The 71,077-nt window shown below is 39.4% G+C and overlaps 1 protein-coding gene across 1 annotated transcript; it reads right to left on the bottom strand.

Moving 5' to 3' along the window:
* Positions 1-3,707: 3,707 nt before the first annotated feature.
* Positions 3,708-57,398, bottom strand: LOC134791330 (transcription initiation factor TFIID subunit 1). Its single transcript, XM_063762346.1, has 36 exons — positions 57,047-57,398; positions 56,660-56,727; positions 55,563-55,801; positions 54,443-54,569; positions 53,824-54,005; positions 52,900-53,071; positions 52,273-52,449; positions 51,541-51,665; positions 49,781-49,849; positions 48,437-48,612; positions 47,916-48,075; positions 46,209-46,443; positions 45,253-45,438; positions 42,159-42,331; positions 41,436-41,556; positions 40,557-40,714; positions 39,845-40,040; positions 39,069-39,332; positions 38,181-38,314; positions 36,098-36,266; positions 35,439-35,550; positions 34,724-34,923; positions 33,404-33,488; positions 31,739-31,875; positions 29,449-29,634; positions 24,700-24,936; positions 24,440-24,584; positions 23,332-23,462; positions 22,504-22,666; positions 21,032-21,174; positions 19,896-20,064; positions 19,085-19,141; positions 18,047-18,133; positions 16,963-17,093; positions 9,260-9,361; positions 3,708-3,927 (listed from the first exon to the last, which is right to left on the bottom strand). The coding sequence occupies exons 1-36, from the start codon at positions 57,264-57,266 to the stop codon at positions 3,853-3,855; spliced, it is 5,511 nt and encodes a 1,836-aa protein (XP_063618416.1). The 5' UTR covers positions 57,267-57,398; the 3' UTR covers positions 3,708-3,852.
* Positions 57,399-71,077: the final 13,679 nt, after the last annotated feature.

The raw sequence follows: 71,077 nt of genomic DNA on the forward strand, positions 1-71,077 counted from the left end.
CGACATTTCGAGGACGGCATTGACACCGAGGTCTAAAGAAAGACTCACCCCTAAGGGGCTGTCCATGGCGATTTTTGACACCCCCCCCCCCCCCCCCCTATAATCATCCAAAAATCATGCTTCAAATGACCCCATTTCCTCCTACTTCATGCTACCGTCATCCGATGTCCAGACCCCCCCCCCCCTAATTTGAAATGACGTAATTTATGAATAGCCCCTAAGTCCCTTTTTCGTAAATGTGTAAAAACCGTGGAAGTTCAAATCAGTGAATAGTCGAATACCACCCAAGCCCCAAATTGATACTGGGTGCGGAGTGTACTTAAACTGTTACCTTCATTCATATTCCATGCACTCTAGGCGCCAATTCGATTTGATCGGACCCACTTGTCCCCACAGTGGCAACTGCGTAACCAGTGAGGCAGTTTCCACATAACGATTTGGAAAAACCGGCCGGACTCGCCCACGAAGGGTTCCGTACCTACCATTACGCAAAAAAACGGCAAAAAAAACACGTTTGTTGTATGGGAGCCCCACTTAAATATTTATTTTATTTTGTTTTTAGTATTTGTTGTTACAGCTGCAACAGAAATACATCACCCGTGAAAATTTCAACTGTTTAGCTATTACAGTTCATGAGTTACATCCTGATGACAGACACACGGACGGACGGACGGAGAGACGGACAGACGGTTAGTAATAGGGTCCCGTGTTTACCCTTTGCGTATGGAACCCTAATATATGTATAGGGCTAATAGAGTTTTATTTAAATACACATCACACAGCCGACTGAGTGTGTAATTTTGTCTACAAAGCCAGATATTAAAATTACAGTTCTATTGGCCAAAATAGTGGCAAAATGTATCGTGAATATCGTGACCAATCGTGACACACTCTTATTGATAACAAAATTGTGTTATGACACTCTGACAGTCACTGTCTGTCTATTTGCTGCTTACTATACTAGGTACTCAAGTTGTCTGGTTTTTTTTCTAAAATAATATTAGTTGGATTGGATTGGATGTTGGATATAAACAAAAGAGTTTTCTTAAATTCACTCTTCCACACACCGACTCTAATGTACAAAATTACATCGTAACCTATTAGAAATTATTTCATATCTCCATGTAAGTAGTACGTTACGGGTAAGCAACACAAGCGATGTGACATCTCGCAAATAATTCAATATACCAAACAAAGACATAGTGCCACGTTCGACTTTACGCTCATACCCGGTTTGGACTAATCTCCCCAACATAATAAACTGTTCGTGCGAAGATATTCTCCACTATGCGTGCCGTAACCATGACGATAGGGTTTGGAAGGGAAAGTATAAGGAGAGGGTGCAAAAGTCCCTTTAAAAATTGCTACCATTTGCTCGTCTCGTGGGCACGTAACTTTTAATAGTAGGTACCTCGTTATGTATTTTCTTTAAGGATGTAGTTTTATTTAGCCTATCTACTCTTCATAATGGATTCGAGAAAATGAAAGTCATTGTATTATTTGCCGATCACGCGTGTATTTAGTTAAAATTATCGTGGTAAATCTGAGCGACCTTTAAAGCTGTTCCCACTTAGCCTACAATTTAAAGACTAAGAGGATGGAACGGATCTAAATCTCAGAAAAAGTAATAAGGTTCAGCCGTAGACCTAAGTTCGTTATGCAAGTTAAGGTAAAATGTGGTGTGAGCTACGCCTGCCCAGGCAGGCAGATATAGGTCTTAATCCAGATTAAGACTACTTAAGACCTATATCTCAAATAGGGTTGAAAATTCTCGAAAAAATCAAATCGCTTTTTTCAGGACGTTTTGAAATTTTCGTTTTATTCCGTATTTTTCAGTTTTTTTGGGAAAGAAATGAAACTTTTTTAAACTAACAACAGCGTCAAAGTCAATAGACATTTCCACAAACGATAGCCAGCCAGCATTTAGATAACAAAACACACGACTAAGCAGGTGTAGTTACATAACGGATGATTAGACAGATTTTCGACTCACCAGTCAATCTAGTTTAAATTTTCCCGGATTTTTTAATGTAAACATTATCATTACGGAACAGGGTGCAAAACTTACAATTTTTCATATCCTTGGTGTCTCCTATACAAAATGCCTGACTGATAAATTCTTTCCTACTGTGTACCGCGATTGCAATTTCAAATATCGTCTATTCTATATGAATCCCCAGCGTACGTGTCGGCTTTTAGACTGATTAGATGCATCAGACTGATTTAGCCGCGGACGATGCAATATGCATATTCGTTAGTTTCAGATTTCATTATTATAGTTGCGAAGCGCGAGCGTAGCCATTTATTTTTTCTTTTTTTTTTTAAACGGTTTAAAAGTTAGGGGGGATTTTAGATACTTAACCCCTTATTCATAAACGCGCTACAAACCTGAATTAGCTAAATCGTTTGTCTTTATCTGTTATTTCGACTTATGTGTTTGTAAGAAAGGGATATAACATAATTTATTAAACCAGGCCCGTAAAGTTTGATGAATAAAGGGGTTATTTGCTTCCACTTTGTATTGTTTTTTTTTGTTCAAGGGGCTATAAGGACTTAAAATAATAATATTTTTATAAGACCTATCCAACGACACCTCGAGTCTTAGAGGATATAACCAAACGGAGTAGCCATTAACAGGCGTTCCCCTCTGTAGAAAATAGGCGGCCAATGGTTATACACATTGTATGGACTGACGTTTATCTAACATGGCGATTTTTGCGTTACGTACCTATAAATTTGACGTGCCCCTCCCCCGCAAAAATCGGCAGACTGTTTGGTACAGAAAACGACAGACAAGGCGTCTCCGTTTGGTTAAATCCTCTAAGTTGAGAGTATTAAATCGAGAAAAAACCCCCACTTATTTTTCTAAATTTTATTAAAGCACTTTTTGGCATGATATATTGATTTCATATAATATATGTACATTCTCATCATCATTCATCATCTCGTGTTATTCCGGCATTTTTGCCACGGCTCATCACTTCGGTCGTTTTTTTTTTAATTTTTCGCCACTCATTGCGAATTACCTAATCGCACACGTATCCTACAACGTTTTATAATATTATGGCCCTATAAATTTTCGAAATAGTTACGTAATGTGCTAATTATCGCACTATTGTGGTAAAGTAGCACCATATGTACTATAACGCATTCACTGCCAGGGGGCGTGGCCTAGGAACAAACTTGTATGACGGTGGACGCACATGTGCGTCGGGGGCAGTGAATGTGATAAAACCGGGCAAGTGCGAGTCGGACTCGCGCACGAAGGGTTCCGTACCATAATGCAAAAAACGGCAAAAAAAAAAAACGGTCACCCATCCAAGTACTGACCCCGCCCGACGTTGCCTAACTTCGGTCAAAAATCACGTTAGTTGTATGGGAGCCCCACTTAAATCTTTATTTTATTTTGTTTTTAGTATTTGTTGTTATAGCGGCAACAGAAATACATCATCTGTGAAAATTTTAACTGTCTATCTATCACGGTTCGTGAGATACAGCCTGGTGACAGACGGACGGACGGACGGACAGCGGAGTCTTAGTAATAGGGTCCCGTTTTACCCTATGGGTACGGAACCCTAAAAAAAAATATTACACCTTATGACCCCGTATTCTTCACACCTTATGACTTGAAAATTAAAAACAAATTTTATTTCAAATTTTCTTTATTGTGTATCTGATATTTGCGTACTGTGACAAGAATAAAAACTTAAATTACATGTCAAACGTTGCTTAATCGTTTATTCTTATTACCATCATTTAAATCAGTGGTCAATAACAAAGTTATGTACATAATCATCTGTCCATAATAGTTGTATTTTAGATTCCAGAAAATGAATGAAGTTATATTTAAATTTAAAACCATAGCCCGTCTTCGGCTTCCTCTTCGCTGTCCGTAACTTGGAGATCATCCTGTATAGCGGGATCCGGCTGAAAACAAAACAGAAATCCAAAGTATTATAGTCTGTATGTTTAGGTATTTAAAAAAGAGTAAACAGAATCTACCCTCAAATGGTTCCTTAAGCCAGTTGAGGGTAGATGAAAACATTACATGATCAAATAATGTAGGTTAAAGTCAGGTCGTTTAGTGACAGATGCAGGTGGTTTTGTATTTGGTTGGTTAATCAGTTTTAACTACCCGAAAATATACAAATTATTTGTTTACTTTTATTTAAGTACCTACCTAAAAATACAGAGTATAGATCTCGCATGGTTAAAAGAATGTTAGGGATGAATGTTGGACGGAGAGCGGATGGTAGACCCAAAAACGATGGATGGATGGTGTGAAAGAGGATATGAGAAAGAAAGGAGTGAGTGCTGAGGTGACGAAAGAGGATAATGGAAGAGAAAAACATGTTGTGTCGACCCCACATAACGTGGGACAAGGCAGGAAGAAGATTAGATCTCGCATGGAAGCAATTATCAAGCTTTTATAGGATGATCCAAGGCATTAAATATTTCAAAAATTACAAATTTTAGGTTAAGTGTAATCAGACTGGGTCATTCGTGTAATGAGCCGATTTTTATGTTGTTGTCGCACTTATTTTACGTCAGATTATGATAAAATTTAACAGCTAGAGTTCCCTATTCTGCACAATATAAACGCAATTTCCCCGTACCTATGTCCTAAAAAAATCTTCCTCGGTGTTTTTGTAGTTCAGCTGAATATAACATACATTTTTTCGGGACAAGTTTTGAATTCGTATTTATTCGGCCCAGAACGACAAGCTTTGTATTTATACAAAATTTTATCCAAATCTGACAAAAAAAAAACCATAACGATAAAAAATTTAGCCTAACGTGATCGTCAAATAAGTATGGGGTTGCTAGACAACCGGCAATGTTTAATACGGCGAACGACCTCACAGTGTAATTGCACAATTAGAAAATTAGGACTGGGACACAGTCACTCAACCAGTTAAGTTCTACGGAGGCGATATCGGATCACCAATGACGATCAAAATTCAATTCTAGATTTCAAAACTCAATGTAGATTTTTGAGTGGTAACGGGTCCATATTGGGTTGCATACAATTTTAAGTCATATCTTTGTTGCGCATAACAACTTGTGTCATAATCATCATTGCGCATACAAATGAAAAGTCATATTATATTGTGTCTTACATTTTTAGCCATAATATTTGATGACATACTCGGCAGTTGTCATATTTTATTTGGGCATATAGGTTTTAATTATAATGAATCAGATGTCATACCAGCTAAAAGCATATTTATCGATACTTATAATGTTTTTACGTATAACGTTTTGTGCGCATAATAATTTTCAACCATAATGGTTTAAGGCATACTTAGTTATTGATAGCCCTAATCTCCGTCCAAAAACAATTCGACGGAGCCCCGCTCACGCGGGGCTCCTATTTCTGCGTAGTTTGCCCTTCGGGCATCTAAAGAAACCTAACGAACCTAACCTACCTACTATTTGAATAAATCTCATATCTATGATTAATTTCTTTTATAAAACCGTTTCTCCTAGGGAGGCGGAGGGGGCTCCTCTCCTTGGATCTCCTCTTTTATACGGTCGTTCTGTGGTTATGATTATGACTAAAGTAATATTTGCTTCATAGGTGGGTCACAACCATAGGTACATATTTATTAATGCTTTGTAACATTTATGAAAAAAAAATTATGACCACTACAAATATGACTTATTTTTAACCGACTTCCATTTCATAGAAGGAGGAGGTTCTGTATTCGGTTGTGGCTATGTTTTTTTTTTTTATGTATGTTCATCGATTACTCCGAGAACCGTGGGCCGATTTGAGTAATTCTTTTTTTGTTCGAAAGAAGGTACTTCCAAGGTGGTCCCACATTAATCTGGTGCTGTTCTGATGATGGGATCCATGAGGAATTGAGGGAACTCCTCAATTTTTAAATGCACATGTAGGGTGATATGGGTGTTTTCTTAAGCAACTCGAGCATTTTTTCTCGAAAACCACCAATTTGATGAAGTGGACCTGATGATGATGATTGTTTTGATGATAATCATGACGATTTCTTAAAATGTACGAAGTTCAGCGATTATTCCGAGACCCGTGGTCTGATTTGAGCAATTCTTTTTTTGTTTGAAGGGAACTGCCTCCAAGAGCGTCCCACATTAATCTGGTGCTGTTCTGATGATGGGATCCGTGAAGAATTGAGGGAACTCCTCAATTTTTAAAGGCACATGTATAAGGAATGCAAATCGGTTATTTTTTGTATGGAAATAATCGGTTTTTAACCGAAACCGCGGTTATTTCCCTACAAAAAATAACCGATTTGCATTCCTTACACATGTATGGTGATTTGGGTATTGTCTTAAGCAAATCAAGCATTTCCTCTTAAAAACCACTAATTTGATGGAGTGGACCTGATGATGATGATTGTTGATGATAAATGATGATGATTTTATAAGTGTAGATTACTCCGGAACCCGTGGTCCGATTTGAGTAATAATTTTTTTTTTTGAACGAAGTTACCTCCAAGGTGTTCCCATAGTATTGTTGGTTATAATCTGGTGACGGAATTCATAAGGAAATGAGGGAACTCCTCAATTTTTAAAGGTACGAGTATGGCGACATCGTTGTTTTTTATAGTAACTCAAACATTTCCTCCCGTTAATAACCCATTTGATGAAGTACAACTGTAGCCTTACCACGAGTTTGACACTACATCTTCGCTATCGTCTTCGTAACTTACTTTCTATACATCTCGCTCGCACTAATAGGATGCCAGTACGAGCGAGACGCATAGAAAGTAAGTTACGCACACGCTAGCGAAGATGTAGTCAGTGTTAGACTTATGGTAAGGCTACTGAGGAGTCGGGAAATGGCGGTTGAAGGGTTGGTGGTTCAGGCTTCAGGGTCGAGGGGTTCCGTGATCAGGGGTTGATGTGCTGTGAGGTTGAGTGATCTGGGGGTTGAGGGATTGGGTCAGTGGCGGGGCGGAGGATGGATTTTGTGTTTGTGCACTGTAGTGACAGGAATGATTACGAATTTAGTGATACGCATCATTATTATTTTCATTCATGCGTCACGCGTCACTCATGAGCTGTTAACAATGCCTTACAATTCAAAATGGAAAAATAAAAACTTTTACAAAAAAAAAAGAAAACCGACTTCAAAAAGGATAAAATAAAATATAATCCGTTTTTAAGTATATGCGTTACTAACTGATATGTTTGAAGTCGGTGCCAAGACAAATAGTAACAATACCGGTCAAAATCAATCAATCAGCTTTATGTCTATAAATCACATTACAACTGTACTAATAGGTATTATAATAGTGAAAGTAATTCTGTCTGTCACTTTGTCACCTTTTCAGCTAAACAACTGCCATGTAAACTGGTGAAATTTGCCATGCAGGTAAAAAGTTAAAGCCCTGTAGATGGTTCTTAAATTGTTTTATATTTTGAAATCAAGTTCTCTGGATAAGAGGCGGGAAATAACTCAGTCCCAATCCCACACCTGATGACTATGGACAGTTCGAAAATTAGTAAAAATTGCTGTTTAAAAAACATATCGGCAATCGCATTGGTTTTATACTAGTACCGACAAACATGGTACGGACTGCGCCAAGGTGGATTGACAGTGGGTTCTTAGGTATCTACAGAAAGTATCACATCCCAAACTATGTTTCCCAAATTATAATTTCCCAAAAAAATGTTTGGCAAAACAACTTATCGCAATTTTTCAATAAGCAATAGTCTTTTTTGGCAAGTTTTTGTTTAGCAAATAATTACTTGGACAAGTTTCATTTTACCAAAAAATATTTAGTCAAAATGTATCATTAAGCATAGCATATTGCATGGCATACAATTTACATACCAATAGATATTTTTATTTTTGCTTTCATTTGAAATACTTAATCCCGACCTTGGTTTTTTTATCATTTTGGTTATGTTTTACGCATACGGATGTGATTAGTTGAACCATAAACATTATATTTTTTAAGAAAAAGAAAAATTTCTCTGGGGGCCGGTGAAAGATTATTGTAGATGGTGCACTACGTATGTAGAAAAGGAGGTAAAACCACTACCAAGAGGAGGAGGAGGTAATGCTACTTTTTAGTAGTATTTCGTTTCTGTAAGGGTCGTAGTTCTAGCCTAACCTAACCCACTTCTCTGATAGCAGTTCGGTTCTGTGAGGATCGCAGTTCGAACCTAATGAAACCCACTTTTCGAGTAGCATTTCGTTTCTGTATGGCTCGCAGTTCTAACCTAACCTAACCCACTTTTGTTCGGTTCTGTGAGGATCGCAGTTCAAACCTAACCTAACCCAGTTAACGGCTTTTTTGGAATATAATATTAGCCAGAAAAAAACGTTTGCTAAATAATTTTTTGTCCTAACAACATTTGACAAAGTAAAATCATGCCAAGTGATAATTTGACCAAATAAATTATATGCGAAGTGTAACTTTGCTAAAGGTTCCTTTGGGAAATGAAACTATTGCGATAAGTTTGTTGGGAAGTGAAATTTGGCGAAAGGTATTTGGCCCAAACGAAAGTACACCTATGATAATTGCTGTTGTGTAAGGCAATCCTTGTTATGGCAAACATTGTTACCGGATCGCCCTAAAATCATGGTATGTTTCAAATTTGGCTTGGCACCGACTTCAAACATATCAGTTAGTAACGCATATACTTAAAAACGGATTATATTTTACTTTATCCTTTTTGAAGTCGGTTTTCTTTTTTTTTGTAAAAGTTTTTATTTATGTCTATATTAATACTATGCACTGCAATACTTCGAACGAAAAACAATTATGGATATCAAGCAGATGACTTAAAATTTTATGCGAATTAAATTAATGACTATAAAAAATATGTCATAACTCATTTATGACAAAAACCCAGTTATGCTCAGGAATAATTCTGACTAAAAAAATTTATTACTTACAATTTTATGAAGTGTTATGACAATTAAAAATATGACAAAAATTGTTATGCGATCAGAGGGGGTTTAGATGGCACGTTGTGCTTGTGGGCACATTACACGTAGAACCGATGGCCATTGGGGCGGAAAGGTTCTCGAGTGGCAACCACATCCCGGAAGGCGCAGCGTGGGTAGACCCCCCACAAGGTGACTGATGACCTGGTAAAGGTCGCAGGAGTCCGCTGGATGCGGGTGGCGCAAGACCGGTCATTGTGGCACTCTTTGGGGGAGGCCTATGTCCAGCAGTGGACGTCCTCTGGCTGATGTGATGATGACGAACTTTAAATGCCTGGGACTCAACTCAATGGTTAATAGCTATTTGGCGATACTAACCTGCCAGTTCTCAGGCGGCTCCTCTTTGAACTGCGGTGGCTCTATAGAAGACCCCTCCATGATGGGCGGCTCCATGTGCATGTCGGGCTCGATTGGCTCCTCCTGAACACACCAGACGACATTAGAATTCAAGTACAACACATTTTGCTTTTAGCCCTACAGTTTCCAGTGTACCTTTTGATGGACAATAATCTCGAATGCTGTCGGAGTTTAACCTTTTGGACGCCAATGACCGATATATCCGCACCGCAAGTTCAACACCAAAGACCGATTAATCGGTCACAGACCACAGAGAAACATAGACCTACGTGCATATGCATAAAGTTCAATTTTATTTTTGACACTTCGGTGACGTGGCGTCCGAGTGACAGCTTTTGTGTTTGACACGGCGTCGAAAAGGTTAACCGAAAATAAAACCAATGCCATCGTCAAGAGCTATGTAGCGCTTCATAAAAAGCATCGCGTGACTTTATACTAAACAGCCATTTTATGTTTATGATTTTTCCACTCTTTATTAAATTGTACAACGGGACTTAATCACGTCAATCTTAAACAATCTTAAGTCCCGTTGTATAATTAAAAAAATGTGTAAAAATCGTGAATGTTTAAATCAGTGTTATCCACATTTTTTATATCCGTGTGTTACAGGCTGGCTCAAAAATACATTGACAGAGAATTTTCGAAAACAACTTTTCTGAGCAAAAGTTTGTTAGAGTCAGACCGAGAATAGTCTGCAGCGGATTTGATAGCCCACGCAGTGCAAGTGTTATTTTAAACGTCAAACTTCTATGAAATTATGACGTATAAATGACACTTGCACTGCGTGGGCTATCAAATCCGCCGCATACTTTTTTTGGACCGACTCTAACAAAAATCTTTGTCAACGTATTTTTCATAATAAATTTCCTAAAATTTCCGCCTTTTCTAAAATTGTTAAACCTATAACTTTAACATCATCGAACCAAAAGAACTATTTATCTAAATCGTATCGTAACTACATCAAACGCATATAATGTCGATGTGACTGAATCAACAGGGGCCCGTTTCTCAAAAGCTTGTCACTTGTAATACAAGTGGAAGTCCCTTTCTAACAAAAGCTGTCAAAAAGTGACATCCGCTTGTATTACAAGTTACAAGCTTTTGAGAAACGGGCCTCAGATCGTAAGGGGCTATTCATAAATTACGTCATTTCAAATTAGAGGGGGGGGGGGGGGGTTCTGGACATCGGATTATGGTAGCATGACGTAGGAGGAAACGGGGTCATTCGAAGCATGATTTTTGGATGACTTTAGGGGGGGGGAAGGGTCAAAAATCGTCAAAAATCGATGACGTAATTTATGGACAGCCCCTAAGTAGCACTTTACTTGTCTCAATATTTGCCAAATATTATTCTGTAACACTTTTGTTGAGTACAGTCAAGTGTAAAAATATGGGTGTAGGCAACTTACTCAAAAATATGCCCATAGTTCTTAATCAGCTGACATAAGAGCTATGTGACATATTTTTGAGATGATTTGTGCACCCATATTTTTACACTTGACTGTACATCAACAAAAAGGTACGTACTACAAATATTTGCCAAGTAAAACGACTGTGGTGTTATTGTGAACAAATATTTTATGAATCGCCAAATATTTACTTTATTTAACTTTTGGCAGGGAAAGAATATGAAATGCTACTCCTGGAGTCTAGCCAAGATGCCAATCGAAACTTAAATATTGTATGGAAATTGTCACGTGGCTTGTCGTGGCATCTGTCGTACTACTACGTTTTGTCTATTCATTTGGAGTTTCAATGGACGATTCTCATCTTGGCCATAGAGATATATAGTAAGAATAGAATGCTCACTCCATACATCAGTTTTGGTACCAAATCGACTATTATTATCGCAGTCGACATCTAGTATCGAGTAGCGGATCTATCAGTACCGGTACTCGATACTAGAATTCTCTAGCGTCGCAACAATTAACAACTAATATTAAAAGCAGAAGGAGTTGAAAATAGAGTTCCTATTAATCCGGTTATAATATTAGCTGAAAATTGTCGAGCATTAGACTTTTCGATCGTTACAACATCTATTGTCAAGTAGCAGGTACTGATAATTCCGCTACTCAATGCTAGATGTCGACTACGAAAATAGTCGTGTTGGTACTAAAACTGATGTATGGAGTGAGCACTCTATGTATTTTTTTCTGTATGTCTTGGCTAGGTCCTCTGCTCCGAATGCCCTAAGTATGGGAAAGGTATCTGTCTATGAAAGTTGAAATAACAGAAAATGTAGTATTTCACAGAAAATAAGTTGGCTCAACCAGGCGTGGCTCACTCCGGCGATCGCTAAAAGTACATGCGGCCCACACCAATTTTGGTGTCTAGCCATAGTAGATGCCGCGCACCGCTAGTAGGAAAATACTAACCGTAAAATATCAAACAAAATCAAATTCAAATGAACGTTAATACATATATATCGTCGCTATACTTACTCAACCTCATATCTGCAACAATCATTTGATGGAAATGTCGCTTTTCTTTCATTCGGAATACGGGTGTTTTTGTCATCAAATGAGTGTTGCAGATACGAGGTTGAGTAAGTATAGCGGCGATATCATTTAAAATCACCATTTAAAAGTCAATTCTACCAGGCAACTAAGGTAAACAAGTCAAAATCTGCTTCAGATTTCTTTGCCTCACATGTGGATGAAATGCAATTTTCTTCAGGATTTCTTGTGGGTGAAATCAGATTTTGAACAATCAAGAGAGCGTTTACCAGCTGGTGTGGTGAAAAAGGCCTATATATATTATTCTCGCGGGAGTTATGTCAAGGTATAAGTTTTACTTTTAAAATACTTTTTTTTTTTGTTTATGTTTAAAAATATTGAATTTGTTTAATTTAAAGGCTGTTTAAAATATTTTGACACAATTTTCAAACGAATTATTTCGCTTAAAATTTAGTTTTTTTTTGCAAAGTGTGATGAAAAACATTGTATGTAACTCCGGGGGTAAAAATATTGCAAACTCGATAATGGATAGAACTGGCATTGTGGTCAAAATAGGAATGTAAGTCAAAATGGTATCGACTAGTTAGGAAGGTGACGATTTAGGAATTAATGGTATCGTCTTGTGTCGTCCCATTCGTTTTTCGTCAAGTTCTTAAATTAGTCCTATTCTGCTTTCGTCACTCATTCTACATTCGTCACAATCGTCGGTGGCTTTCAATGTAGAATGAGTGACGAAAGCAGAATAGGACTAATTTAAGAACTTGACGAAAAACGAATGGGACGACCCAAGACGATACCGTATTAATTAATTAATTTAGGAATTAATTAATTGTTAGAATAGCATTTTTACTTGTTTGTATTTTTTTTTCGAAGCACGTTTTGTATAGTATTTTTGTGTGTAGCAACTATGACGAAGCCTGCGCTGTGGATTAATATTGTACTAAATTAGTTTATAATTCTTGTATTTAGGAATTGTATGCTGACATGGCATTGTGGACGACATAATAAGGAAATAGGAATAATAGGATTATGGACAAAGCGGTCCTAGGCCGACGGTTCGTGTCGAAAAGTTATCACAATTTGCCGCTAGATGTCACTGACTATTGTAAACTGATGAACGACTTGTCGTAATAATTATGACATATAGTAATCTACCCTTTTAGCGTTGTTTTATTTTTTCACATATTTGCTTTGTTTATTTTTGTACGCGCGTATATCTCTTTTGATGTCGCGTGGGATTGTAACATTAATCGATTGTTCTTTATATCTTACGATTGGTTTTTACGCTCTTTTATCTAGACACTCGCGTTTACAATATTTCACTTAAGGGGCCGGTATATGACGTTTTCGATTTAGACCTCACTTTGTAACCATAATTTGTTCAATAAATGTTTAATAATTGCATTAAATTACACGTAAATTTGTTCACGAAGAAACCGTGTACCGACTCTTCATGCCATTGTATTTTTAATTTGCTGTTATTCTCTACAAATTGACACTAAAAGTATCAAAAAATCAAAATATGGAGTTCCGTTTGAGACGGAAGCAAAACAATTTTGTCTTTGACAGTAATTGAATTATTGTATGATTCTGAAAGCTAGATAATCCAGCTACCAATTTATTATCGATTTATATTTTTACTCACAAAGACAACACAGAAATTCAATCTCAAATGTAAACTTTCGAACAATTTCCATACATTGACGACATCACTCAAAATTCTTCTTCAAGTCAGATGCCCGTTGGGGCTACACCGGAGCACACGTGTACTTCTTCAAATGAAAATGACAGCTTGATTTTCTTGCTTTTGACAATTATATTGACATTAAATCATATACGCACACGAGAAAGTATACCAGTAGATAAATTGTATTTCAAAAAATAGGGTACATAAATATCAGCTCGCGTCTCATTTAAATTTGATTTGCTGTTATAATGGTTGAAAACCGCAGTAAACTATCTTAAAAAAATACGATTACAGTCGAATTTAAGTATTATGTTCCTTCAAAACTCGCTTAAAATGAAAAAAGTTTAAAGACTCATATTTACTGATTGGGATCAATTTTTATTATGCTGGTATCATTTTGCGTCAGTTTAAAAACGTATTTGACTTATGTACGTCAATGAATTTTGATGACAATTGTAATCTTGTATTATATTATAGAACTTTTATCTTAAAATAATGCCTATTAACAGGAAGAGTTATGTAATTCGTATAAGTAATACCTGAAAGTCTTGTACCTAGATCTGTAATACCATGGATTGCGACGAATAAATGATAATGATTATGCGGTTCGTTCCGTCTATATGTATAATGCGTGTACGTGCTGTTCTCTGAAAATCTTCAAGAAAAAATAACGGCTAGACCAGCACTAAGTACTAGCGAGTTTTTGCGGCTTTGGAGACCGAGATGAAGCTTACAGGCCAATAGCGCTCTAGTTATTGTTATGTATACCTATGTATCGAATGTTTTATAAATTACCTATAAAAAGCAATTTTTTATTTCGATTAGGTCTACATTTTGTGCATATTGCATATCTGAAGTATTTTCGTACTAAACTTGAAACTTTCGTTGAAACTAAATAAAATAATTATTCCAAATGTACAGTCGCCTGCAATTTATGTTACACAACGAAGGCCGCAAAAATATCTGACACGATCTTATTTGTAGAACCATAAGACCATGTCACATATTTTTGCGGCCTTCGAAGAGTAGGTACCGTCATATTATCACCAACTTTGCCCGCTTATTTTTTAAAACGAATTTCTCAAAAAAGATCACATCATATGACTTTTTTTGCTCAGCACGTCCATTGTGATCAAACGCATCAGTTTATTTGAAAAAAAAAATATTTTTTTTATCGTGTTTTTACTCATTTTTTTGCGTTTTAGAAGGCGGGCAAAGATATCCGGGGTTTTCGCCAACATTGCCCACGTCAATTTGGTATTCAAATACAGCTCGTATGATGATGATGTCTAAGGATCACTTAAAGGTTTAAAGACGCAATCCTACCATTCCCTGTTAATAACTTAGCGATAAGTGTAAAAACTTTAAAATAAATTTTCTGGGCAATGTTGCCTACCCGTTTTTGCCCATTTCCAAATAAGGCTCGCCTAAGCATTTTACAAAGGCTAGGGTTGTCACTTTTGAGAAAATCTGTTACAATAGTTTAATGGCAAAAAATATGATTTTTGTTGTGTTTTTCATTCGTTAACGGGATAAAACATCTAAATAAAGGATAATAAGACAAATTAAATACAGTATATATTTATAAACTTATTTTAGTGTACAAACATAACCTAATTTTACTTGCGAAGTTGGGTAAATTAGATGAAAGTGACAACCCTAATCCGTTTTTGGTGGTGGGCAATGTTGGTATAGATGCCAAATTACCGGATTACTTTGCCCACCGCTAAAACTTTTGTGTATTTAGGCCTTTTTAGTTTAAATCTCAATAGACATAATCTATGCTTCATGTGTTATAACTCAAACCCGGAAATATTTGTCAAAGGGTTCTCAATTTTTTCTACTTGCATTCATTATTTATCAATTTTTTGCCCGCCGAAATATACCCTATATTAGACAACTCGCTCAAACTCTAAATTCCCAAGTCAAGTTATGCACAAGTTTGGTATATAGTTTTGTCAGAAATATAACCTATTTTCTACTAAAAATAGCAGGGTGGCCATAACTATTATAATTTTTTCTACATTAACGAATTTGTTTAAAATTGTCGTTTTGGGCAAAGTTTCCCTGGAGGCAAAGTTGGCGCTAATGACGTAACATATTATTGCAGGTGACTGTACATAAATGTTTCGGTGATTTTGAGATTATTTTTCAGGTTAGTTTACTAACAATCAAGTTATGCAGATACCGATTTCGTGAACGTATAAGTAGTAAGGTACCGCTATTGTTTAGCGATACCGATTATTTTTGAAGGCAAAACTATACCGTTGAAATATAAAGATATTAAAATTACAGCAGGGACAACCATTTTTTATAGGTGTACCTAAACCATCATTGGCCGAGCGTTAGCAAAGGTCTCCGTTTCAGCTTGGGCAAAAATGCTTTTGTATGTTCTCCTTTGCAGATCACATTTCTCAACTGATTCTCGTGAAAATTTGTAAGCAGGTTCGATAGAACTATTCTGTTTCGCTTTATCCGCCAAGATGGAATTGCCACCCTGCTGAAACTTTATTTATTTAAATTCCTATTGAATGGATTTTGCACCTTATGAAAAACCGTATAGAGTAGTAAATAACATTTTACATCTGACTTAATGACATCTTGTTTTATTCGCTTTAATTGTACAAAACGCGTATCTCGACAAAGCAATATTAGGTAGTTAAACAGTCAACAATCAAATTAATTAAATAGGTAAGTACGTCACGTGTGACATGAACAGACAAGGAAAGCAAGATTAAATGCATTGTTTCTCTTTCATCTTTCAATGGAACGCTTTTACCCTCAAAGGAGGCTAGTGGTCAATACTAAACTAAAAGTCCAATCTTAAAAAAAACATGATGGGTCACTGACCTGTCCCAGTAAAGTGAGGTAGTGTGCGTGAAGTGCGCTTGTGTGTGAAATGGGGTAAATTGACAGAATCTGAAATTTTACCCACCGCTACCGTCGCCTTAAACCCTCGCTCGTACAGTTAGCAAACTAGAGTCGGACCAAAAAAAGTCTGCAGCGGATTTGATAGCCCACGCAGTGCAAGTGTTAGATGCAAGTGTTAGTGCAAGCTATTAGGTTAGCACTCCTGCATATAAAAATGCAGGCAGGGATGCTAAGCATTGGCTTAGCATAACAATTAGACACACCGAATCGAACCGAGAATTACTATTACCGGCAAACTTGTACATTCTGGACCTGGGGTGAGTACAGACACTCAACAGAGACAACAACAACAGACACAACTTTTGTTTTATATCGTGTCTATGCTCTGTTTGCAATCAAAATATACCTTGGTGACAGTAGCGAAGGTGTTCTGCGAATGCTGGTCGAGGTCGACGAAGTCTTGCTACGGCTCGACGGGCTCGCTTTATTAGGAACTCTGTACCGAACGTCTGTCGTCTGTCAACATACCTTGGTGACAGTAGCGAAGGTGTACTGCGAATGCTGGTCGAGGTCGACGAAGTCTTGCTGCGGCTCGACGGGCTCGCTTTACTAGGAACCATGTACTGAACGTCTGTCGTCTGTCAACATACCTTGATGACAGTAGGGAAGGTGTACTGCGACGAATGCTGGTCGAGGTCGACGAAGTCTTGCTGCGGCTCGACGGGCTCTCGCTTTATTAGGAACTCCGATGTGTCGAACGGCTCTACCATTGAGTCGTCTTCTGTGGTAATCACAAATTAAAAATGTTAAAACTACATAAGATAACGGAAGAAATGGACTTAGGTATATATTACGTCTAACGCATTTGGAGATTTCCGCCAGTGTCAATGATTAGTCAGATGATATTAAATAATGCAAAAAAATCGATTTCACTTTAATACATGATAAAAATGGTCTCAAAATAGCTTCTCAATGAATGTGCGTATTAGGCAAATAAGACACTGCTATTTTAGGAACCAATCAAATAACACGCTTTCTTTAAAACTCAACTAGACGTACAGTCGCCATCAGATATATCGGAGCGGCCGAGGTGCTCAAAAATATATGAACACGCACTCTAACGCCTTGACAATAGAGGCGTGTTCTCATATTTGTGAGCACCTTGGCCGCTCTGATATATCTGATGGCGACTGTACAGATATAGTGCATAATTGTTTTCCATCGCATTTTCTCGGAAACGTTCATATTTATCATGCTGCTTCAGTCAACCTCGGTACTTTTTGTACCGAGACTGACTGAAATATCAAGACACGTTCGTACGTTTCCGTAAGAATACGATGGAAAATAATTATGCACTACATTTTTATTCCCCTTGCCTAATTGTAATCCATTGCATAATATGGTATTAACCCGCCAACCTCTTAGTTAAAGTGACATTTCTACAAAACATATGAAAAGTCAGACGCTTGAGATTTAGAGGTTCTTGATATTTCGAAGAGTTGAGGTATGGAGATAGGTTTTTGTTAAGCCTATTTGTGTGTTCCACTGGGCAAAGACCTCCCCTCTCCCTTTCCAATCCTCCCTGTGTTGAGCAAGATCCCGCCAATCCTCCGTGTGTTGAGCAAGATCCCGCCAATCCCGCTGGAACGCATCCAAGTCGTCCCGCCATCTCTTTCTCAGAGGCAGACCGAGAAAGAGATAAGATAATAAGATAAGAGTAATATTTATAGTCACCTGGGCGCACAGAGAGCTGGACCATGGTATCGTCGTTCGTCTCCACTTCTTCAAGCCCCGAACTGCCGCTGTCCGAGTATTGCAGATCTGCGTCAAGAGACACTAAAATAAAGTAATAGAATAAAAGCCATTGTAGAAACTATATTGTTACTTGTGACCTGCCTACCTGTTTACCTGTTTAATGATGGGTAGTTTCAACCTGATGTATATCAAATGGGGTTGGCAACTGTTAAATTTTTTGGTGCGCAATGGTGGAGGCGGACCTGCGCGAACTTCGAGTCAACAACTGGCGAGAGGTCGCACAGGACCGAGAAAAGTGGCGCTGTCTTGTGTCGGAGGCTAAGTCTCATTTTGGGTCGCTGAGCCAACGGAGTAGTAGTAGTAGTAAATTTTTGCATATACATATGGCGCCATAATAGCTTGCCCCTTTATGATTTGGCTTAAAGGGCTGGCATCCAGGGCATATTATTCTATTTAAAAAAAATGACACATATAGGGATTGACAGGGCAAGCTATGCTGCTAAATACTTCGACCGGCCAACCCATTAGACGCAGTACTTCGAGGAGCTAATATGTAATGTAATAATCCTTTATTTCAGACAGTAAAATAAATTTCTTTTTTTTTTCTACATTCTTTATTATTTTTTCTATATTTTATTCCTGTCTGTGCGCCACTTATTACCTAGGAGCTAATATACCAAAAGTAAATTACAGATAGATTTATTTTTGATTGGAAATAACATGTTATTTTTTTTAAATAGCAGAAATTCACAGACACTAGTGAGGGTCAAATGAAATAGTCGAAACGGCGTATCTCCCTAATGTTTATTATAATTATTATTAAAATACAGCATTTTATTAGTATATGAGATATAAAGCCGGGTAGTAAGTTCTAAGAAAGGGGTAAAACAAAAATTAACTAATTGAGGCTTGAGAACTTTTATAAATATGGGGGTAAAACTATAAAAACATTTTTTTAAATAGACTATACACAGCAATATGTAAATATATAAGAAATTTTAAACTTAAGCTGTTTACCTTCTTCCAAGCTATTCTGGTCTTTCCTTGGTCGACCCCGCTTCCTTGGAGTGGCCCCTACGAAAAAAACTAAATTAGTATGACTTTTTCATTAGAGACAATATACTGTCAGAGACATCCATCAAAACCGCTAAGGGCAATGGAAAAAAATCAAAAAACGGCTAAAACTGTATTATTTTGTGTAAAAAAGCAATATTATACCATCAACTACGATACGGCGATAGATGTCTTCATAAACGCATTCCCTACATACTCAACAGCCTGCCCTCTGACATCAGACAGGAAGCCAATAAAGTAAAATTTGGTAAAAAGCTGCGTAGTTACCTCGTAAATCGCGTCTAGTAATTGTTGAGTATTATTAGTAATGATAGATGTAAACGATTTTGTTATAAGAGAGTAGAGACTACACGATCCCACAGTCAAACCGTGTAAACTGTTTTGTGGGACACTGTACTTGTATAAGCTGTATATTTTTATGTTAATAAATATATAAATAATATATAAATAATAAACTGATATCCTGGGTGGTTTGTACTTTCTCGAGCGTCTGCGGCCGCGTTTCTCAGGTTCGTCGGACTGCTTGGCTCCTTCTAACATCTTTTGTTACACTCGTTCTATTCGGGTTAGATAAAGACAATATATAGTTACCGTCGGCGGATGTCCTGGGTGGTTTGTACTTCCTCGGGCGTCCGCGGCCGCGTTTCTCGTCGCTGGGGGGAGGCGGTTCCTCAGGCTCATCGGACTGTTCTGCTTCTAACATCTTTTGTTACACTCGTTCTATTCGGGTTAGAAAAAGACAATATATAGTTACCGTCGGCGGATGTCCTGGGTGGTTTGTACTTCCTCGGGCGTCCGCGGCCGCGTTTCTCGTCGCTGGGGGGAGGCGGTTCCTCAGGTTCGTCGGACTGTTCTGCTTCTTCTAACATCTTCTGCTGTACGCGTGCTATGTTCGCCTCCAGTTGACTCACGTTTTCACCGAACTGTTGAGAAAATTATCAGCGATTTTTGAGCGAGTGAGGTTTTACTACGTTTCACAAACACATGATGTAAGTATATAAATATACACCGTAATATTATTCTACTTAATTTGATATTCAATTTGAATTTCAAACCCTTTTATTCTATCATCTGACCATCTTTTGTATTGTCTGCCTCTTTTTCTTTTTGTGTTGTAGCGTGGGGTCCACTCAGTCAGTATGTTTGACCACTTCTGCTTTTCCCTGAGCATGTGGCCCGCCCACTTCCATTTTAGAGTTTTTGATTTTAGAGTAACATCTTCTAATTTTGTGACCTCTCTTATTTCTGTGGCCCGTTTTCTGTCTCTTTTTGTTATACATACTACTAAACTAAGTTAATGAGTATATCAAATGATTTAGAATAATATTACGGCACGGTATGTATGGTGTGGGTAGCAGAAATATTCTAAATGTAATTTATTTAACTTCCAACGTATTACATTTTCACGAATTAAACTTAATTCCACAAAAGGAAACCACAAAGTAGATGAAAACATTAGGTACCTGATCAAATAATGTAGGTTAAAGTGAGGTCGTTCAGTGACAGATCCAGGTGGTTTTGTATTTGGTTGGTTAATCAATAAATGTTATAACTACCCGAAAATGTACAAATTATTTGTTTACTTTTATTTAAGTACCTAAAGATACAGAGTTGACTTTAAGGCAAAGCAAAGAGACATTATCTTAATTTAAGGTGACTGGTGACCGAAGAACTAGCCGCTTCCTCGCAGAACGTATTCAGCATTGCGACACAGCGAGGAACTGCCGCCAGCATCCTTGGTACAAATGCCTCCAGGGCCTATTTCAGATTTAAGCTAGTTATTAATTTAGTTTAGTAGTACCACTGTATATATCTTTTATGTAAATAAACATTATATTCATTCTTAATTCATTCTTATATCAATCAGATTTCATTATTTTCAACGCTGACCTGTTCAAGCGCCTCCTGGGTGACCTTGAGAATGGCCTCGGCCTGCCTCGTGAACTGCGAGTTGAGTCCGTTGTAGGCCTTGCAGTTGTCTACAATAAGTTGGATGTCGCGCAGAAACTCCGCGCGGCTGTGGTACTTGTGAGCTGTGAAAACACACTTTACAGTGCATATGGTGCTACTTTACCGCACTAGTGCGATAATTAGCACATTACGTAACTATGTCGAAAATTTAAAGCCATGTTTTATACCTTTAAACGAGCAATTTTTGTATATATAGATTTCGGGTTGCTCGGAAACGGCTCAAACAATTTCGATTAAATTTGCTACATGGGGGTTTTCGGGGGCAAAAAATCGATCTAGTTAGGTCTTAGCTCTGGAAAAACGCGCTTTTTTGAGTTTTTATGTTTTATATGAGGTATATTCAAGTTGTCGAGTAGACCACAACTTGCATCCAACAATAGTAACCTTGAATAATTTTACGGTTTATGGCTCCTCTTCACGTTGGGCCAACGCCAACGCCAACGAGGGACGCATTTATGCGTTAGAGGGAGATATTGCTATCTCATTCTACCGCATCGCTGCGTCCCTCGTTGGCGTTGGCGTTGGCCCAACGTGAAGAGGAGCCATTAGACTCACTTGTTTTTAGTCACTCGTGTAGTGGACATACTTAGTGAGTTCGTGCTGTGTATCGCTACAAGTGTTAGGTGACCCAAGCCCAAACACACCGCTATGCCCGCCTACAATGACAGCGCAAGACCTCCCCCAACCAGTTATCTCGGCGCGCCGCAGCGTGCGGCGCGGCGCGCCGCAGTACGCGATGCACGGCCGTCGTGAACGCTGCTCGCACTGTTAGTGCTTGAGAAACGAGACCTAGGCTCTCCGAAACATGTCGCGCGAGTGACTAAAAACAAGTGAGTCTAAACCGTTAAATTATTGTATGTATTCTGTTATTTATTGAGATTTTTTCAACTTGACGATAGTTCTCAAATTTCTTTTTAAATTATGAAATTTATAAATTTGTAATTTGATTATCATTGTTGACATTGTATAATTATGTTTGCATGCGAAATTATTGACGATCATAATGTAAATTCATATAGATTAGCGTAAGAATAATTTATACTGTAATTTATCATTATGAAATAAATAAACTAAACTAAACTAAACTATTCAATGTTGGTATAGTCTTTCGATTGGTAACTGGCCCGGAGCCACTGAGTGCTGGCGAGTCGAACGAGTCTAAAATCTGTCATCCAGATGCGTAATATAGGCGCGTTATCGGAGAGAGCACCTACACTGGTTTTTTGATCGTTGGACTAGCCCGCGCTCAGGTGCCAATTAGAATAATTACGACCCTTATTTTTGCAGGTAAATAGCACGTGCGGTTTTACTTAACAATAGACAAAGGATTCGCAGTTCGGGGCCAGCTACAAATCTACAGACTATATGTCAGTTTTAATTCGAGTACTAACCTTGTATCTTCTTGCCCATAGTCTCCATATCGATGGGTTTCTTAATGACGTTATAGTAGTCCTTAACTTGCTTCTTGTTAACTGGTTTGAGGAACGGCCAGGCCTCTGGCATCACCTTCAGTTTCGTTGTCAACAAGTTTTCGAGAATGAACGACAATGCCACCTACAGCAACAAAACATTATTATTTATAACCTTAGAGGATATTACCAAACGGAGTAGCCATTAACAGGCGTTCCCCTCTGTCGAAAATAGGCAGCCAATGGTCATACACGTTGGATGGACTGACGTTTACCTGACATAGCTATTTTTACGTTACGTATACATTTGACGTGCCCCTCCCCCGCAAAAATCGGCAGACTGTTTTATTCCGAAAATTACAGACAAGGCGTCTCCGTTTGGTTATCCTCTAAGCATCAGGCGGTCTATCATAAGTTGCGTTCTGGCCCGCGAGTCTATACTTGAAGTCGCTCTAGATGCATGGAGTCGCGCGCGATAAGGCAACTCATGCTAGCATGTCTGGTGGCGACCAGGCGATGGTGAATTGCGACATTCGTTCTGATATATCTGATGGCGACCATTGAGCATTGAAAATTCGTACACGATGCACAGTGCTTTTACAGTTTTCGAATCGCCAAGACAAATATAGTCTGTCAAACCTAATTTGACAGTAAATAAGAACAAAAAAACTATACTCATGCTTTTCTTTTGGTTGATAGTACAAATGCAAGACAAAGACAGTATGATTCCCTGTATACCTATGTTTATAATGAGACAGTCCTTTGACAAACTATACAACATCATTTAATTAAGATAAGTTTTAATATTACCTGATCATTGTCGTCCAGCAGCGGATTGATTTGTTTTTCCAATTTCATCAGCTGTTCCTCTTTCTCAGCCAGTTTCTCTACGCATCTCTGCAGCATCCGTTGCGCCGCCACTGTCAAACTACTTGTCGCCCCTATAATAGATAATAGTACATTATTGTCGAGGCTCGGAAGTAGCTACTTGCAGGCTGAGGATTCGTTTTAAACGGACGACCTTGGGAGTCCGTTTAATTGAATCCGAAGCCAGCAAGTAGCCTTCCAGCCGAGTCATATATAGTGCTTTTCTCAAAAATGGTGCAAGAAATATAAATATCATAGAAATATTTTACAAAAGCAACTTTTTACGTATATATTTTCACAGAAAAAAGTAGAAACAATTGAAAAAATTAGCTTGGCCGCCTTTTTATTTTTTTAATAAAAAAATAGAAGTGTATTTTTCTGCCGAAAATACGCCAACCTATTTGAGACAGCTAAATAGTCGCGGTACTAATCATCTGTTTGGCTGTTTAATGGGCCTGTGCCTTCATTTGATATGGCCATTTCAACTTTTAAAAAGTTTGGAACTCGACAAATAATGGAATTTGTATGCAACATTGCAGTCTCAAAATCGAGACTGCAATGTTTTTAACTTTTTAATTTTTGACTGACCATAAACTACGCGCTTCGCAACCTATTTTTTAAACGGCAAAGTCGACTTTGCCGTCCATTTTTGAGAAAATATAGTTGTAGTTGTAGCTGAAATGGAATTGAGCGGGACATGATGGCGGGCAGAGTGATGGCAGGTGGCCGAAAATGTTAGATTGGTGGCCGCTTTTGGATGAAAGGTGTGCCTGGCGTCCGTTAGCCTGTTGGGTGGGCGACGTTCGGAAGATCGCGGGACACTTCTGTATGATATTAGCCCAGGAGTGGCGTACACGAAGAGAGGCCTATGCTCAGTAGTGGACAACATGACTAAAATTATGATGACGATAATGTAGTTGTTTTTATATACAGGTATATTATGATATATGTAATCACAGCAGGATTTTGAGATTAGTCTTCAGGCTACAAGGCTATCACGGTATTCTTAGTAGTTTGCAGACAGGACACAACGTAAAGTGAGCCGTATTACCGTTGTACAAGGTTGAATTCTCGACGATCTGGTTGACGTCGGCGAGGAAATCCTCTCGGCTATGGTAGTGCTTTTGGCGAAGATTGTCACGGATTGTCTGCAGGTCCATCGGGCGAGATACGATGTGGTAATAGTCTGCTACCAACTAGAAAATAAATCATAACATCAATAACTGTATGTGTACTTATTCAATGAAACCTGTATGAAGTGTTCAAGATTACCTAGTTTACAGCATAGGTCCTAGACTACCTTAAACTTACCTTAGGATTGACGGGTAACAAGAAGGGTTGAACATCGGGTAGATGCCGCATGTGACTCAACACATCCTCCAGAAGCGACGATAAAGTGACCAGTGGGTCAGTTCTTCGTCGCTCGGCCGGTCGTTTGACGAAGTAGTCGCAGGAGTCGCTGAGCGTGCCGCGGCGCTGCTTGCGGCCGCCCGGCCGGCCCTCGCTGCGGCGCCCGCTGCCGCGACGTTTCAACTCGTCGGCGGTTTGCTGAGGACAGAGTATTAAAATAATCAATAATTAATAGACACAGGTTCACTGATTCATGTTATATATCATAAAATCTTAATACATCATCATCATCAATTCAGTTTATTATCGTCCGCAATCATACAAGTTCACTTGTCTTGTTAGCCATCTTATAAAATGCAATTCATAAAGAACGCGCAAGTTTGTATAGGTAACAGCACCAGAGTTGAGGTCACGCACACAACCACGTGTGTATGATATAATGACAATGGAATTTCAGAATTGTTTCCTGTTTTCGAAGGGACAGCAAGTTCAACAACCAAATGCAGACTGACTTAAAGTAGCTTCAAGGAAAATTAATTAGTTTTTTTTATTATTAATCTCAAAAAGGATACATTTTACAACATGTACAAAGCTTAAGAGCGCTATTACATTTCGGCGTTGAGCGAGTTTAGGTATTTTACGCGCTGCGGCAGGCCGTGCGAGCTCAGTATGCCGATCCCTTCTACCACACTCGCACTACAATGATGGATTAAACATTCTTGATCCTTCGCGAAGCATATTGAAATCAACCATAACAACACTAACTGTACTTAACTTTTAAAGTTCTAAAACTGTTATTTGGTAAGTACGAAAATACTAAATGCAGTGCAAATGTACATAGGGACTGTTCATAAATTACGTCATCTATTTTTGACGATTTTTGACCCCCCCCCCTCAAATCATCCAAAAATCAAGCTTCGGATGAATCTGTTTCCTCCTACGTCATGTTACCATCATCCGATGTCCAGACCCCCTCCCCCCCCTCCCACTCCTCCCATTTGAAATGACGTAATTTATGAATAGCCCCATACTCGTACTTATGAAGGTATATTACTCGAAAGAAATTATAGGTACCTACTCGCTTATTTACATGTTTCGTCATTGCATTTGGTACCTATAGGTTGTAAAGTTTGTATCAACGAGGGTTTAAAAACGAACTGGTACTGAGGATCTGATGATGATTAAGGTGGTCACGGATACCAATCAACCATGTAGTAACATGATTAGGCTCGTTTGATTCGTCTCAACAAGATCTTTGACACTGAAGATACACAGGGTCTGATGATGGAGCTGGAAGGTGGCCACGGGTACCAGTCTATCATGTAACTAAACAACTTCGTGTTTGGGCTCGTTTGATTCGTCTCAACAAGATCTTTGACACAAGACAGTACTCAGGGTCTGATGATGGAGCTAGAAGGTACCATTACCAATCAACCATGCAACTAAACCACATCGTGTTTAGGATCGTTTGATTCGTCTCAACAAGATCTTTGACACTAGGTGATACTCAGAGTCTGATGATGGAGCTGGAAGGTGGTCACCGGTACCAATCAACCATGCAACTAAACCACTTCGTGTTTAGGCTCGTTTTATTCGTTTCAACAAGATCTTTGACACAAGATAGTACTCAGGGTCTGATGTTGGAGCCGGAAGGTGGTCACCGGTACCAATCAACCATGCAACTAAACCACTTCGTGTTTAGGCACGTTTTATTCATCTCAACAAGATCTTTGACACAAGGTAGTACTCAGGGTCTGATGATGGAGCGCGAAGGTGGCGACGGGTACCTGTCTATCATCATCAGCTCCATCATCAGACCCTGAGTAGTATCTTGTGTCAAACATCTTATTGCGACGAATCAAACGAGCCCAAACACGAAGTGGTTCAGTTACATGGTAGACTGGTACCCGTGGCCACAGTCCAGCTCCATCATCAGACCCTGAGTACTAACTTGTGTCAAAGATCTTGTTGCGACGAATCGAATGAAGCCAAACACGAAGTGGTTCAGTTACATGGTAGACTGGTACCCGTGGCCACCTTCCAGCTCCATCATCAGATCCTGAGTACTATCTTGTGTCCAAGGTCTTGTTGAGACGAATCAAACGAGCCTAAACACGAAGTGGTTTAGTTGCATGGTTGATTGGTACCGGTGACCACCTTCCGGCTCCAACATCAGACCCTGAGTACTATCTTGTGTCAAAGATCTTATAGAAACGAATAAAACGAGCCTAAACACGAAGTGGTTTAGTGGCATGGTTGATTGGTACCGGTGACCACCTGCCGGCTCCATCATCAGACCCTGAGTACTATCTTGTGTCAAAGATCTTGTTGAGACGAATCAAACGAGCCCAAACACGAAGTGGTTTAGTTGCATGGTTGATTGGTACCGGTGACCACCTTCCGGCTCCATCATCAGACCCTGAGTACTATCTTAAGTCAAAGATCTTGTTGAGACGAATAAAACGAGCCTAAACACGAAGTGGTTTAGTTGCATTGTTGATTGGTACTGGTGACCACCTTCCGGCTCCATCATCAGACCCTGAGTACTATCTTAAGTCAAAGATCTTGTTGAGCCGAATCAAACGAGCCCAAACACGAAGTGGTTTAGTTGCATGGTTGATTGGTACCGGTGACCACCTTCCGGCTCCATCATCAGACCCTGAGTACTATCTTGTGTCAAAGATCTTGTTGAGATGAATAAAACGAGCCTAAACACGAAGTGGTTTAGTTGCATGGTTGATTGGTACCGGTGACCACCTTCCAGCTCCATCATCAGACCCTGAGTACTATCTTGAGTCAAATAAATACATATAGAATGTAATGAATGAATGTGTGTGAATGTATGTTCGTTTCAAATATTTTTAATCCTGTCCGGTAGTTTATTAAACTGTACCATTATAAATTATAATACTATAAAAACAGTGCTAGGATCAAAGTCTCTCGTTGCGGTTTACACGCACACAGTATAGCGTTTTACACGGCGCCCGCCGCACACAATGATAAAAAACCTCGTCGTCGCCGTTGAAAATGTGCGGAGCCGACCGACACACATCCTGCCTCTACAAGCTCTGCCGCGGCACTGAGCTGGCGCAGCGCGCGTCATCGGTAATATAGAGTAGTTTTCAAAAAATTGCCAAAAAATTATAGTAGAATTTTATAAACACTAATGTATACCAACAGTATAAGCAAACGTTGCAGATTGCTTGAGTATGAAAATGACTTCGATATTAAGTAGATTTTCGTAGGAATTGACACTTGTTTCGGAAAGAAAATCGAGTTCGTTTTACTTTGATTTTCTCTTTCTCAAAGGTATGTAGGAAAAATATAGTTTGATATGCCTAAAGTACAGGGTATTAGTAATACAAAATAGCCAGGTTTAGCAGAGTAAAATTCTCAACATTTCCAAATAAGAGCTCGCCATTCAGTGCTTCACGGGGTTTTTCGGAAACGACCATCAGAAAAAAAATCATTACTAATTTAATAAGTCCTTTTTCTAATATTTACAACGATATTTATAAAGATAAGAAGACCCTTTTACTGGAACAAGTACTCATTGTTTCTAATAATGAGCGCAAAGTCCTGAATTTCGTCGACTAGTATCATCAATTTTGCATTATTTCGACTTTTCTTGTAAGAGCGCTCTTAAGAAACTAAAGCCCGTTCTGAGCCATGCCGGGTCCAAAGGTCCCCATCCCACTAGCAGCGTTACCCCGCTGTATGGCAATGGAGACCTGTTGGACAAGCCATGACTCAGAACGGGGGTCATTCCCCTTCTCCCTGAGGCGCTTGCCAAGCTCTCTGAAGAGCTCACGTGCCTCCCGTCCCCAGGGCCCGGCTGTCTCGACAGCGACGGGCACGAAGTCGTAAGTGGCTCCCAAGGCAGAGTATTTTTGTCGCTTGTTTTTGGCGGCAGTCTCTGCCGCCGAGCCTGCCGACTTAGCGGTGTGACGCAGCAAAGGTAGCTTAGATAGCTTCAACATCATGCACTTAACACTTTCGCAACCAGGCAAAATTTCAAACAATACCCCAGAAACCGACAATACTCGCTAGTCGGGCAACGACGTGCAACTCAATGCCGCACGCCGCGAACCCGCTAGTCGGGCAAGCGGCGGACGCTCAGGGCTGTGACAAGTAACTTTCGTATAAGTACGTGGATAAAATTAAATCTGCTGTCTCATCTGTTTAGGCTCCCCGTTTTGTTCTTCTCCTAATTCTAACTCCTATTGATACATACCCGTGTATGCAATTTCACGTAACCAACTAATAAGAATTTTTATTTTGTAATCGCATTAGGTAAAGTAAATAAAAATACAAAGTGAAGTAATAAAATATAATAATCAACTGTACCAACTTTTCGACCACATAATGACATAATAATCAGAAGACTTACAATTTTTTCTGTTAGTGGCAGTGGCAGCCCTGAGGTAGTGAAGATGCAATGCTTGCCCGCCTGTCGGGCACTTCGGCGTCGCGTGTAAGTAAAGTTTACGAGTGCCCGAGAGTCGGGTACGCGGTGTCGAATGTGTTAAATGACATCTTTGTCATTCGTTTATACGCTATCATATTTTGCAATTTATTAATTGTAACTGTGTGTGTAATCATTACCCTCAACTCTCCTGCCGACATACGCGACGTAAGCCATTCCGACTCATTGCCACGAGCGTTATGGACACTTTTGCAAAGAGGAGCAGCCTAAATATTTGTGCTTACCTTCATAACCTTAGTGGGCAGGGTGAGTTTGACACCGTCGACGTATCCGGTGTCTTCTTCATCCGGTTCCGGAATGGGCTCGACGTCCGTTTCCGGGGGAGAGGAGGGTCCCCCTCCCATGGAACCGGTGTACAGAGGACACGCTTTGTTCGTACGCATGTGCCCTACTTGACCGCATGCGCCGCACTGGGAATAAAAAACAAATTAACAGCCTATCTTAAATTAAAATAATATTTTCACTTCTCATGCTCAAAAAGTGCACCTTTAAGTCGTGCGTAGACGACATAAAATCGCATTTTATGTTCTAGAGCATAAAGTAAAATCATCTATTAGGGGTCATACATTAATTACGTCACACGAATTTCTACGTTTTTTGACCCCTCCCCCCCCTTGTCACATTTGGTCACATTTGGCAAACCCCTCCCCCCTAGTGTGACGTCACATTTTTTCTACGAAATCGCCAAATCGAATTAAGTAAGTACCTAAGTATTATTAATATTTTATCAAAATATTTTTGACGATATAAATATTAGTTATTTTATAACCCAAAACTGCTTAGGAAAGAAAATTAAAAGAATAAAAACGATTATCGTTTTAAAAACTTGTTATTTAAATGTACAGCGAATAAAATAATAAAAAAAAAAATCGGTTACTGATGAAGTTAAAGTGACGTCACAAAGTTTGTGTCTCCCCCCTCCCCCATGTCACAATATGTCACATTTTCTTGACCCCCTCCCTCCCCCTAAACGTGTGACGTAATTAATGGATGACCCCTTACGACCCTTATTGACTTAGCAATAAAGTCCAAATTCTGCCATACAAACTGCCAGCCCTGCCGGCGCGCCCCGACCGGCGCTCTCGCGATCGGCGCGCCCCGCGCCTCCGACCGGCCCAAGAACAATTTTCTTTAGTCTTGAATAAATACGTTAAAATAACCTAAAATATTTGATTTTTTGTATATTTTCCTCGCAATCGAAGTGAAAAGCAGAGTGTACAACAAGGGCATAAATGTCCATTTTTACCCTCGTCTACTATTTTGGTGGTAAAATTGCCTCGGGTAAAAATGGGTCACTTTATGCCCTTGTTGTACAATCTACTATTTATATAATCGTGTCATAATATGGAATTTATGTCCTTTGTGGCCTAAGTACGCCACGTGATTTGATATGCAAATTAAGACACTATTGAGTCAAAGAGACTCAGGGACGCAACTGGGGACCGTAGAGCTGGCAGTTGCCTCGCTCGCGTCTTGCAGTTCAGCGGGGTAATGCAGCCAGCATCTTCGGAACCTTACCACAGGGGCCTTTTTATTACAAGCTTTTATTTAGTTTCACCTGTCCCGTTGTCTGTCTGTTATCAAATCTTGCAAGTTAAATTTGATCCACTTCTCGGTTTCCGATTGAGCTGAAATTTTGCATGCATGTATAAATCGGATAACAATGCAATATTATGGTACCATCGAGCTGATCTGATGATGGACACAGGAGGTGGCCATAAGAACTCTGTGATAAAACAACGCAACCTAACTGTGTTTGGGGTTTTTAGAATGCTCTCGATGAGTATTAGTTGTCTGTGGAACGAAAAGTACAGTCAGCGATAAAAACTTGAACCAAAAATGGAATTTTTGCCAAAAATGTTGTAGAGTTAGGTTATTTTTAGCTTGTATTTAGGATAGTTTTTTTATGTATTGTTTCTGACTTCCATGTTCAATAAATCCAGACACTAATGTATACAATGTGGTGGGAATCGAGATTTGGATACATTTTGACGCATTCACTGCCAGCGCGTGCTATGATCTAAGTTTGTAGCCGACATAGACTAGAAATCCTCTAGACGGAGTTTAGAGCAATTATTTCATGAAACCGATGCTGCCAAAAATACTGGGGTGCGGGGGACGAGGTGAGCGAGTCCCGTGCCGTGATTGGTCCGTTCAAAGACAAGGGCGTCACACAAAGACACTCGAAAATGGAGTAAAACTACCGTATATTTGTAGCAGAGGGGGTAGCGCTACTATGCTCAGTCTGGAGGATGTCTTGTCTGTGGTAGCCGTTAACGTATTTTTTTTTTTGTTTTGTACCGAAAAGCGCCTACGAACAGATAACCCGCCTATTGGTAAGTAAGTAAGCACTTTATTGTACGAAAAGAAAGGAATAATGGTTACATCAGATAAAACATAAATGTGTAGTACAAAGGCGAACTTATCCCTAAGAGGGATATTAGGAGCTCACTGGCAGTAAATGAGTTAATAATTTTGACCAATCACGTGGGTTGTCGATTGTACAATCATTACCTTAAGCTTCAAATCCGGTTTCAGCTTAGCGCGCCGACGGGATGGGGTGTGAAGGTCCGGTTCCTGTTTTATCTGGCCCAAAGGTATAAGCCCTGGTGACGCTGATCCCAAATCGTTTGATGATGACATGCTCATACCTGTTATGACAGAAAATGTAAGATAAGAGACACTAGTCGTGATTAAGTCCGCGTAGAAGTTGTTTAACTGCCCCCCACCCCCTTCTCCTTAGTACTTTCGTAATATTATTTCTAATAGGCATATTATTTAGAATAGCAGACGCCACTGGTGATCGTAGAGCTGGCAGCTTTCTCGCACAAACAATAAGTATTGCGATACAGCGAGGAAATGCTGCCAGCACCTACGGCATCATGTCGCAGGGGAATAGTTTTTAGTTATTTATTTTAAGATTCGTTTTATTTATTTTTAGATTTAGTTTTAAAGTTTTATAAGTTAGTTATTTAATTCTGTTTCATTTATAGGTATATTCAGTTTGTAAGTAATTTTAGTTCATTAATTAATAGGCATTAGTAGGATGTCGTACACGTATACTCTGATGTAACCTTTTCATAGTAAACACGTCAGTGGTAAGGGGCTGTCCATAAATTACGTCATCGATTTTTGACGATTTTGGAAAATCATCCAAAAATGCATCAAATGACCCCATTTCCTCCTACTTCATGCTACCGTCATCCGATGTCCAGACCCCCCCCCCCCCCCTCCTAATTTGAAATGACGTAATTTATGAATAGCCCCTAAGCAAGCAAATAGCCTGCCTGATGGTAAGTATTGACTGTAGCTTATGAACCAGCAACTCTTACACAGTCCGTGCGTTCGAGGACAGAAATTTCACACACATAAAAATATGTAGGTAGGTAGTGAACTAAAAAAAACCGGGCAAGTGCGAGTCGGACTCGCGCACGAAGGGTTCCGTACCATAATGCAAAAAAAAAAAACGAAAAAAAAGCAAAAAAAAACGGTCACCCATCCAAGTACTGACCACTCCCGACGTTGCTTAACTTTGGTCAAAAATCACGTTTGTTGTATGGGAGCCCCATTTAAATCTTTATTTTATTCTGTTTTTAGTATTTGTAGGATAGAAGGAATAAGTTGGACTGAAAGAGTTACGAATGAAGCTGTCCTAAACAGAGTGAAAGAAAAGAGAAGTCTAATGAGTGTTATTAAAAATAGAAGAGGAAGAATGATAGGCCACCTGCTACGACACGACCACTTCATCAGAAACATCATAGAAGGGAAAATAAATGGAAAGAGAGGGAGGGGAAGACCAAGGAAGAGTTATATGAGCCAAGTAAAGGAGCATGTAGGGGCCGTGTCGTACCAGGACACTAAGGGGCTGGCTTTGGACCGACCAAGGTGGAGACAACTTCATCACGCTGCACCGACAAGAGCCTAGCTCTTAAATTGAAAGAAAGAAGAAAGTATTTGTTGTTATAGCGGCAACAGAAATACATCATCTGTGAAAATTTCAACTGTCTAGCTATCACGGTTCGTGAGATACAGCCTGGTGACAGACGGACGGACGGACGGACGGACGGACGGACGGACAGCGAAGTCTTAGTAATAGGGTCCCGTTTTACCCTTTGGGTACGGAACCCTAAAAAAGCATTAAATAGGTATTTGAATTTTGGAGTATAATAAAATGCTCACTGTCAGTATTGAATACGCCGGGTGTAGTGACATTACCAGCCAGTCTTTCTCTCTCCTGATTTCGTTTAATACGCCGCAGTTGTTCCTAAAACAATATTTTGTTTATTAGTAGTGATCGCAAAAATACAAATAATATTTAAGATGACAATCATCCAATCGAAATGGCGAGGTGAATCTTTCACATCTGAACTTAGAGCATTTAATAACTGGAGTCGCCTTTAAGAGTTTACCCCTCTGCCGAAAAACTGGCTATTTGTACGTTATGTAGAAATCATGTAGAAATACCAGTACATTTGACGTCCCCTCCCCCGCAAAGATCGGCAGACTGTTTCGTACAGAAAATGACAGCCATGATGTCTCCAGGTACTAAATGCTCTAAGCATCTGAATGACAGATGTGAAAGACTCCGTTCAGACGTAAGTTTTCACGTAAGGTGCAGGAGAGCAATTTCGATTACGGCGAAATTTCAACTAATCGAAATATCTTTTTACATTTATTAACTAGAATGCCATATATGTCCAGATAGCGAAAAAGATGTGTTGTGTGTGACTCTAGTTAATAATGTAAAACATGAAAAATATTTCGATTAGTCGAAATTTTCCCGCAGTCGAAATTCTCCCCTGCACCTTAGTCCTTTGCATACATTCTGTCACTTTGGATATCCTTCCACGTGTTTACTTGTAGTAGTAGTAGTAAAACTCAAAAGACATTAAAAATAATTTTGGATACGCTCCCACGCGTTTACTTGTAGTAGTGGTAAACTCTGTATTGTACAAGTCATATTAAAAATAACAAATTAGTAAGAAATACAAAGGCGAACGTAGGACTTGTCGATTTTCACAACCACTGCCGACATTACGGTATGGTCAGAAGTTTACATACAGTCGAAAGTTTTAATTTATGACCCATTTTGTACCTTGTCACAGTGACAATAGTATGAGGTCTCTAGCGACTTTCATATTGATTTTCACTTTGACAAGGTACGAAATGGATTATAAATGAATACTTTGGACCGTACCTCTCGAACTCGACGTTGATCATTGTAGTTCCTAACAATAGTTTTATAGTCAAAAGTCTTATTTTAAACTGTTTAGACGACAACGGTTTCACTCACTTGAATTTTTAGTCGCTATTGGCGACATGTTTCGGGCCCGTCGGGGGGCCTTCCTCAGGCTCGAGTGCTCGCGGCGGTTGAACTTCGTGCACGGACGCGCCGCCCGCCTCGTCGCTCGTTGCGCGCGCGCCGACGGGCCGGGGGTGGGGGGCGAATAGCGACTAAAAATTCAAGTGAGTGAAACCGTTGTCGTTTAAACAGCCTACCTGAATTCTTCTCTTTTCTCTCTTCATCTCTTCCTTCTGAGTTTCGTCCATAGTGGCGAACTGTCGGATGAAAGCATCGTCTTTAGTCGATCGGATTTTGGTGTAGGCTTCTATAACGGCGGCCTTCCGTACGAACTCGACGCGAGTGTAACGCTGGCCTGACGCGTTGCGGAATGTGCGGACTATGCGGAGGACTCGACCTGGGAAATAAACAGTAAACACATTTTAATTTCTCATGCTCTGAAACTGGGTCATTGTTTATATCTATGAAGTGTGCAGAAAGTGATACGTTTATGCTTTAGGGCTTTTAACTTTCCAAGTACAATTTTCATTCTGATATTTCACCCCATTTCATAAACATAACGATACTTATACGATATAAATAACAAGTAGATGTTAACTAGGGTGAAAGGCACCATTTCTGTCTCGGAATATTACCCACTACTAACCACCCCGACTGCAATGAATGAGTGCCTTTCATCCCTTGGTTAACAATCTACTATATTTAAGACGTATCCTATGGACAATTTTTTGTAATGTTGTAAAAAACCGGGGCATATCGTAGATATTTGTATGCTTGTGTGTTACGACTATATACAAAAAGAATAATTTTTGAAATATTCATTACGCTGTACTGGCTATTTAGTAAACCATTCTCTATGCCCTCAATGACGCGTATGGCTATTAATACGATAAAATGAGAATATAACAGTACCTTGACTGGAAGTCTGCTGTTGATCTTGTTGGTTGATCTGCGGTTTTTTATCTTGGCCGAGAATCATCTTCCTCAGTTCAGCTCTTTCGGCCTCCTCCCTTTCCATAGATAACTGCAAGATAAATATTAAGTTAGTGTACTTTTCTGCAGAATGATAGTATAAGGGCCATATTATAAAGATCTTGCACAATCCTCCAAAAAAATTGTTTTTACGATCTTTTACGACCTTACAATTTTTTCCTATCGATTTGAAATAAAAAACTGACCAACCTGCTCCGTTGTTTTTTTATCAGCCAGCATGTTTTCGAGATTCTTGCCCATCTCTTCCATGTCTGACTCTTCACTGACGGAACTCTCGGCCTCGTCCGTACTAAGAACCTCAGCACTCGCCTCAGCTCACCTCAGCACCATCCCACTACAATCACTACATGCTTCTTTGTTTGAAACGTAATGAAAGAAGGGACCAACCTGTTCCGTAGTTTTCTTATTAGCCAGCATGTTTTCGAGATTCTTGCCCATCTCTTCCATGTCTGACTCTTCACTGACAGAACTCTCGGCCTCGTCCGTACTGAGCACCTCGGCGCTCGCCAGCACCCGGTTTTTATTACCATCCGACTACAAACTTCTTTGTTTGAAACGTAATGTAAGAAGGGACCAACCTGTTCCGTAGTTTTCTTATTAGCCAGCATGTTTTCGAGATTCTTGCCCATCTCTTCCATGTCTGACTCTTCACTGACAGAACTCTCGGCCTCGTCCGTACTAAGCACCTCAGCACTCGCAAGCACCCGGTTTTGAAGCTCGAATATACGCTGGCATTCCTCTTTATATCTGTAATAAGTGATAATATTCGAGTATAGTTGTACGCGTTCAGCCCCCCAGACCAGTGGCGTGACTTCCATACAAGCCCAAAAGCCGGGCTTGCCCTAAGGCAACTAATTGCCTTACCGAAATTACGTAGTGATAAGATCAATACAGATTATTTTAAAATCGCGCGCCAAACGAACCCGTATTATTAAATTCAAGCCACAGCTTCGAACCGCGGCACGAGCGTGTTGCAAAATTTTGCCGCGGCGTGGCGCCTCGTCCGCGCGAAAGAAATCAGGCGTAGGATGTTCTAGCTATCCTGCTCGCGCTCGCACTCGTCGGCTTGCAACCGTGCTTGCTTTTTCGTCCCGCTCTGGGCACTATCAGCCTACAAACCGCTCAAGAACGATGTAACTATTTGTTGGTATGTATAGCAATTTTATAAGGCGATTTAAGCCTGGCTTTTGTTTGGTGTGAAGCTAGCTGCATAAGTTCTCACGAGCGCTCGTTCGCGTTTACTTCAAGTGTATTATTATTTAGTTAGTCAAGTCGAGTCAGTGGTCGAGTTGAAAGTAACGAAAGTTTGTTTAAGTGAATTTCATTAAATAGTGAATGTGGATTTGTTCATTGTTGTGGCGTTTAGTTTATAAGTGTTAACAATCGATCAAAAAGTGGTTCCTTGTGACGGTTTGAAATGCGTCCACGTTTTAGTCAACCAAAACAAGGTAAAGTCTTTGACCTTTGTCGAAAAACGGGACATAATTTCCGCGGCAAAACCAACACCCGACTTGTGTATTTCTCAGTCAAGTCAGTCGCGTAAGAGAAATTTCTGTAGGGCCGTCTACAAAACTCATTGGATTGTTGGTTGTTCCCATACAAATAAGATGTATTGCTGGTGTTGCATATTTTTTTCGAACGATATTAACGTTTGGAATACTTCTGGCTATAACGATTTAAATAATTTATCTGGAGCGATAAAGAGGCACATGAATTCCGGTAAACATATGTGTGCAGTGATTTCTTTTAGCAATTTTGGGAAACAAAGGATCGAGGCCTCTTTGTCGCGCCAATTATCAGAAGAAATATCTAAACATAACATGCGTGTTGACAACAATCGTAGTGTTTTTCAGAGGTTAGTCGATATTGTGTGCCATTTAGCTCAGCAAGAACTTCCTTTTAGAGGACACGGTGAGTCAAACACTTCATTAAATAGGGCCAATTTTTTGGAACTTGTATCGTTGCTATCAAAATATGACGGCGTTCTAGAAAAACATGTTCAAAGCGACAAAACAAGCTCGAGCTATTTGTCTAACAAAATACAAAATGACATTGTTCATCCCGTAGCAGACGTGATAAGAGCTCGCATTGATAATGAAGTGAAAAAAACTAAATTTGTTTCTGTTATAATTGACGAAACTCCTGACGTCAGTCATAGGGAACAATTATGTTTGATTTTGAGATATTTCGGTGAAAACGATATTCACGATCGCTTTATGGGATGTTTGTAATATTCTATCTAGTAATAGTATGCCCTCAGTGCGCTATGATTAGCTCGCCTCGACACGCTAGCAGATACATTTGAGTCCGAAGAGTGAAGATTGGACACTTATTACGAAAACATATCTTTCGGCTTGCCCTACTCCAAAACCCTAGGCACGCCACTGCCCCAGACTTGTTATCGAGTCCGCAATGACAATCACAATTTATTCCAAATTTAAAACCTTGGGACTCGTTAATATTTTGTCGTCGTGACTATTTTCGAACGCTGTTGACATGTCTAGAAATTATTATATTAACGTTTAGCGCCGAATCGATATGAGATCAGCAAACAGAATTAAATAACAATAATCTGGCAAATTTAAACCCATTTATGGGATGCTATTGTCTACGGCTTTTTAGATTTGATGGCGTCATAAACGTAACGCTATAAGGTCTTACCTTTCTTGATGTTCGGCGATTGAGAAGCGGTTGCCTCGGGAAAACTTGGTCATGCCTTCTTCGCCCGCCTTTGCCTTCTCGGTCGATAACGTTCTGACGACATCTATGACTTCCCATCGAGACAGTTTCTTGATCTGTCAATAAAAAGGAGCTCAAATAAACATACAAAAAGATACAGGTTGTTAATGTAATGCTAATGATCGACTCCTCGCGCCCGGACAGTTGAAAAAGACATTTGACTCGATATATTTATTAAATTTTAACAGACCTCCTCAGGAACACCAAACCTCCTCAACAACGCTTCAGCATTGTTCAAGCTAAGCCTCCTCAAATCCGCATCCGTCCCAGTAAGTCCGTATCGGCTGGGCCTTGTCCGTAGGCTGCTGTGTATCGGCTTCATGGCACGCGCACGTAGGCCATCGCACTTGGTCCCATCAGTTGACATTTAAAGCACTATATACCCAAATTTTATACATACCTCTTCCTCAGGCACGCCAAACTTCCTCAACAGCGCCTAGCATTGTTCAAGCTAAGCCTTCTCAAATCCGCATCCGTCCCAGTAACAGTCCGTTTAGGCTGAGCTTTGTCCGTAGGCTGCTGAGTGGGCTTATTAGGTACGCGCACGTAGAAGCCATCGCACCCGGTCTGATTTGTTAACATTTAAAGCACTATATACCCAAACATTATACAAACCTCTTCCTCAGGCACGCCAAACTTCCTCAACAACGCCTTCTCAAATCCGCATCCGTCCCAGTAACAGTCCTCTTCGGTTGAGCCTCGTCCGTAGACTGCTGTGCCGGCTTATTGGGCACGCGCACGTAGGCTATCGCACTTGGTCCGATCAGTTGACATTTATAGCACTAATATATACCCAAACTTTATACGAACCTCTTCTTCAGGCACGCCAAACTTCCTCAACAACGCCTTAGCATTATTCAAGCTAAGCCTCCTCAAATCCGCATCCGTGCCAGTGACAGTCCGTTTAGGCTGAGCTTCATCAGTAGGCTGCTGAGTGGGCTTATTGGGTACGCGCACGTAGGAGAAGCCCTCGCCGCAGCCGGTGGGGTCGGCGGGGCCGGTGAGCTGCAGCAGGCACTTGCCGCGCATGGCCTGGATGTAGGCGCGCGTCGTGTTCCAGGGGGCCACTTTCACCTGCGGGAAAAATGAGTGAATTAGGGAAATAATAAACTGAAATATGTGTTAATGTTATAATTGTGCATTTTGTGGCCGATGCGTTGATGTTGTAAGTACCTAAGCATTCTGTGGCCGAGGCATTATTGTTATAAGACCTATATGTGTGCATTTTGTGGCCGACGCGTTAACATTATGGGTGTGCATTTTGTGGCCGAGGCGTTAATGTTATGATTGTGCATTTTATGGCCGAGGCGTTAATGTTATGAATTATGATTGTACATTTTGTGGCCAAGGCGTTAATGTTATAATTGGGCATTTTGTGGCCGAGGCGTTAATGTTATGAGTGTGCATATTGTGGCCGACGCGTTAATGTTATGAATTATTATTGTGCATATTGTGGCCGACGCGTTAATGTTATGAATTATGATTGTACATTTTGTGGCTAAGGCTTTAATGTTATGATTGGGCATTTTGTGGCCGACGCGTTAATGTTGTAACTAAGCATTCTGTGGCCAACGCGTTAATGCTACCTCATCGTCCATCTTCAACTGCAGCTCCTCATCATCATCCTCCTGCGGGGTGAATATGAACTTCTCTCCGTAACCCGCGTCCTTTAATCGCTGTTCAGCGGACGCCATGCTGAAGTACGCGCAGCATTGCTCGGGGGACACCATTGCGCGGATCTCCTCTTCGGACGGCAGGCGAAATTCGGGTTTTATTACCCACCTGGCGATATGTATATCCTTTGTTTATCTTGAGTCTTAGGTTAGGGTTTTACAATGTGAGTATATAAACGTACAATATAAAAACACTTACAAAATATTACCAAAAATAAATATTTATATTATTATTCAAATTGACTAAGTCCCACGGTAAGCTCTAGAAGACTTGTGGGAACTCAGACAACGATATTTATAATATACAAATAATTAAATACATAGAAAAAATCCATGACTCAGGAACAAATATCTGTGTCATCACACAAATAAATGCCCTTACCGGGATTCGAACCCAGGACCATCGGCTTCACAGGCAGGGTCACTACCTCACTACCCACTAGGCCAGACCGGTCGTCAAATTATTATACACTAGTTTTGTATTAACCTTTCGTATGCGTGCCGCGGTCTAAAATAGTAGGTTTTCTAAAAAAAACCTCGGTCTCCAAATAGTATGTTGTTACAAAATCAGAAGTCGATATAAATATTTTTTTAAGTGATTACTAAATAAAATTGCAGTACTCACCAATTTGAATCTAATCCAGTACGCTTGAAATCAGCGCAAAGCTTCAGACGTTTTCTTATTGAGCTTTCAGAGTGAGATGGGAAAGCCCTCTTGATGTCATCCATTTTGATACGGCGTGGATTGTCACGGGATTTCCAGAATAGGCGGTAGATGTAAACCTGAGAACCAATGTTTCATAAACATCATAAAGAAATATAATCAAATTAGCGACCCGCTCCGGCTTCGCACGGGTTACACAAAACCTTAACAAAATATACACCTAAACCTTCCTCAAGAATCACTCTACTGATAGGTGAAAACCGCGTGAAGATCCGTTTAGTATTTTTCGAGTTTATCGCTAACATACATAAACACAAACGGACAGACGCGGCGGGGGACTTTGTTTTATAATGTGTAGATTAAAGCTCTCGTGAGTCTTGTACTGTAATAATTTTACGGTTCAAGTCATTGTCATGTATTACTGTCACTACGCGCAACATTTTTCGGAGTTTAGGCCTCGCATTTTGCAATTTAGGTGCCGAGACCCACTCGCGTTGAGGACGCGCAGCGTAAACCAGAATATATGTTAGTATATTCGTTAAATTATTATGGAACCATACATTTAGATTAATTTCAAATAACAGCGTTTTTAATAAAGGTGCAATGTTTCGCCAGAGTATTTTATAAATATTTAAGTTCTAAGAAAACACAACTTCTAGTGAGCTGTGGGCCAAGATCGCCACAGAGTGGCAGCCCAGCTCAATACGAGGATTTGGCAGACCACGTCGGCGATGGCGAGACGAGTTAGACTCCTTTTTAAAGGAATGGCCAAAGACTGCACAGGATCGGGAAGACTGGAAAAAGTGGGGGGAGGCTTTTGCCAATAATAATAATACATACCTGTAGAAAATCTCTAACAAAGTTGTTGGCCCTTTTCGAGTTGGGTCCAGGCACCTCGTAAAGTGGACATTCCTGTCCTGCCACGTATAATGCGTCGATTTCACGTATGTAGTAGGCTTGTCTGCAAAAAATACCAGCTTAATTATAAGACATAAATAAATAATTTATCTCTTAAATTTATGATGATGGATAAAAAATCCTCACAATGAAATCCTCTTCCGCATTGGGATAGATATAAACTAGTTCATGCCAGTAAGCAAACTACCAGGGTACTATGACCCTAAGGCCCACTTGCACCATTCCACTAACCCGGGGTTAACCGGTTAAACCTGGAGTGACCATGGTTACCAGTATAATTTGACACTGGGTTGACGGTTAAACCGCTTAACCCCGGGTTAATGGGATGGTGCAAGTGGGCCTAAGAAAGGTAACGAATGAAACCATACCTTTTGCGTATGGCGAGGAAATCCGAAGGTGGTAAGTAGGTGGTAGGTAGGTGGAAGGGTTAGGTGCACCGGGTACTACCAGGATACTAAGAGCTAATATCAGGTGAAATTTATTTGAGGGTAAGAAAAAATTTGCCTGGGTTAGCTTGTCTATAATACAGTAGGTATGTTACTGTCGCCATCAGATATATCGGAGCGGCCGAGGTGCTCAAAAATATCTGGACACGCACTCTAATGACTTGACAATAAAGGCGAAAATAAACTAATGAATTTATACCTTGTTCGTATAACGAGGAAATCCGAATGTGGTATATTGTGTTCGTATATAGGCGCTCTGTACATGTTATTTTCAACGACGGGTTGGGTGGCGCCGGGAGGTAATATACCGAGGAAGGGCGATGTATGCGCGTACGCCACTTCACCGTATTTCAGAGGTTTCGGGCCGCTGTCCTGAAATAAATAATATTTGCTATCAAATTTTTTTTATGGAAATGACGGAGACAGTATCATAAGAAAGATATAAAAAATGTAGGCGGAAAGAGTTATCGTCCCATAGAAAATTTGAATTTCGGGCCTTTTTCTACTGGCTGACTTGTTTGGCCGTCTAGAAGTCATTATTTAAAACAACGAATGGGCGATGATTATGTTGTCCGGGCATATTTCAGCCACAACAAATGATTTGAAAATAATTCACTTAAAGATTTATCATTACGGTATTATATATCATTCTACATTGAAAGCCACCGACGATTGTGACGAATGTAGAATGAGTGACGAAAGCAGAATAGGACTAATTTAAGAACTTGATGAAAAACGAATGGGACGACCCAAGACCATACCATCATTACGGTCCGCCCTCTGATGTGTATTTAAGTAAGTGGCTTGACTATGAAATCTTATCAAGTGGTTCTATCGCGGTTCTAGCGGTTTTTGGGTATGTTGCCGCCACCCCCTCGACTTAGTTCTACAGAATGGTCTCTCATTTCGACGGTCATTTTTAAGTGTTCAACAAATTTTTGATCGTGGCGGCAAATACAAATTATTTATTTGCCAGAATACAGTGGATATGTAGATGGTGACGATGACTTAAAATTAGAAGTACAGTGTACTCTACACTCGCGTGCAAAAGTATTGCATCACTTTGCATTTTTTCAACTGCACCCAATATATTTGTAAACTGGTTAATTTCGTTAAATTATTTTAATGTGATCATGTTTCTTGAAGTTTTAGCTTTATGAAAAGTAAAAAAATATGGAAACCGGCCCAGTATTTTTCAAATTATCGGCTTTTTCCCGATTTGTGAGCGGTTTCACGTTATCACGCGCACGAGCGAGCACTTGCGAGCCCCTTGACCCCTATAAAACGGGGGGTAGAGAAGCAGTTGTTATCAGTCACTTATCAGAAGTTGATCGTTACATATCTCCGCATATTTTTCCGTGAAGAAGACCTGGAAAAATGGAAACCACTGAAGCTGAAGTCCGCCAAATCGTCCAGCCCCTGCAAACAGGGCGTAGCCAACGTTCAGTAGCTGCCAAGCTGAATTTAAGACAATCTACAGTTTGAAGAGTTTACCAGAGGTTCCAGGGGACTGGATCCTTTACTTCAAGACCAAGAAGCGGCCGCAGAAAGTGTACATCAGAGAGGGACGACCGCTTCTTTGTCACAATATCTCTCCGAGATCGACACCAGACAAGCATTGCCATCCAGCAGCGTCTGCGTGAGGTACGAGGAGTGGCTGCCAGTGAGTGGACAATAAGAAAAAGACTTATGAAAGTGAACTTGACACCCAGGAGGCTCGCAGCGGGCCCAGATTGCTGGCGCGACACCGTACAACCTAAAGAGAGTTTGCTGAAAATCGTAACGACTGGACCATTGAGCAATGAACCCCAGTTCTCTTCTTGAACGAGTGCAGAATGTACTTCAATGGATGTAACCGAAGAGGAAGAGTCTTCAGAAGGCCAGAAGAATGGTTCGCTCCATGTTTCTTCTCCGAAAGGGTCGCCTATGGCGGTGGACCCGTAATGTTCTGGGGTGGCATTTTCTACGACGGGCGGACAGCGAGCACAGAGCTGGTTTTCGTGCCTGGCGAGGGCCGTGACAGTGGATTGACCGCTGCCAAGTACGTCACTGATATCCTTGTTCCTTATGCCGGTATTTTTGATGAGGGGTTCATCCTAATGCAGGATAATGCCCCGTGTCACACCGCTAGGGCCACCGCAGCCTACCTTCTCGAAGTGGGCATCGACACCATGGACTGGCCAGCGATGAGCCCGGACCTTAACCCTATTGAACACGTGTGGGACTACCTGAAAAGGAGGGTTCGGAAGCGGAATCCTGCCCTGGTCAATGTTGAGGAGATGAAGGCCGCCTTGCTGGAGGAGTGGGACGCTATTCCTCATCAACACATTAAAAAGTTAATTAGGTCTATGAAAAACCGCTTGATTTGTGTAAGGAGGGCTATGGGTGGCAATACCAAGTATTAATTTAATAATAATAATTTATATTGTATTAAAAAAATGACTTTTATTCTCAACTTTCCTGATTTATTTTTGGAGCATTATGCGACTACTTTCAGTTTTCTGATTTTTTTAAGTCTTCAGATTCGAAATTTCAATGAATTTACCATTTTTCTAATTCGTTAGATTATAAGCTTTCAGTTGATACCAAATTTTTTAGAATCGGGTATAGAATTACAAAGATATTGGGTGCGGACGAAAAATTGCAAAGTGATGCAATACTTTTGCACGCGAGTGTACTCACAATTGAGCATGCAAAACTTGTAATAGGTACGTAATGTCATGCGATCAAATTAAAAAGTTAAAATAGCAATTATTAAAAACACAATAAAATAAATTACAAATCATTAAGTCAATCAAGCTGGATAAATTATTCTGAGACATTTAAAATTACATACAATTAATCAACATCATACTCGTATTCGTCATTATTCATATTCAGGAAGTCACTTATGGAGTAATAGCATTTATTTAATAGACATTTAGATAATAATTTCTTAAACTGGTTAGGCGTATAATTTCTTAAATCGCTCGGTAACTTATTATAAGCTCATATATAATATTTAAAACTTTCGCGTTTTGAACACATTTAACTCACATTTATAGACGGGTCTAACGCGAAATTTATTCAATTACCTTTATTTACCGACATTTCGACACAGATTTCACTGGTCGTGGTCGCGGCTAACTGATGTCCCAGCAAAATGTCAAAACAGAGATTTGTGCAACTACCCGACGAAAAGTGTATGGAAAAGTTTGGGGTAGACATCACAGTTTCAAACCACACATTATTATTATAAACTCAGTTAGGTAGCAATAGTCAGTTAATGTACATTTACTACATAGTCTACATACCTTCGTAGCACTTCGTTTGTAATAGTTCTTGATCTTGGTGCACATCCCCACTTGGCTGATCAGCGGTGGGTGTTCCTCACAAAACTCGACCAACACCATCTCTCCGTCACGGCCGCTCAGGTCTTCCGGTGTTCTCATGAAGAATACGTCTCCGCCTCCTGAGGCTAAACGTTCCGCTTCACGTTGCTGTAACAAAGATGCCATGTTAAAGCCAACGTTTTCATAGTCAAAGATATGGGGCAAAAAAGGAGGACTGGATAGTAGATAGAGTAGAGGCAAATCTCCGTGAGCTCGGCGTCGGTAAAAGCTGGCGTGATACCGCTCTGGACCGAGCAGTGGTGTGCTCTTGTGTTGGAGGCCAAGACTCATTTTGGGTCATCGCACCAGCCAAGTAAGTAAGGAATAGTAGAAAAATTGGAAAGATAATGGAATTCCATGAACAATTGAATCTGAATATGGTTCAATTGAACCAGAAAAATTGGAATAAACCCTGGAAGAGCATTTAACAAAAATAAATGAGAATATTAATAGACCTAAGCCACATAGCTCGGAGCATGCTTGAAGTGGCAATGGGCAGGCCACATATTTCAAAGAAATGTCTGCTGAGGCAAATCCCGTGGTACCCACGGACCGTGAAGCGTTCATGACGTCTCTTAACAAGGAACCCCCCTTGTTGAGGAACATCAGGGTCGCTGAGAGCCAGTTGAGCTGCATTTTTTTAGGAGGCGAACGAGCAGACGGATTATCTGATGGTAAGCGATTACCGCCGCCTATAGACACCCGCTACACCAGAGGGGTTGTATAAGCGTTGCGAGATTAAAGATGGGAGTACGCTCTAAAAGTTTTGAAGGTCGTATCGGTCTGGAAATACCGCAGACGACAGTTCAGCTGTTTAGCTGACGGTCATAGGGGAAGACAGACAGATATGTATGTATATCTGTCCCTGTAAGGTCTACCTTAGCCTTCTTCCTGATGTGTTTGATCAGGGGTTGCACGGGATGCGGGCCGGGGTTGGCGAGCTGTCCGTACGACAGTTTCCTGATCGCGGGCCGGTGGAAGGCCCGGAGCCGCGCTGGGCCCATATGCGTCTGTATGAACGGCGCTCGGAGTTCCACGACCGGCGTACTGTGTTGGATGAGTTGGCCGCCACCGACTTTGAGGCGGGGGTTTTGGGATTTAGGCTGGTAGAAGCTGGAACAAAATATGTTAAGTGAATTTGGGTAATTCTGAATTCTTCAGAGTGTCGCCGGGTAGTTCTTCAAAACAACTTTAAGTATTAACCATATGGGTAAATGAACTTTTTCTTGTTACTCGTCGGCTACAGTCGCTAAGCCACTCTTAAAAAACCCTGGTTTTATAGTATTTTAAATAACCAAACACACATTTTTAAGGAAATTATAGGTTCTTTCCATAATGGGTCATCTACTTAATATATTATAACATTTTGTCGCTTGGCTGACGGGACAAAATAACAACAAAAAAAATTGATCCATCTATATATTAATAGTACATTATTGTCGAGGCTCGGAAGTAGCTACTTGCAGGCTGAGGATTCGTTTTAAACGGACGACCTTGGGAGTCCGTTTAATTGAATCCGAAGCCAGCAAGTAGGCTTCCAGCCGAGTCATATATAGTGCTTTTCTCAAAAATGGTGCAAGAAATATAAATATAATAGGAATATTTTACAAAAGCAACGTTCTTACGTATATATTTTCACAGAAATAAGTAGAAACAATTGAAAAAATTAGCTTTGCCGCCTTTTTATTTTTTTAATAAAAAAATAGAAGTGTATTTTTCTGCCGAAAATACGTCAACCTATTTGAGACAGCTAAATAGTCGCGGTACTAATCATCTGTTTGGCTGTTTAATGGGCCTGTGCCTTCATTTGATATGGCCATTTCAACTTTTAAAAAGTTTGGAACTCGACAAATAATGGAATTTGTATGCAACATTGCAGTCCCAAAATCGAGACTGCAATGTTTTTAACTTTTTAATTTTTGACTGACCATAAACTACGCGCTTCGCGACCTATTTTTTAAACGGCAAAGTCGACTTTGCCGTCCATTTTTGAGAAAAGTCAATTTTCGGATTTAAACTAAAGCCTGTTCATTGCGAGTAAACACATTTTACGAGGACTCTTACCATGAACTCACAATTAGGCACACCATGGTCACACCCCAACATAACAAATTTTGTAGTGTGTCCAAGTCTCAAAATGACAATAGCTAGCCGCCATATGAAAAGGGCAGTTTTCGGCGCGCCGTCAACGCAAATCCGACCCTAATACCATACCTAGGCTCTACGAAACAAGTCGTATGTGACACATTGAACGGTGAATTACATTGGAGATATTGAAGAGATCCCGAGCAGGAGACAGGTGGAAGCGGTGGTGCGTCTTCTTGCAATACGTTAATGACCCCCGCTTTGCCTAGTAGGATCTTGGATTTTTTTACGTGCTAATACAAATAAATGAAAGTTCTTTTTACAGGCTTAAAGTAATATAAATGAATATCGGCACTTTGACAAAAACTTGTAGCTTGTTCTGTCAATCATAAGAAAAATGTGGTGTCTATGTATGGGATGCATACAGTGTTACTGCCTTTAAACTTTGAGCAGCAGTGTGAGATACGAGATTTTTACAAAGTAGTGACGATATAGCTTACACATCATTGGAGATATTGAAGGGATCCCGATCAGGAGACTTGGGGGGCGGCGGTGGTGCGTCTTCTTGCAATACGTTAATGACCCCCGCTTTGCCTAGTAGGATCTTAGATTTCTTCACGTGGGGGTGCGGGATTTTCACTTTGGGTTGTGGGCCGCGTTCTGCCAATAGAACAGGGTTAAATATAGTCGCAAAAGAACTGGATAGTTTTCGAAAAGTGTCCGCTTAAAAGTCATTGACCTATAAAAAAGATTTTATCAGAAAAATGGACATTTCTGTTAAAAACATTGTCGCTATTGAACCATGAATTGTAGAATAAGAGAAGGGCCTTGGAATTTGTTCCAAAAAACCTGCATGGAATTATTAATTACATTATGTCCTTACTTCTAAACCTTCCTTCCTTCCAAAATCCTTGTCAGAAGCTTGAATTTCAACTAAATTGATTCGGCGGTTTGAACGTGAAAAGGTAAAAGATAGAGTTACTCCGCATTTATAATATTAGCAGCGATGTCTCATAGTTACCTCTAGTAATCTTCGACGGGTCCACATCATCCGGTATCCCCAGTATAATGTTCTCATCGTTAGGGTCCAACGTAAGTATTTTCGGCTTCGGTATCTTGGACATGTTTTCGGCATCCCAGATAACTTCGTCTTCCCATGTGCCGTACACTAGTTCTTCGTTCTCCACGGGGAATATACTGTAATGAAGATTTTTTTTTGTGTATGGGTGTAGTTATTTGAAACTACACAAAAATTTACCGAGTGTTAACTGTGTGTGAGTAACCGAGTGCGTACAGGACATACGCACGGGTAAAGACGCGTGGGCGGCGGACAGAGGACCGCGAGCGACCCGCAGCACACACTCGGCTTTACCTACTTCACCGGCAACGGACGAATACCGAATTCAATTTTTATAATTGTTTGGTCAGGATTTACCAGCGGAATAAACCAGCCTATTTTAATACAGTCCGTGATATTTATTTCCACGACCCAGTAGGACCCTAAAGGGGCCCACTGATTACCAGTCCGCCGGACAATATCGGCCTGTAAGTTAAACGCAAAATTTGACAGCTCCGAACAACTGACAGGCTGATATCGCCCGGCGAACTGGGAATCTGTGGGCCCCTTAACACCGAGCGTAGCGATGATTTTGTTTTAGCTGGGCCCAACATGCTTCGTGTGTGCGGCTTATCGCATTTCTCAACCGATTCTTTTGATAATTTGCAAGTATACCTACGTTATACACCGTGTTTTTTTTGATTTCCGTTAATTTCAAGGGTGCATTCCTGAGCTTAAATCAAGTAACTTTCTCAAAGACACCGATGTTCTAATTAAGTCCATTTCGGAGATAATCCATAATTTATTTTTTTCCTATAAGGCCTCTACAAGCGTGTACACTTGCCTTAGGGCCGGCTTACATATTGATTAGTGTTTAGAATGAGTTCATACATTTGCTACTAAACTTAAGTACAATCTCGGGCGATTGATGTACGAAATGACATTGATATGTCACAGATTTCAATTGTTTGGTTGAGTTAAATGTAATGCCCGTGTTACAACAACGCTATATGCTACATTTAATTACTTTTTAAACAAAAAAAAAACAAAAAAGAAAACAAAAAATTTTTTTTTTTTAATTAACTATGCCATTTAGTTCTTATAAACGTACTTAACTATACCCCGAAGTTAACGGAATTCAATAAAAACACGGTGTATAATCATAATTATGGATTTTATTGGTAGATTAATTTTTCGCAAATTTTTCAAACGTTCGCGAGTTCTACCGCTCACAGACCCACTGGTTTATAATATTTTAATATATGTATTGATCTAACTATATATAAAAAACTGTCCTGAATTACGTACCTGTACCAAGTGTTGTCTTCACCGTCGGCTGACGCAGACGGTTGAGGGTTCGTAGTAGACGTTGATGAACTAAAAAAATTATAGCCATATACATATAGGGGCTGTCCATAAATTACGTCATCGATTTTTGACGATTTTCGACCCCCCCCCCCTAACATCATCCAAAAATCATGCTTCGAATGACCCCGTTTCCTCCTACGTCATGCTACCATCATCCGATGTCCAGACCCCCCCCCCCCCCCCCTAATTTGAAATGACGTAATTTATGAATAGCCCCATAGGGGCTGTCCATAAATTACGTCATCGATTTTTGACGATTTTGGACCCCCCCCCCCCTATAATCATCCAAAAATCATGCTTCAAATGACCCCATTTCCTCCTACTTCATGCTACCGTCATCCGATGTCCAGACCCCCCCCCCCCCTAATTTGAAATGACGTAATTTATGAATAGCCCATAGCCATAGCAAAATATTCTTGTACAAAAAAAACCGGCCAAGTGCGAGTCAGACTCGCGCACGAAGGGTTCCGTACCATTTACGCAAAAAACGGCAAAAAAGAACACGTTTATTGTATGGGAGCCCCACTTAAACATTTATTATATTCTGTTTTTAGTATTTTTTATTATAGCGGCAACAGAAATACATCATCTGTGAAAATTTCAACTGCCTAGCCATAACGGTTCATAAGATACAGCCTGGTGACAGACAGACGGACAGCGGAGTCATATTAATAGGGTCCCGTTTTTACCCTTTGATAAAGATAAGATAAAGATAAAAAATAGTTTATTCAAGTAGGCATATTACAATGCGCTTATGAACGTCAAATAAACTTTTACCGGCTCCAACCGTACACCTCTGCCCTAAGAAGATTTAAATCCCCCCTCAATTGGAGGAGGCTATCCCAATATGGGACCGGCAACAAACTCGGCGGGACACATCTTTTCAAAACATTATTACATCTTATAATTAACATGCATTACGAGTAATTAAGAAAAATACAATTTAAATTACTATAGAATTCATGCAATTATACATAACTTTATACAAATACGTAGCTCTTTCAGAAAACATATCAAATTCTTACAAAAGGAAAAGAAAATAAAATCAATAAAAGAAATGAGAATACATATTATATGAATCTGACTGATTGTTATGAGATGCTTTCATACAATTTGATGTGCTTTCTTACCTGAGCTGAGTCACCTTTAACTCTACACATAATACAATGCTTTTAATTGCTACTTGTCGTTATTACAGTTTCTGGTTTGGACCATGCATGTTTGTCTGTCAAGTAGTCCTCGACTCTCTAATAAGCCTTCAACATCAATGACTTTTTAAAGTAATTCTTAAGAGCTGGAAAGGGTAATCTTAAAGCATCCTCAGGTAACTTGTTATAAAAATGAATGCATTGCCCAACGAATGACTTCTGTACTTTACGAACACGAAACTTTCTGATAGCAAGCTTGTTTTTATTTCTAGTATTATAGTTATGGACATCAGAATTCTTAGTGATTGGGTACGGAACCCTAAAAAAGGTGGGAAAAAATTGTGTGTACGATCCTAAAGAAACACAAGACGAAAGTTTAAACTCTGTCCACCTTATTCATAAACGTCTACTAAAGTTGACAAGCCGATAATAATCGTTTGTCCCTTTCCATCGTACCAATACGTCGGAAAGGGACAAACGATTATTATCGGCTTGTCAACTTTAGTAAACGTTTATGGATAAGGGGGTGTGAGTATAGTGTGGTAAACGTACGTGGTGGGCTTGGAGGGGAGCGGCGCGGGCTGCGGGCGCGGGTGCGAGAACTGCTGCGCCGTGCGGCTCCCCGACGTCGGCACCCAGCCCGCCGCGTTACTCTTGCTGTTCAGCCGGGCTAGCACCTGTTATATAACGAAATTGGTCCACGTCATTACAAACAATACGTCAGGCACGTCTTACAAAAAAATAAATAAATTTGATCATTTTTATACAACTATGTATGTTCCATATTAGAGGGCAATATCTACGAAAAAATTCTCCTTGGATAATATAATAACGGGAAATTTAAAGTTTATATATTTATTTATGTAATCATAATACATAGACAAAGGGGTAGATAATACATAGGTAGGGTAGAAAAGGGGTTTCAGTCGATGTGTGTAAGGCACCGTCGTCGAACCCGAGTCACTCATTTAACTCTACTTTATATAACCTCCAATATTACATGGCGACCCTGCCACCGGCGATTATTCTCTATTAAAACCCAACCTTACATGGCGACCCTGCCACCAATAAGAGACAAGACCAAGACCTTATGGTTAATCTCGCTACCATCCCAAATGACGTCATATTTTCCCACTACAACTGCGATACCATAAGGAACGAGTCTTCAAGAAACCCACCGTGAAGACTCTTATCAACTTTCTGTTCACTTTTGGTCTTTTTCGTCATTAACGCCTAACCTTACAAGGCGACCCTGCCACCAATACGATACTAATAAGAACATACCTTATGTTTAATCTCGCTACCATCCCAAATGACGTCATCCTCCCATTGCAACTGCGACACCATAAGGAACGAGTCCTCAGGAAACCCACTGTCGGGACTGTCGGCGGCCTCTTGTTCGGTTTTGGTCTCTTCTTCTGGTCTCTCCTTTGGTTCGGTCTCGCGGTCTGGTGATTGGGCCTGGAAATAGGGCAAATTTTAGGTCCATGTTATATGGTTGTGGTTGTCTATGTTGTTGTTGCTTAGGTGTTGTTTTGGTAATGACTCTAATTTAATATACTATTTATCGGCAATTTTTTCAGCTTTACTAGTTTTGTCATGTTTTATGTTTCCTTCCGTAAGAGAAGTATACAAGGGCAACACAAGCTATAGGTAGGTGTCTTACCTTGACTTATCAAAGCCTTCTCTAGTCTCAGATAGATTACGTCGTACAGTCAGCAGCAGAAGTTGCTAAGCGGGCGAGGTGTTCAAAATTAGCTTGACACACTCTTAATCTCTTAACAATAAAGTCGCGTCAAGATCATTTTGAACACCTGGCCCGCTTAGGAACTTCTGCTGCTGACTGTACCACCTCATTGACGAGTGAAACAGACGATGCTACAAGATCGCTAGTGAGTGAGACAGACATACCTTGACTTTAAACCCGTAATCGAAGCCATCTCCCGTCTCAGGCACGTTAAGCATGTCGTACCACACCTGGGCCGGCCCGAAACGCCAATGTGCGGGCGTGGGGCGTTGAGACTTGTCGCCAGATTGAGCGTTGTTGCTATCGTTGTTTGTTTGCTGGTTTTCTTCCATTGGTCTGTAAGAAAGTGCCACATATACCCCCTTATTGATAAAACTTTACGTGCCTGATTTAGTTAAATTATGTTTTATCCCTTTCTTACAAATACATAAGTCAACATGACAGATAAATACAAACGATTCAAAGGTTCACGATGAAGCGCCTTCGTTTCTCCTGTTTGTTGAGTTTAAACCTAACTGCACTGATATAAAGTCTACTATCGCCTGTATACCTACGTAGCTTTTCCTTGTCGCTCGCGTATTGCGTAGTTCTCACGCAGATGCAGTACCGTCTTTAACATAAGGGGGCACACGGGGCCCGTGCCCAGGGCCCCCATCCTCAGGGGGCCACGGAGGACAGAGAGTAACAGTATATTTGATTACCCATAGTAAATAGAAGATCATAGTATAAAAATGTTAGTTTAATTCGCTTTCTTTACTTTCCAAAAGGGCCCCAAATTCTTATGTGCCCAGGGGCCCCAGCATAGTTTAAGACGGCCCTGCGCAGATGGGTTTGTTTTCTTGCGCGCAGACTTGGCAGTTGAATTTAAACCCTACAGCATTGCGATAAGGTCTATATTACCTAAGCAGTTTATCCTCATCGTCGCTCGCATATTGAGGTTCATAGTTTTCAGACGGTTGTGCGGGAGTGTCGCTACTAGTACTGCCGCTACGACGCCGCCGCCTTCGTTTCTTCAATTAGCGCCATTTTTGAGGAATAATTGCTACTTGACTTTAAACCTTACAGAAAGTACATAAGGTCTACATTACCTAAGTAGTTTATCTTCATCATCACTCGCATACTGAGGTTCATAGTTTTCAGGCGCTTGTGCGGGAGTGTCGCTACTAGTACTGCCGCTACGACGGCGCCGCCTTCGTTTCTTCACGTAGCGCCATATTTGGGGAAGACTTGACAGTTTGCCAGGGCCAAAGAGTCGAGAGAAAAGAAGAACCTGTAATGGACATACAGAAATAACTTAATGTTGTAATATAGATTGATTCATGAAATTGAGCGCTGATTGTATATATCTTATGTTATGTATCTTTAGGTATTTAAAAAAAAGTAAACAGAACCTACCCTCAAATGGCTCCTTAAGCCAGTTGAGGGTAGATGAAAACATTACATGATCAAATAATGTAAGTTAAAGTCAGGTCGTTCAGTGACTGATCCAGGCGCCTATGAAGACACTTCAATATTGTTAAACTCCTATTTTGTTACTTTATCAAAATGTTAACTTATATAACACTAAACTCTCGCGTTTTGTGCACATATTTAATTACACAAACGGGTCTACCGCGATATAATTTCATTGTGTTGGAATTTAAGGTAAAAACAATGAAATTATATCGCGGTAGACCCGTTTGTGTAATTAAATAAATGTTAACTTACTTTATCAGGTCTAAAGTCAGGGAAGAGTTCAGTGACATCAGTGTTGGCATATTTCGAAGGTAACATTGCAGCCAGCGGTGTCTCCAGTTTCTTATTTTCTGATATCTGGGTCCGTAATGTTCTGTCCCTGTAAAGAAAAATCTCAAAAATATTATTAACATTGTTTAATTAACAAGTATATGTAAAATAAATAATTAAAAAAAGAAGTGAAGAGGTGGGCTGGCGGCAGTCTAGGCCCGTCACCGTCTTTACCATAAGGGCACACGGGGCCCGTGCCCAGACGGGCCCCGTGTGCCCTTATGGTAAAGACGGTGGCGGGCCTGTGGGCGGGTGGGGTTCCCCCATCCTCAGGGGGCCCCGAAAGACAGACAGTAACAGTATATTTGATTACCCATAATAAAAAAAGATCATAGTAGAAAAATGTTAGTTTAATTCGCTTTCTTTACTTTCCAAAAGGGCCCCAAATTCTTATGTGCCCAAGGGCCCCAGCATAGTTTAAGACGGCCCTATGTCTAGGCCGTGCAGTCCTCATGGCTATAACCGTACAAAATGGAGACAAACTACATGTACCTACGTGGTCGCGAACCTCAGCAATGAGGGAATGAGAAAGAAGAAGAAAAAACAATGTATACCCATTCATAATGAATGTTGAAACAAACATGTGAATATAAAATTTCTAACTTGTTTTATTTCACATCTTAATTTATATGTGAATTAATCTTTTGATTCTGTAGAATGTGCCTACTCTGCTCTCCACTGGATTATTATGTTTCAATCGTGTTTACATATCAAAACTATATCACAACCTCATTTAAAATATATCAAAATAGTAGTGATAGTCTACTAAATATAAATCGGCATATGTACCATCACGCTCCGCGATTGTTGCGCCATTTAGGGTCCTAGCTAAATTGGTTGTTCAATATTCACGCTATAGAATTTCCAATTTAGCAAGAACCTTAAACGGCATAACAATTCCGTGTGGTGACTGTACGTACCTAACATAATAAAATAATTTAAAATTTAATTAATACAGTAGTATAAAAGATTCGAGAGAATATAGATTATCACCACCTTGACTAATGAAGTCTATGGAGCAAGGAGATACAAAAACACTTACGGAATAGTCGAAGGCGGTGGCATAAGCCCCCCATCCCCCTCCATGTCCCCCTCATAGCCATCATCGCCCGCCCTCTGCTCCTCCTGCTGAAAAATCTCTTTGTCCTTCCAATTCTCTTCGCTCTGTGGACAATCACTCTTAACATCTACTGACACAGCCGTGTCAATATCCATCTCATCCACTTTAACTTCTGTCTGTGTGTGTGTGTCCGGTGCTTCCCGATTAGTACTAGTGTCTTCCTAATGTTAACACAAACATATGTTAGAACAATTGTAGTTGTAGGATATTTAGTGTAGCGATTAGCTGTTTGTTAGTGGCAGATGAGGATGAAATGGATAGTGGTAGATATCTAGATATCATGCGGTGGTATAGAAGGTGCGATGTGGTCAAATAGTGAAAATGATGCCCATGAACAGTCACATTTAACAAAAAAATCTGTAAACTGACATAGATGTCTTATACTAAACAAAAAGTGCCCTCTGGTGGTGGTGGTGCGAAGTTGAACTAGTGTCTTCAGCCTGTAGTAGGGAGAGGATGTGATATTATGTAGTTCCGTTCCAGTCTTAGAATTTAACAAAACTCACCACCAAAAAGCCAGTACCCTATTGTTGTAACACTCTCATTTTAAAACAACAAGCTTAAATTACATAAGACTTGGCAGGGACATATAATAATAATAAATAAAGCCATTTATTTCCAAGCCTTGGGTACAATGTTTATTAAAAAAAATTGTTGTAATACTAAAGAATGTCACGCTGTCTGGTGTGCCTATTGGCATAGGTCTCTTCCAATGCCATGGACATATAGTAACATATATCCTATGTCTGCTACTAGTTTTCATTGCCTAAAAATTGTTATACAAAAAATAGAGTAAGTAGAAGTTTTGTATATCAAACTCTTACTCATTATAATTGCTTTGTAAGTATTACAATTTATAGGCAATGGTTAGGTGTAAGTACATCATGTTTTCAACTGTACTGCTAATGGAAGGATAGGCAAACTAAATAACCGTTAGAATTGAGTATCACAACAGATGAAAGTATTAGTAATGGGTATGTTGCAGCTTTGTAAGCACGGCTTTGTTTATTTTGTCTTACTTGAGCATCCTCCGCAACATCATCTATATCAAAAAAGTCTACGGCAGAAGGGCTTTTAATTGTGTAATCTGAAATCAAGAAAAATACAAATATTAAAATTACAATCAGTAACAACCTGGTGACAGACAGAAAGTGGAGTCTTAGTAATAGGGTCCCGATTTTACCCTTTGGGTACGGAACCCTAATTAAAACATTACCATTCCGTGTTGGGCTTTGATCTACAGACAACACATATTCCTCAATCTATTATGAACTTTTTCACAATAGGAAGAAATTTCTATACAAGGTTTCCTTTTACACTAGATTTGACTGTTCAAGTAAAAACCTAGCTTAATATAACTGTTTCTAGAGTTTCTCATTGAAAAAAATCCAAAATAATTCACAAACCTTTTTCCTCTTCCTCTTTCACTTTCTCTTCATTTTCCAGCACCTCAGAAAGCATAGAGCCAAGCCCCAGGCGACTGAGTGAAGACAACATGCGTTTGGAGTCCCCATCAAGCAATCCATCGTCTTCCAGCTGACCCGATTCATCTATGTTGCCAAACAGAAACCCGGTCAAGTCGACGCCACCGCGGTCTTGGTCGGCGGGATCGTCGCTGTCGCACATGGTTACGTGAACAACGATTTATAGTACACTTTTACACATCGTTTATAGATGAAACACGAAAATAGTGGGAAATAACAGTGTAAAACCAAATAAATATGATTTTATGAGTGTAGCTTCTTTTCACCATAGACTTAGGATTCGCTTGCGCTTGACAGACAGCTGAAGTGTGCAAAAGGGAAGCCATCACGTATATGAACATCCCATGAGTGCGAAAGAGTCAGACTACCAAAGAGAAAACGTAACCACTTTTGAGTTTGACGACGGCCGCGGACGGCCAAGAGCTTATCACGGTAATTTTCAAATTAAAAAATATACACGGATTAGGACGAAAAGTATTAAATAAAGTAATTCAGTGAAGATGGTGTCTTGTAGTGTGCCGGATTGCAGTGTCACAGGGCCAAATAGTCCAAGCAAATACTCATTTCAGAGGATTTATGATATTCCGAGCGAAATTTTCATAACGATATTTTGTCAAATTAACAGCGTAAAAAGTGTAAGAAGCCGGTTTATACAGTTCATTATAAGTTTTTCTTCCTTTGTGTGCTAATATTTTATCATATTAGTCTATAATTTAAAATATTTTGTGTAAAAACATAATCTGTTACTTTACGCTAAGGCTTGACAAAATGTTCACATGACAGTATCGATAACTTGTCGGTATATTAATAGCTATGTAATTATTTCTTCACAAGACATCATTAAGATATTAGCTTTTATAACCGACTTCAAATAATAACGATTGTTATACCTTTTTGAAGGTGTTCATGTATAGCGGTAAACTTAAACTTCACTTTCCAACACAGTAAGAGTTACATTAAGATAAGTCTGCAACGATTTTGATGGCAAACGCAGTGCAAGTGTTATTTATACGTCATAATGTCGTAGAATTTTAACGTTTAAAATAACACATTTGAAAAAGTAGTCGATAAAGCAATCAAACATCGACAGATTATTAATATGTTGTAACATGACATCACTATTTTTGATCTCACATAGACAATTTACGCACACACTTGCATTTCATTTTTGGTCACACTTTCGAAGATTGACAGTTGTTCTTTGTCATATAATTCTTTGCTTTTCACTGCGTCGAGTGAATAGAGATTTGACGTTGACGTTAGACCATAGACTTATAATATATAGAGACGGTGTCTCAGCGAGCTGTCACTGTTGCCACTTTTGTTTAGTGTACGATTAACAATGAGGCCCACGTTGCTGTAGCCATGTCGATAAAGTCATATCGATAAACTATCGACATTTCTTGCAATTTTAATTTTACTTCAAAGGCTTAACGATACCTAAAATTACCAAAAACGCTTTTATTCTTTATTGTGGTTATCAGATCACAATTTTATAGTCACGCCCCAGCAGGGAACCAAGGGAAAGTTCAGATATTTAATTAAAATACATGAACACGTCCTAAAATAGGTGTTCCGCAATAATTGAATTATATTATTATATTATAATATATTCATTATCCATTAGCATTTCAATTATGTTTATGTTTAACGAAGATATTGAAGCTTCAATTCAACGCTATTTCGTTCCGCTGTGTAGCGTTTATCGATATATAACATGATTAAAATCGACTTTTCACATCCCTAAAAGAGCACACATATACGCTTTTACGCACACATACACAGCCTGGGCGCATCAAGAAAGGCAACACTTGATTTGAAGTCCACCTTGTCAACAGTATGGTTGTCCTTTTTTGACAAACGGCATTTTTAAAAGAGCGAGGAGAGAGAAATGATACTAGTTGCTGCGACGTGAAAGAGAACAGAAAACGTTGGGCCCTTGCGTTAAGCCTCCTCCACACTCGTGTGCGAATCGCGGCGCGGAGCCGCGAACGCGAGTGTGGAGTCGATTTTCGCAGACAGCGAAATCGACTCCACACTCGCGTTCGCGGCTTCGCCCGCGATTCACGCGCATAGTCTGGAGGGGGCTTTAGACGAAAGAAATTGAACGAATGAAATGAATGGTCATGTCATCATCCGTCAGTTGGCGTATGCTGTTTGAGGCATTTTTAAAAATTGTTTAAAAAAATAAATGAATAAATATTTATAGCAATAATTTTCAATATTTATGTCTCTATGTTTAGTATTGATTGTTATTTATAATTTTTGTTTTATGGGTATGTTAAGGAAATAAAAACACATTACGAATAATTCGTATTACAATTTATTTTAACTTGGCAACCCAACGTAAAAACGGGAGAAGCGCGAACTGGCGCGAAGTTTGTAACTTTGTAAAGAGCTGACTATGGAGGGTATTTGGCAGCCCAACGTATAAAACGGCGGAAGCGCGAACTGGCGAGAAGTGTAAATTTGTAAAGAGCTGACTATGGAGGGTATTTGGCAGCCCAGCGTATAGAACGGCGGAAGCGTGAACTGGCGCGAAGTTTGTAACTTTGTAAAGAGCTGACTATGGAGGGTATTTGGCAGCCCAACGTATAGAACAGCGGAAGCGCGAACTGGCGCGAAGTTTGAAACTTTGTAAAGAGCTGACTATGGAGGGTATTTGGCAGCCCAACGTATAAAACGGCGGAAGCGCGAACTGGCGCGAAGTTTGTAACTTTGTAAAGAGCTGACGATGGAGGGTATGGTCACGTAATTCTCTTTAGGTATTAGAGCTGACATTCTGTTTAGTCGAAAAACGAATTAGGTAACGTGAAGCTCAGGTACTCAGTGTCCGAAAGCTATATTTATTAAGAGTCGCGTTACATGTACACAAATCAGTCTTAAACTTGCCCCAATATAATACATTACTTAAATATCGAATATTCAAAATACCTATCACCTCAGTCAAGACTTCATTTTCTCACCGCTTCGCAATCTTCCTGTATCCCCGTATTTACAATCGCTTAATTAGGCTCTATAAATTTCAGGAAAACTCAGTAATTCAAACAAAAAAACTATTATTAAACAGTTTGATGCACCTATCCTACTCAGAGACTGAAAACCTCATAAGGATACCATATTGATACAAACCTTCATACTCATATCGCTCCTTGAGAAACATAACGTCATTATCCGAAAAATGGGGTTTTTGAGTTAGTAACGCCATCTAGTTCATATAATCGTACCGCACGCAATACGAAGACACCTATGGCCCTAGCTCTATTAGAACCGCCAGAGGGCGTTAATGTCGTTATGGCGAATAGAGGGAATAGGCGCCTGCCTCATAGGAACAATGTCATTAAAAGGAAGAAATTTGTAATTTTTTGCTTAGTGACGGTTTGCTATGAGATTCAATGGTAAGTACGTCAATTTTCATAAGAAATAGTGTATCTATACGTACTATGTCACTTTGAACTTATAATATGGTATCAAAATCAAAATCAAATTTTAAGCAATATTGTACTTTTCCCTTTAAGGACACTTGTACTAATTGCATTTTTGAACGTTTTGAAATAAGTAAAGTGACATTATACCTATAATCACGGTATTGCTTAAAACTCAAAGCCATAATGCTAACTAAAAATAAAAACGTGTTCTTTTTCTTTAAGTGACATTGTGATTTTAAGAAACTGACGGGAGTTTTAGCCGGTCGATCGTCATTATCTGTGTAGTGTCAATTTGCTAGCTTAGTTTACCATAGCGACACTTGTACGGTTACCATCAGTTTGTCACTGACATAAACGCCGCCGAGAACGTAATTTACTTTCTATACATCTCGCTCACACTCGCATATTAGTGCAAACGGGACGTATAGAAAGTAAATTACGTTCTCGACGGCGTTTATGTCAGTGACAAACTGATGGTAACCGTATTGGTGTGCTTAAGTGAAAAATGTCGTTTTAAGCTTAAAGCCACTACAACTGGGACAAAACGCTTATAACGGTGTGGTTAATGAATGTCACTCGTTGTTTAATGTCACTGTGTTGTATTTGTTCAATAAGGTTCATAATGGGGTTGTATTATGGGTACCTACTAGACGACTATTTATAATTAGATAGATATATTAGCCACATTACGAGCCCTATTGAACTAACTGTATATGTGTAAGATTCCCATATTTATTTATCCCATACAATATTATTTGTGTTGTGTGATACTTTTTCATTAATCAAAAATTATTTTTAGCAAGTTATTTTTGAGATGTCTGTTATGTTCCAATTTTATTTCTGACAAGGTGTCACAAAACACACATTAATTATTATTATCACTACCTATTATTCCTATTCGTTACCCATAAAACTATTGTTCTGTTACAGTAGAAAATGTCTCAACGCAATTCAAGACAACAAAGTTTAAAGCTATTTTAATAAAGTTAAAACTACTCTTTTAGTTGATACTTACTGTTAAAGTTAATTTACTGACGATTACGAAGAATTCGTACCCCCTTCAGAAGAGCTAGTTCTAATAATGTAATGTGTCGCTTGTGAGTTTTTTGTTGTTTTTCCGGGTTGGTTTAATTTTTTTACTGTCTGTTTTTATAATATTTATAATATTGATATTTTGAATTTGAACTTCTAAACAGGGCCGTCTTAAACTGTGTTGGGGCAATAATTTGGGGCCTCTTTGGAAAGTAAAGACAGCGAATTAAACTAACATTTCTCTACTATGCTCTCCTATTTTTTATAGGTAATCAAATAAAAATGTTACTGTCTTTCCTTCGAGGCCCCCTGAGGATGGGGGCCCTGGGTACGAGCCCCGTGTGCCCTTATGGTAAAGACGGTACTGCTTCTGAATGTGTATTTGTGGTATCTTCTTACAAGGTGTCAAAATTACTTCTTAATTCTAAGTTAAACTGATCGTGGTTACAAATAAGAGTGTGTCTCTGTTTAGGTGTTTTCTTTAAGTCTTAAACTTTATTTTTGCTCTCACGGGTCTGTGATCGGAACTAAATTTAAACCTATTGATTGTACGTACCTACCTACATAAATAAATCTCTAATTAAACTTTTGTTAATAAACTTACATGTGTAATTAAAATATATAAGTACTTATAAGTAGTCAATTTCGTGTGTGATATTCCGCCAGGTGAAGTCCAGGTCCAGCGACTTTGAGGTTTCTTGAGAAAGAAGGAATTACTTACGTTCATGTTTTGACCTAAGGCAAATGGAATAGGCCGAGAACTACTTACAGTCGTTTCTGCTGCCAAGGCCATATGTGGTCCAACTAAGTATGTCGGCATTATCCAATCTGTGCTTGATCTGACTTTAGCGTTGAAATCAGCAAGGACAATGGTCCATGTTTCCTGCTTTTCGTCGCTAGATTTATTTAGGGGGTCATAATATCGTAATGATCTTCAATCTTATCATGGCAATGTGTAGATGTTGATGCGTAGGTTTTGATTGGGGTTAATGTAGACTTTGGGTTTTGGGATATACTTAACGTCACACAGCCACCTTGTCGGAGTAATTTGATAATCCGACACTGTTGTCCTTCCACTTCTTTTTGATGACAAACCCTACTCCATATTGTCCGCTGGCTGTTCCAAAATGTTAAACGGTTCACGCCCTCTCGTTGAACTTCTGACAACCCCACAACGTACCATTAATTTCTTTTATGCCGTGTTTCAGTTCAGGGAGACGCTCTTCGTTTATCAAAGTGCGGTCTTTATAGGTGTTGGAGTTCTTTTTTCTTGCATGGGTCATTAAAATCTTTTTGTGGGTAGGATCTTCCGTCCGGGGATTCTTAGCACCACTTTTACAGGGCACTTAGCGCCGTACCGAGGAGTCCATCATGCTGGTCCAGAGCGGGTTGGTGGATCGCCAAAGGCTCGTTTGTTGTTCAACAGGGTGACCACGAGCAGGAGAGGCTGGCTTGGGATTACGGCCCCTTACATCCCATCCCCCGATTATTATCCTCCCCTTTGTTTATTTACTTTGGTAATTTTTGATCGTAAAAATATGGCCAAACAAAACAAGCTAAAAATACTATAGTTTTAAAGAAAAATTAGTCTAGTTTTCTTATTTTTTGGGACTGAAAGTCGCTTACTGAAATAAATATTAATTGGCATCTATGTAAAATGGTTCTACTTGCGCTTTTTCATTGAAATAAAGGTTAAGTTACTTCAAATAACTGGGTATAGTGTCATTTTTGCAGAAATTGAATTAATATTGCCAAGAGGTCATGTGACATTAAGCAAAAATAAACGGAAAAGTGTAGAGATGGGCCGCGGGTATTTACCCAATTTACCCACCCAGGTAAATACCCGGTAAATACCCATCTACCCGGTATTTACCCGTATCTACCCAAATGGACGGGTAGATTCATTTCTTGTTACACATGTCGATTTGTGTTAAAGTGGAGATATAAACCGAGTTAATGGTTGTAATTATTGTGTGTCATTTAAAATGAAATGGTTTAGTGAAACCTGCAGTTGTAACTAAAGAATTTTTAGTACATTTTTGATAAATATTAAAAATAAGGCCGTCATAAGAGTATTTTTTTTTATTTGAGTACATTAACGTACTTATACGTTGATAATACACATTCGAACTTCGGTCGGCGGGGGGTGTGGCTGGGGGGAGAGGGGTAAAAGTGTTTTTTTTCATATTTCTTGGAATCTGTCATTAATATCGAAAAGTGTTGTATGTACAAACTAAAGAAGACAGAATTTCTTACAAAAAAGGTTATATACATTTTTGTCCTAAAACTAACTATATTTGACTTATGAGCTTCCCAAGTTGTGATACTGCACAATTTTTTTTTATTATAATTTATAAGTAATCTTTATTTTCATCTTTCTAATGTATATTAAAAGCGTTTTAAAACAGTTCCGGAAGCCAGGGAATGATTTAACACGATTTTCATAATTGGACTGATATGTTAAAATCGAACTTCACCTCATAGCAACCTTTTCGTAATTAGTTTGAACATACATTTCATGTAACATTATAAAAAAATACTTAAATTAATATTATTTATGCTCACATACCATTAAACACATCAAACTTAGAATAAAACGAAAATACCCGCGTATTTACCCGCGGGTAGGTAAATATCGGGTATATACCGGGTAAATACCCGCTCTCAGTATTTACCCGGGTAGTTACCCATCTCTAGAAAAGTGACATTACAATTTTATTTTATTTGAATTATCTTAGAAATTAAACAAAAAAACCACAGTTTACTCTAATGGCTAACAAGCTTAGTTAAAAATCTAACAAAACATAACTAAATAATCTTACATTTATCACTAATACGGCAGTTTTAGACGTTTGAAGATTACGAAAATTTTAAAGCTCTGTACCCAAAAAACACGTTTTTCGCTTAATGACACTGTGTTTCTCAAGGAGCGATATGGACATAAACATACGCACTCAATCACACACATACACACACAACACATCCACATTCACAAGCACCCACACATACACACACAATCATAAATTAGACTAGTAACTTAAATTTCTTTTTATTATGTTAAAAGTCATTCTTTTTCCTTCTCAGTTTGTTTTACTTTCCTTTCACAGTGTTCAGTATTATCTGCTGACTAGCTTTGTATACATTCTAAATGATAAAACTAGTGTAATTCAGTTTTGTAATAGTCTCACTGAAATACTTTATAATTATTACCTTTACTGTTATATATGTTTTAGATAGTATTCTAAATTGTCAAGCTCCTCCACAGGACAGGCGTTGCCTAGTGTGGAGGTCAGTAAAAACTGTACCTTTGTGAATATTCATTAGAAAATAAACATTTTATTCTTTATTCTTTATTTATTTTATATCTTGGAATTATGTAATTACATTTATTACATTAATTTATTTATAAGTGCGGAAACTTTTACCTGATACAAAAAAAGCCATAAATACGGTACGAAAGATAATAAACACGGCAAACTTGATAAGTGATATTCGTTGGACAAGGTAAGATCCGTAAGGGCCGTAACTCCTTTCTCGTAAGTGTGAAGCACTAGGTATTATGTTATGTATTTTATGTAGGTAGTTTAAGTACTCGCCCACGTATAATCCCCCTGTCTAAACTCACAAGTTCCGTTGTGGTAAAGGGAATGGTTCTCAGTAGTTAGCCGGCCGCTTAATTGTGTGCTGTTTAAGGCGTCCGTTTTGTACCGAACGACATTTGGAACGATATGGCAACGATCAGAGGGCATACCGCGAACACCGAAGTTCGCAAATTGCAGGCATCTCTCTCATTTACTCCAATTAAAGCGTAATTATAGTGACGGAGAAAAATGCCCACAATTTGCGAACTTCAGTTTTCATGGTAGGCCCTCGGCAGCATTTAATTTCTGTAGCAAGCCAAGTGGTCTCCTAGCGATCCACAGGATTTCGAGTGTAGCGACTAAGTACCTGATTACCGAAGTAGGGTTGTTTTTCGTGTAGGTACTTATATGTACCTAGTGTTCTGAACGCAACCATATTCGACCAAATGATTTTATTCGTGTATCCATTCACCAACTCACTCACTCTCTTCTTTCTCAACAACTCCCACTGTTAACATCGCAATAATTGACCGAAGCGAAGCGAAGGTCTACGTTTTGACTCGGGCATTTTGCTTTCGTATGTCCGGATGTTCTCCTCTGCAGGTCGCAATTCTTAACCGATTCTCGTGAAATTTTGTGGCCGAATTTTATGACTAAATAAAATTTTTTTGTCAATCCGGTTTTTGGAAATTTTTAAAAATGGCGGAGTCGTGATACCTGGCGCCTAAACAAATAGTCGTATCGATATCATAAGAGTTTTTTCTTTTTGAGACATGTTTACAGAGTTAATAGCAAAAAATGCAGAAAAAAAATATCGCTGGTTTAGGCGGTATTTAGATATTTAGTTTTGTATTTCCGGATGTTCTCCTCTACAGGTCGCAATTCTTAACCGATTCTCATGAAATTTTGTGACCAGATTCTATGACTAAATAAAATTTTTTTGTCAATCCGGTTTTTGGAAATTTTTAAAAATGGCGGAGTCGTGATACCTGGCGCCTAAACAAATAGTCCTATCGATATCATAAGAGATTTTTCTTTTTGATATATGTATATAGATTAAATGGCCAAAAATTCAGAAAATTTGTATCACTGGTTTCGGCGGTATTTAGATATTTAGTTTTTAATTGTGAATGAGTAGCTAAATTTCGTCAGCTTTAGTAAGAACTATCATGGCGCATTTTGCAAACGTTCGCTTTTTTGTTTGCATAGGGAGGTCCCTGGTTCCATCTCCAGTAATTGTATGCTGCTACATAACTTTTTGTATTTTTTTATACTTAAATTTCGTATCAATTGTTGTTTCTTATTTTATTTTTTTATTTTGAAAAAATGAAAAAAATCGTATTTTTTATTTATCAAGCGCGGGCTAAGCGCATTCGTTTATTTTTTGCAACAGATGATGGCTTTTTGCGCTTTAAAGAAAATTTGATTCTTGAATATACGGCGCCATACCTTTGGCCTATGCTCGTCTAGATGGCGACACCATTTTATATTTAACAATTTTTACTCATATCAGTAAAAGAACATGGGTCAAAATCATATGGCGTTCTAAAAATAAAAAAAATCATTTATACATAAATATATACATTTATTGATTTTTATTTTTCATTTTCATTTTAATCCTGTATCGAAAAATGGCAGTAAATTTACTGTGACTACAAAATTTAGTATGACAATAACCCTCTACTACATATAGGGACCGTGCGCGTTGGAGGGTCTGCCATCTTGTGGCCTGAATCGGAAACATGTACATTGCCAAAACAAGTTCTACCATCTACCGTTCTTGTAGGTACGTTTCCTTATGCATAGTAGGTTCTGTCATCTTGTGGGCTACATCGGAAGCATAAACGTCACATTTACGCCTCACGCCAAAAATCTGACGGCTCCTATTTTACCCCCTATAGTTCACGCACGCCCACTATAGGGACCGTGCGCGTTGGAGGGCCTGCCATCTTGTGGCCTGAATCGGAAACATATGTGCACATGTACATTGCCAAAGCAAGTGCTACCATCTACCGTTCTCATAAGTACGTTTCCTTGTGCATAGTAGGTTCTGCCATCTCGTGGGCTACATCGGAATGATAAACTACACATCTACGCTTCGCGCCAAAGATCTGACGGCTCCTGTGCTGCCCCCTATAGTTCATGCACGTCCCCTATACACTTTATTCTCTTTAGATTAGATATTTAAATTCTTACTCGAGAATAAGTAACCAAATTTCGTCAGCTCATCTAAATGCTATCATAGCGCAGTTGGAAAGACGCTTACAAGCAAGGATATGGGAATAGGTTCCCGGTTCGATCCCCAATAAATGCAATTTTTTTTATTTATTTTTTGCACTTAAACATCGTATTGCTGATTGATCAAGCGAGCGCGAAGCGCGAGGTAAGCGTATTCGTTTGAGTTTTTGTTTGAACATTTTTTTAGCGGTTTTAGTTCAAGGGCATGGCTGTTCCAGGAGTCAATTTCCACTTACGTTTATAGCATGGGCGGTCACCATCCATAAATCGCAGGGGTTAACATTGCCTAGGGTAGTGGTCGACCTTGGGCTCAGGGAACTAGCTGTAGGTTGCTCGTACGTTGCGCTTTCCCGGGCTCAAAGTCTAACTAACAATAATGTTAGTTAGACTTTGAGCCTTTTAATTTGGATCGCCTCGCTAAAATGACCCATAATTTCCGCAAATCATTTTTTCTTCGAGGCAATTACTCCGTTCTCATTTTTTCCCAGTGGAATTTCTTCGCTTTATTTAATTTTTCGTGTACATTTTTTCATAAACTAAATTTTCCTTTTCTCAATGTATTCCCTTTTCTTTTTAATCCCAGTAGTTAAAATAACCAGTAGGTTTTTTTTTCACTAACTAAATATTCTCTATCTCCACATTTTCTCTTTTTTTTTAATGCTAGTGGTAAAAATAACCAGGTTTTTTTCAAATAGGTAGGTTAGGGTTATTTTTTTTGATGACCCTATAAACGAAACTGCTCCCAGAGATAGGTAGGTTAGGGTTATTTTTTTTTGATGACCCTAAAAACGAAACTGCTCCCAGAGATAGGTAGGTTAGGGTTATTTTTTTTTGATGACCCTAAAAACGAATCTGCTCCCAGAGATAGGTATGGTTAGAGTTCTTGGCTGGCAGCGTTTGGTTTTTTTACTTGTAGTTTTTTAGATTATGTTTTAATTTTAGTGTTTTTGATATTTGTTGTATGTGAAATACCTACAAGTAACAAATATAATTACTACACTATTAACATACAGTAACAAGAAAATATTATCCTAGATATTTAAAAGAACGAAAACTATAAGGAAAAGATTAATTTAAAAATATTAAAAATAGGCGATTGCGGAAGAAAACCATTGGGAAAATATGGCAACGGAGTAATTGCTACCGAGAATGAATGATTTCGGGAAATTATGGGCAACGCAAAATATGAGAACGGAGTAATTGCCTCGAAGAAAAAATGATTTTCGGAAATTATGGGCCACACTCGCGCACGAAGCTTCTTAGTTGCAGTTTACAGGTTAATTCAAAGGTAATGTTGGTTTCCTAACATAGGTAGAGTTAGACCAAGAAAAGTCTGCAGAGATTTTGACACTGGCACAAATAACATTGGCACTGCGTGTGCTGTCAAAATCTCTGCAGACTTTTCTTGGTCTAACTCTATCCACTTTTCTATACAATTAGTATGGCGACGTGTATACTTAAGGGGCATCGACCGTACACTGACATCGGGATGATATTTTTATCATGTTATTTAGTAGTCATCGTGCGTCTCGCTTGCGCCAATACATGTACGGACAAGAACGAGTGAAATGCACGATAACTAAATGACATCAGTTAGATGTCTTTCTGATATCAGTGTAAGTTTGAATTGGCCTGTTAGCCAAAAATTGTTTCGTATGTCCATATGTTCTACTCTACAGGTCGCATATCTAAACCAATTCCCGAATTTTGTAAGCAATTGATAGTTAAGTTTTTATGGTCAAATTAGATTCTCTAAATTCTTCAAAACAACGGAACCATACATTTATTCAGTTTTAAACTCTGCTCGCGAGGTCTACAGCTCACAGAGCCACTAGTTTAAGTATTTATGAAAATACACATGTTTCTTTGATAAAAAGTGACCTTTCATCATCCACCAACATGTATAGTGTGTCTAATTCTTTGCACGACCTACAGGCACAGCATAATAGGATTGTCTCGGTGGATTCCTATCCGTGCCCGCCCCACGTGACCACGGCCATACAAGAGGCGGGCACAAATGAGAATGACTTGTATGTAGCGCCTATTCCCATCTATGCCCGGCAGGGACAGATGGGAATACACCGTTGTCTCAGTTGTAGGCAGACCTATAGGGTATTAGAATTGCTTGCGAAGCTTTACCAAAGTGGGATTGTTTTATTTATTTAGTTCTACTTGTTAGGAAATTTATCGAAAGGCGCGTGAGCCGCCAGCAGCCTAAACATATTCAAGCGTAGGAAGCTACTAAAATAGTTTGTCGGCCACCGGCGGCTCTCATGGCAACAGCTGAAAGGCGCACTGAAATTAAACATAAATACTTACCAACAAATCTAATTATACATAAATATGATTTCATATGTATGGTTGCTCTCATTTACTATCTAGGTATAAATTAAGACTGCAACTAGAAGATTTACCAGCTAATGCAATGCAAGAACACCTCATGCACTTCATTTCGTGCCACAGTTTTACATAAAGGAGTAGAAAATAGTTATTATTATAATTACTAGCTGTGCCCGCGGCTCCGCCCGCGTGTAATTCGGTCTGTGTCAATAAGCGGCTAATTTCTAATCCTTATTTCTCTCCCTCTCCCCTGGAGGCGGAACTTGAAGTAAAGTTGACAGATGGATATGCTAGAGGACTATAGTCCAGATAAAATATTTTACAATTAGGTACCACTAAATAAAACTACACTCCAAAATCAATAGTTTTATTCGCCCTTATTCAAATTTTATACACGTGATTTAAACTTAGAGAATATAACCAAACGGAGTGGTCATTAACAGGCGTTCCCCTCTGTCGAAAATAGGCGGCCAATGGTCAACCGACGTTTATCTGACATGGCTATGTTTAAGTTACGTAGGTTCACATTTGATGTGCCCCTCCCCCGCAAAAAACGCCAGACTATTTTGTACCGAAAATTATAGACATAGCGTCTCCGTTGGTTATATTATCTAAGGATTTAAACGACAGAGTAGTAGGTGTATATCGGACGATACAGTAAGGTATACGCGCGCGAGCGAAAACTAAGCGGCCTGCCTGGCTAGAGCGCCACTTACCGTGGTCTTCTTCAGACTCCTGAGGAAGACCACGTGCCCCTTGTAACCTCAATGTGTTGCGAAACTTTCGCGAATGATTCGATTTTTTTCGGGAAGGCATGGTAAATGCCTTTAAAACTGCGAGTCCCAAATCGTTTGACTCCGCAAACGACCAGTGCCGGATTAAGATATTTTGATGCCCTAAGTATTTCTAGACCATGGTGCCCCCTCTCCCTAGGGTCATCAAGATTACATTGAATTTTTTTGGTAAATTGAGTGACTTTCATTGCTGCATTTCAGCTGAGAATGAAAATCAGTCACATAATTTTATCACGAAAATTGACAATGCCGCAGCTGTAACGTTGCAACAGAATACCTAATGCTGCTGCAGTCGCCACTCGAATGTCACCTTTATCATAAACATCTTAGAATGTTATTGAAAACGCGAGCGAAGCGAGCGCGAAAATTTTTCGATATAAAAACGCAATTTGATAGACAGTTGTACATTTTTACTTTTAGTATGGAAATCAGTCACATCATTTTATCACGAAAATTGACAGTGCTGCAGCAGTAACGTTGCAACAGAGTAATGCTGCTGCAGTCCCCACCCGAATGTCACCTTTATCATAACTTAGAAAG

This window comes from Cydia splendana, chromosome 6 (genome assembly GCF_910591565.1).
Source record: "Cydia splendana chromosome 6, ilCydSple1.2, whole genome shotgun sequence".
In the NCBI taxonomy this organism is placed as follows: domain Eukaryota; kingdom Metazoa; phylum Arthropoda; class Insecta; order Lepidoptera; family Tortricidae; genus Cydia; species Cydia splendana.

Bases quoted from the DNA above. Each gene is read 5' to 3' on its own strand.
- LOC134791330 (XM_063762346.1), bottom strand. From the start codon at position 57,266: ATGTGCGACAGCGACGATCCCGCCGACCAAGACCGCGGTGGCGTCGAC. The intron at 48,613-49,780 runs GTACGTAATTCA...TCTTCATTACAG, and splicing joins GAAGACAACACTTGGTACAG to TATATTCCCCGTGGAGAACG. The intron at 17,094-18,046 runs GTGACTATAAAT...TGATTACCACAG, and splicing joins CCAGCTCTCTGTGCGCCCAG to AAGACGACTCAATGGTAGAG.